The 72,089-nt window shown below is 28.2% G+C and overlaps 7 protein-coding genes across 12 annotated transcripts; 2 read left to right on the top strand and 5 right to left on the bottom strand.

Moving 5' to 3' along the window:
• Positions 1 to 14,383: 14,383 nt before the first annotated feature.
• On the bottom strand, positions 14,384 to 20,928 carry LOC132949246 (uncharacterized). 4 transcript variants are annotated; one of them, XM_061020029.1, is made up of 14 exons: positions 20,120 to 20,928; positions 19,919 to 20,031; positions 18,394 to 18,489; positions 18,164 to 18,313; positions 17,974 to 18,090; positions 17,712 to 17,828; positions 17,032 to 17,103; positions 16,781 to 16,855; positions 16,234 to 16,472; positions 16,000 to 16,162; positions 15,852 to 15,921; positions 14,684 to 14,857; positions 14,517 to 14,570; positions 14,384 to 14,431 (listed from the first exon to the last, which is right to left on the bottom strand). In XM_061020029.1, the coding sequence occupies exons 7-12, from the start codon at positions 17,087 to 17,089 to the stop codon at positions 14,791 to 14,793; spliced, it is 672 nt and encodes a 223-aa protein (XP_060876012.1). In that variant the 5' UTR covers positions 17,090 to 17,103; positions 17,712 to 17,828; positions 17,974 to 18,090; positions 18,164 to 18,313; positions 18,394 to 18,489; positions 19,919 to 20,031; positions 20,120 to 20,928; the 3' UTR covers positions 14,384 to 14,431; positions 14,517 to 14,570; positions 14,684 to 14,790. The 4 variants fall into 4 exon arrangements, with proteins under 4 accessions (XP_060876012.1, XP_060876011.1, XP_060876013.1 ...); XM_061020028.1 differs by having other exon boundaries at positions 17,739 to 17,828; positions 20,120 to 20,927; XM_061020030.1 differs by lacking the exons at positions 17,712 to 17,828; positions 17,974 to 18,090.
• Positions 20,929 to 22,234: 1,306 nt separating this feature from the next.
• On the bottom strand, positions 22,235 to 26,661 carry LOC132948846 (zinc finger MYM-type protein 1-like). The gene is made up of 5 exons (XM_061019506.1): positions 25,844 to 26,661; positions 25,546 to 25,650; positions 25,115 to 25,219; positions 24,985 to 25,059; positions 22,235 to 24,789 (listed from the first exon to the last, which is right to left on the bottom strand). The coding sequence occupies exons 1-5, from the start codon at positions 25,962 to 25,964 to the stop codon at positions 22,544 to 22,546; spliced, it is 2,652 nt and encodes an 883-aa protein (XP_060875489.1). The 5' UTR covers positions 25,965 to 26,661; the 3' UTR covers positions 22,235 to 22,543.
• A 1,044-nt stretch (positions 26,662 to 27,705) lies between these two features.
• Positions 27,706 to 32,971, top strand: LOC132948626 (SET and MYND domain-containing protein 4-like). Its single transcript, XM_061019175.1, has 5 exons — positions 27,706 to 28,469; positions 29,609 to 29,733; positions 30,069 to 30,707; positions 31,797 to 31,948; positions 32,026 to 32,971. The coding sequence occupies exons 1-5, from the start codon at positions 27,722 to 27,724 to the stop codon at positions 32,270 to 32,272; spliced, it is 1,911 nt and encodes a 636-aa protein (XP_060875158.1). The 5' UTR covers positions 27,706 to 27,721; the 3' UTR covers positions 32,273 to 32,971.
• A 5,106-nt stretch (positions 32,972 to 38,077) lies between these two features.
• LOC132948521 (NADP-dependent malic enzyme-like) lies at positions 38,078 to 54,902 on the bottom strand. Its single transcript, XM_061019026.1, has 9 exons — positions 54,552 to 54,902; positions 44,138 to 44,296; positions 43,883 to 44,064; positions 42,071 to 42,251; positions 41,867 to 41,995; positions 41,618 to 41,800; positions 39,057 to 39,425; positions 38,824 to 38,994; positions 38,078 to 38,737 (listed from the first exon to the last, which is right to left on the bottom strand). The coding sequence occupies exons 1-9, from the start codon at positions 54,657 to 54,659 to the stop codon at positions 38,498 to 38,500; spliced, it is 1,722 nt and encodes a 573-aa protein (XP_060875009.1). The 5' UTR covers positions 54,660 to 54,902; the 3' UTR covers positions 38,078 to 38,497.
• A 2,763-nt stretch (positions 54,903 to 57,665) lies between these two features.
• LOC132948974 (NADP-dependent malic enzyme) lies at positions 57,666 to 64,901 on the bottom strand. The gene is made up of 9 exons (XM_061019705.1): positions 64,670 to 64,901; positions 64,198 to 64,534; positions 63,955 to 64,136; positions 59,887 to 60,067; positions 59,500 to 59,811; positions 59,068 to 59,436; positions 58,839 to 59,009; positions 58,644 to 58,767; positions 57,666 to 58,587 (listed from the first exon to the last, which is right to left on the bottom strand). Exons 1-9 carry the CDS (start codon positions 64,693 to 64,695, stop codon positions 58,412 to 58,414), a joined length of 1,878 nt encoding a protein of 625 aa, XP_060875688.1. The 5' UTR covers positions 64,696 to 64,901; the 3' UTR covers positions 57,666 to 58,411.
• A 1,101-nt stretch (positions 64,902 to 66,002) lies between these two features.
• Positions 66,003 to 67,059, top strand: LOC132949310 (mitochondrial import inner membrane translocase subunit Tim29). The gene has a single exon (XM_061020131.1). It carries the CDS (start codon positions 66,349 to 66,351, stop codon positions 66,967 to 66,969), a length of 621 nt encoding a protein of 206 aa, XP_060876114.1. The 5' UTR covers positions 66,003 to 66,348; the 3' UTR covers positions 66,970 to 67,059.
• Positions 67,060 to 67,328: 269 nt separating this feature from the next.
• LOC132949311 (protein SLC31A2-like) lies at positions 67,329 to 69,463 on the bottom strand. Of its 3 annotated transcripts, none has more exons than XM_061020134.1 (4): positions 68,946 to 69,463; positions 68,732 to 68,876; positions 68,219 to 68,445; positions 67,329 to 68,132 (listed from the first exon to the last, which is right to left on the bottom strand). In XM_061020134.1, the coding sequence occupies exons 1-4, from the start codon at positions 69,001 to 69,003 to the stop codon at positions 68,038 to 68,040; spliced, it is 525 nt and encodes a 174-aa protein (XP_060876117.1). In that variant the 5' UTR covers positions 69,004 to 69,463; the 3' UTR covers positions 67,329 to 68,037. The 3 variants fall into 3 exon arrangements, with proteins under 3 accessions (XP_060876117.1, XP_060876116.1, XP_060876115.1); XM_061020133.1 differs by having other exon boundaries at positions 68,986 to 69,463; XM_061020132.1 differs by having other exon boundaries at positions 68,732 to 68,906; positions 68,986 to 69,457.
• Positions 69,464 to 72,089: the final 2,626 nt, after the last annotated feature.

Raw genomic sequence — 72,089 nt, 5'->3', positions numbered from 1 at the left:
ATTTGGAAAAAAATTTACAGTAGAAACACACATAACGAAGTTCAAACTAAAATGTCCCGAAACTTAAACAGAAAAAACTATTTGAAATATTAAGTTCATTTAAGAATGATTATTCATGGGGCACCAAGTTATCAATTTTCAAATCAATACAAAATATTCAACTAGAGTTACAATACTAAAAAAAAAAATTGAAGGGAGGTTTTGGCGCCCGCAGGCAAATCAATTTTAAAAAACAAAAAAAAAAATTTGGAAAAAAATTTAGAAAAAACTATTCAAAATATTTAGTTCATTAAAGAATGATTATTCATGGGACACCAAGTTATCAATTTTCAAGTCAATACAAAATATTCAACTAGAGTTACAGTACTAAAAAAAAAATTGAAAGGAGGTGTAGGCGCCCGCAGACAAATCGATTATAGAAAACAAAAAAAAAAATTTAGAATTAACTATTCAAAATATTAAGTTCATTAAAGTATGATTATTCATGGGGCACCAAGTTATCAATTTTCAAGTCAATACAAAATATTTACCTAGAGTTACAGTACTAAAAAAAAAATTGAAGGGAGGTGTTAGAGCCCGCAGGCAAATTGATTTTAGAAAACAAAAATGAAATTTGGTAAAAAATTTACAGTAGAAACACACATAACGAAGTTCAAACTAAAATGTCCCGAAACTTAAACAGAAAAAACTATTTAAAATATTTAGTTCATTAAAGAATGATTATTCATGGGGCACCAGATTTTCAATGTTTCAAAAATTTGGCTAGAGTTAAAAACATAAAAAAAAAAATTGAAGGGAAGTGTTGGCGCCCGCAAGCAAATAGATTTTGGAAAACAAAAAAAAAATTTGGAAAAAGTTTGACTGTAGGAACACGCTTTAGGAGTACACGGGTACTCAGCGTACTCCCAGGTATAGCCGGTTAATCTTGAAAAATATTTATACAAAAAAATCTACTAGAGTTCAATGAATTGAAAAAAAAAATTGTTTGAGAAATCTGTGTGAAATAACACTAAACAAAAGAATACACTTGAAGCTAAATACTGCAATACATATTAACTACAATCCAAAAACTAGGTATTGTTTACATTATAATAATACGAACAGTTATTATGATCAGAGGTGTATCACCGTAATATATGTATTAGAAAATGTATAAAAACGAATGTACTTTATTTATAAAGGATGCAAAAAAATTAAATCAGAAAAAGGTCCTGCACGGACTCTATTATGTGATTGTAATTTATGAAGGACATAAAATAATGTTTAATTTAAAATAATATTGTGTTTGGCTGGGTCTACAGTCAATATTAAATAACAAACTATAAAGTCTAAATGCAAATAAAAACATAGTCAGATATCTGTTTTAGTCTTTGTAAATATGTGCGGAAAAAAATTAGATTTAATACAATGTGGAAAGAAAACCCTGAGAATTCTTTGACAGTAGGATAATAAAACACAATACTATATATTAAATTAAAACTATTGATTTTATACATTTTCTATTTACAAAAGCTCATAAGTATTGAAAACCTTATAAAATCCTAAAAAAATTATATTTTGTTATATTTTAAAATACATTTTATAATTTGTTGTGTTAAAAAAATCATTATTTAATGTTGGCTGTATTTAAGTTTTTAATAACTATACTGGTACAACTCTAGCTGACAGTCTTTAAGACCGTGTTAAAAACTATAATAATTAGTTAACGTCTTATTTACTGTCCTATTCTAACCTAACCTAACATAACCAAATTAATAATATTTAAATATTTTCTTTCATTGTTATGTTTATAATATCGAATACCTTTATAGTTATAGTAGGAAAAGATCATCGCAAAGCTCACGACCAGTGATTGTAGTCGTCTATCATTACCATAGCTTCAACTAACCTTAGGTTTACAAAACTAGCCTTCTTATGACTAATTACATTAGGACACTTTGAATAAAAAGTTCCTGAGTTGCAGGTTGCCGAACTTATAAGTGATTGATTATAAAGTTGATCCTTCGATTGTTGACACCTTAGTTCCCCTCGAAGACCGCTGGTAAGACTATTACCATATACTATTATGTCCTATCCATTATGTTATATCTATATTATCTATGATGGAGCCATACCCAGCTCACTCGTGTAAACAATTTTAAGCACATAAAAGCGATTAACGAGTCTCTATTAATGATAATATGAAATCCCAGACCTGTCCCCCATACTCTGATATTAAGAGCCCAGCCCACCTTCATATTCTCTATGCAAAAAGTAAATTTAAGACAAATTTGTAAATCAATGCACAGTCTCTCTATTGTACTAATATTTGTGATTTCATTAATTTTCAGTATTTTGTATAATTAGTAATAATTAGTAAACCTAACCTACTGAGGCAACCTTGAGGCATTTCCTTTTAGGAAATTAATTAAATCCTCAAACATAACTCTTAATACAAGAGTTTGTAACTAATACAATCATAATATAATATGAGTATAGTACATTTCGTAATATTTTTTTATAATATTTACTGTTAGTGAAATATTAAGTTTGTATTTCTAATATAATATATGTTATGATATTTATGGACGACACTTGCACCATGGCCCCTCGATATAGTAATGTGGCGACCCGGCACATCTCTTTTATATAAATGATTAAATACTTAATCAAGTCTTCCAATTTACTAAACATTTATGTTTTCTAGATAATTTGAAGAAAAATTTAAAATTGAAGAGAGACTGTGTGAATTAACAAAATTTGTGGTATGAAAGGTTTATTTGAACACCTGTTATAAATTATAATGTATTATATTGAACTTAAGTTAATTTTTTATAATGTACTATAGTAAACATTTGAACGTTTATTACAATATACGTATATTATATAACTAGATTTCAAGTATGATTTTTTTTAGTTTTTTTTTTTGATAGTTACCTACCTACTACAAAACAAGACACTTTATTTTTATATTTTGAAGCAATATTATATGTTTTGGATTATTTAGATCTATGTAAACTAAATTTCAGACCCATAGTTTAGTATTTAAAGTTTGTATGATCAAAGTCGTGGAACCAAATTTTATCAGACTCTACTAGAATGTTGTAGTTAAATTAAACTATAATATAGTTATGTGGAATAACAGTACCTAACCCACCGTTACCAATATGCGTTTTTTTCTGGTTAGTTAATATAATTGCATGTTTTCATGATTTCTTTGTATTTATGCTTTTTTTCTTAAAATGTTTTTATATTTTCGGTTCATCCGTTACCTATCTACCAAGTGTGTAAATAAAGAATTTTTTTTGTAAACCAATTTGAATTATTATTTATTAATTTAAAAAAAATTTAATAAAAACGTTTTCATTAAGTATTTTTTTGAATATTTTATTATTTTTAATATTTTTGAATATTTCAGTGCATATATTTGCCTGTTTTTAGTGCATACATGCAGGCAAATATTTAACACTTAAGAGGATGTCAGATTTTTAGCGCACCATTTATTTCTCTCTCCGACCCACGCACAATCATTTTAGTGTTTTCTTAATCGTACATTTGGTATGCTACGCGTGGGTCAAAGATGGAAAACAAATAGTGCGCTGACATCCCCACCAGCAACACGAGTGAGCTGGGTATGGCTCCATCATAGATAATAGAGATATGGATAGGACATAATATCAGCGGTCTTCGTCCTTCGAGGGGAACAATTGAGGCCAAATAAAGTATACTCATATCGAGTATCGACTATCAATATAAAGGAGCCTCAATTGCCTTCCCCTCCGGGAACGCGGCCTCAAATGTATTTAACATAGGCGTGGACTATCCATGGTGTCAACAATTAGAGGATCAACTTGATAATCAAACACTTAAGTTCGGCAACCTGCAGCAACTCAGGATCTTTTTATTCTGAAAAGTGTCCTAATGAGTCATAAGAAGGTTAGTTAGGTAAACCTATGGTTAGTTGAAGCTAGTGGCCTTTGCAATTCAAGATCTTTTCCTACGTATTCGGCATTGTTAACATAACTATTCTACCTTTACACTTTTTCTTCCCCCGTCTCTCACAGCTATATACAGGTTCAGCCATTCTCATTCCACACCTCCATGATCGGTATTCTGTCCATCCGTCTCTTCTTCAGTCTTCTCGCCCCTCATTTCCCACCTAAATTAACTAACTTCTATAGCCACTCTCACTATCTCTTATCATAAAGTGACCGAACCACCTAAACCTATTCTCTCTTGTTTTCACTACAATATGTACACTAACCTACACTACCCTTAATTAATTAATTTCTTATTCTATCCTCTTTTGTACCTTAACACCTAACTTATTATTCTCATATCTGCTACCCTCACTCCACTTACCTACCCTAACCTTACATTTCTTTTTCATCTTTCCCTTTCATACACCAAACATTCTGAAATCCTGTTGACCCAATTCCTTATCTTCGTCATATTACACACTACCTAATTCCTATTCACCCAGTCTCTAGTTACCTACAAGTAATCGTACTTGATTATCGGTGAACATATTTAAATATCATTGAGCGAATTCCCTACTCGAAAGAATTACTTAAAAAAATATCATACCTCCCAATTTTCTAATTTTTAACACGACTTTATTGATAGCCGGAATAGTGTTATACCAGTATAATTACAATAGAAATATTGAAAAATTTCAGGCAATACATCCTTTGATCAATTAACAATAATAAAAAAAAACCTACTGAGAAATAAGAAAATACAAACCCCGTGACGGAATCAAAATCTGCTATAGATATTATATAAACCTACCAATAAATACCTAATATTAATTTTTATTACACAGAGTTTGTATTTTTAAATGTTGTATTCAAGGATTTATTAGTTTTATTTTTATACCTAACAAAAATTACAATTATTCACAAGTCAGTTATCAACTAGAACTCGACTAAGAGTAAGACAGCGTTTGGATTGTTCGGACTAGGTACTTATCCAATACTCGACTACTAGAATTTAAATTAACGAATGTGATATACCTAGGTAACTTATCGATCGATTCTAAAACAGAAACTTAACCTAGGTACAAATAATATCATAATATCAAATATAGTGAAATGTGAAAATTTGAAGAAAATTTCCTATAGGTATATCCCGTAAAACCCCCAAAATAAAACGTATTCGTTACAATTCGTTGATAATATATGAAACAAATTCTTTGCTTGGAAAGCAATGTCATAGAAAATTCAGAAAATGCAGTTTATATTTAAATCCGTGGCCGAATTATAAATAATAATTTCTGATGCATTGATGCTGAAGAGTGAGGGGGGTGGATAATCAGCCGTACCGAAATCTAACATCTTAAACACTTAATATAAACAATTTTTCACACACGCGTCATGGTATGAAAATAAAAAATATTTATAATTCATATTTATACCGATTTTTTACCGATTTATGCCGATCTTCTATATTAATAATAATTATAAATATATAGCAATAACAAATCATTTTTGAATAGCGGCCCACCGGGAAAGTTCCCAGTATCCCGCCGGCTCAGTCCGCCCCTGGTTCATATTGTAACCAAAAAATCTATTATAAACACAGTTACTTTTTACCGATATTATAAGTTAAAATTTGGACAAAATAACATATTAAAACCAAGAAGAACGATTATAGTTATTTTGTTGTAATTTAAAAATAGTAGGTATTCGCGGATTTATGAAACTTTTAGAGTATATTATTATAATTTATATACACGATGACACTTTCAAATGTAATTTTTTGGGCAAAAATGACTTTAACCTACTATATTGTAGGTACTAATGCCTAATAGTAAAAGAAATTACTTTAATCTCAATATAATTTATTAGTTAACGATGTCTTTGCTCAGAATCGTCTTTCGTTTGTTCGTTTTGTATTTTAATAATTTATCCATGGATATATTATTATAACTAATAATTATAGTAGGTGTGTTTGTTCTATTGCATTAATTTTTTTAATACTATACCAATAAATTATATATTAATTAATAATTTTTGAAACATTGTGTTCGAAAAAATTTAAATAAATGTTATTTTAATTAGAGTCTTGTAATGTAACCTACCTATATGTAAAAAATAAATAAATTTAATAATAACTGTTGAACTTTTAGGAACATAAAAGGTAACACATTCGTGTATGTAGTATTACACTATTTATAAATAGGTATATTTATATACCTATACGAGTATATGAGTAGATACATTATTCATAAGTGCGCACACGGCAGGATAGGCTGCAGTTGACCATTCCGTGAATATACTTTTATGTGTACATGGTTATACATCCCTAATCCCTATGATATAGAATATAGATATTAGGTGAACAATAGAAGTTAAGTATGTGACACTAAATTAATAGTTACCTATAACTTATAATTACGTTGTATTTGGAAAAAAAATTAACAGTTATTAATTAAAATTGTATCTTATGATTATTATCAGTTATAAGCTATAACATATATTTCTATAAATTAAACCAAAACATATATATATTAAGTACATTTTATAGGTAAGCTCCTATTAATTATAATTCTTCTACGAACAGGGACTGGAAAAACGACGACGTTTATACCTCGCGTATTTTATACATTTCTGGTTCGGAACTAAAATATGCGCATACAACACTTGGATAGCACATTTTTCGTGACATTAAATATTTATTTTAAGTCTTAAAAGTAAATTTAAGCCCCAAAAGAATATAAAAACAAACTTACTTTTATTATCGACTCTTTCGGCGGAATCCGTGACGTGTGTGAACTGCGACGCCCATGAAGAAACGCTCCAGAATACAGCCAGAACTTAGAATATTGTGATTTATGAAAAATAAAATTATACGAAACGCAGTAAGTTTTTTGCTCATATCTTCTTTGCTTATTGAAATTTTAGAATTTTTAATCGACTGTGTCTTCTGCAACGACTTTGAGATTTGCCATAGATTAAATAAATAAATGATAGATATTATACTAGGTACGTCAATATGATGAATCCACGGATATTATATAATGCGACTTTTTATATCAAAGAGTTCCATGTTAAGGAACAATTTGTTTATTGAAATTTGATATGACAATAAAACCAAAATAGTTTATAATTTTGAATTTGAATTATAATAATATGATATAGGTATTATTTAAATTATTATTTTAGATTATCAATTTAATTATTGATTAAGGTGGTTAATAGATATCAGAAGCACAAGAATTTTATTATAAGAGTATATTGTATTTTATGAATTATTAAATAAAAATGTGATGACTGGATTTTAGAGTTAACATAAAGCCATAAACGTATACAGTAAATTCATCAAATACCATAATACCAACTAGATTTCTAAAACTCTAAGTATATAATTGTAGATTCTGAGCGGATCGATGACTGTATTAATTTTATAATGATGTGTTCTTTATTTTTTTAATATTTTCAATTATTTTTTCTTGTGGTCTGTGTAAATATATTTTTGGTGTTTTAAGGCTGCTGTAAGATCAATTTATGAGAATCCTTGCCTTAAATTGTTAGGATTATTTGATATGAATAATTATTTTATAGAAGATACTTATTTATAGGTAAGTCGATCAGAAACTATATTTACAGTGAATATGTTAATAGTAAAAAGCTATTAAAATATCTATTATTTGTATTTATTTGTTAATAATAATTACAACTTAAATATTAGCAGTAATCTTGTTCCTTTCACAAAATGTTTTTTAATTATTTTTAATTTAATTTACATTTATATGTTTGGCATTTATCCCAAAGTGATCTCTGAATTCAATGATGAATTTAATAGTTACATTCTCGGTTACGTTAATTGGATTTTAAATTAGAATAAACTACAGTTTCCAGCTTCTACTACAACATTATTTTATATTTTATTTTATGTTTTTAATTTTTTAAATGCAATCTGCACCTTGTGTTGGTGATTTTACACGTAATATAAAAAAATGTATACTAGTGATGAGTAGGTTAGGTTACCTACCTGATTGTTTAATCAAATTATTTACACGATTTCAATAAAAAAATATCTATGAAGTAAAACATCCGTATTTCTATTAACTATAAATTCATAATTATTGTATGAGCTATACATGGTACATATATTTTTCGAAAAAATTATTTAAAAAAACAAGAATAATTCATATTTTATGTCATGCGGCCACACGGGTTAGGTTTTATACATTTTATACATTGCGCTTTTGGGATTAAACTTTTAAATGCTTCTACGTAACCCAGTTAACAGATTGTCCGTGGCAATAAATATTTAATTTAAGCCTAAAAAGTAAATGTAAAATAGTAATAATATGAAAACAAACTTACGCCTAAGCATTGACTCTTCCGGTGAAACCTAGTTAGAGTGTCGCCGTCGCCGAAGTAACTATCTTTATCCATCTTCACCTCGCTCTGAACTGAAACTTGAAAGTATCAAAATATATTATGAAAATAACCTGAATACCTGATCATAACGAAATGTGTGAGTTTGTGTTAAAACTTACATTATAATGTATACGGCTCATAATTGTCGGTCTATATCGATGGCTTATTACTTATTTGTTCACTGAAATTATTAAAATTGTTTATCGTCGCCGACGAATGTCGACAATTGATGATTGCCATAGATATTATAAAATATATTATTCCATAGAACTTTATATTATACTAAGTATCTATACAGTCTATTGATAAATATTAAATCGTATGTACTTTTACAGAAAGTACTTTGTGATCAGCAATGTACCTATTCTCTGGTTATCTATTTCAGTTATAGTTCGCATGCCAAATTTAACTGTGCGAAACTGGTCCGCAAGTTTATAGACATTTTATTATTCGAATGCATTATCCCACCAGTTCCTCTAGACACAGTGTTTGAGAAGTTATATTTTTTTGGTACTTAATTAAATTACAATATGAATTATTATAAGTTACCTATGTAGGTACTTGTCCAAAACTCGACTACCGGGATTTAAATAAAAAAAAGGTGGATAAGTGGATGTCGCTCTGCTGTACAGTAGGTTACAAGTGGGTCACTGTAATGGATGGTGTTAAATTTGAATTCAATGATATAATATCATTGTATAAGAAAAACGATTCTGAGCGAAAACGGTCAGTCAGCCTATGATATTACCAAGTATATTTGATGATATTATTGTGAATAAAGTAATTTATAAATAACCTATTTACGTGGAGCCTTGTTTTCAATTTTCAATCCTTAGCTATAAAAGTTGAACATTTTATAAATTTTTAACTACAAAATAATTATTAAATTATAAATTTGATAAATTCTGTCCAAATTTGATCTTTAAATGCTTATAAAAAAAAACTGTGCCTATGTATTTTCAATATTTTTCAACTGCTATTGTAAAAATATATCAGGAGTCTTGTATTAAATTTTTACACTTTTTGGCCCAACAGATAAAACTTTATTGATATTTATAGAAAAAAAAACTAAAAAAATTGAAAACTGAAAATGCCCGTAAACAGCTCAAAAAGTGTCAAAATATTTTCAAAATTGTATGGTGTATAGGAAATGCTAATATAAACATTCAGTGAAATTTTCATGTATCTACAGTTATTCGTTTTTGAATTACAAGAAAATAAGGAAATCGGTACATGAGAAATCGAGTGAATATCTAATGTTGTAAAAATATGAATTTAAAACGCTCATAAAAATTTAATTTGACTTTCTTGTAGACATTTTTTTTTTGATAAAGTTAGACAAACTTATGAGGAATCTTGTATTAGATTTTAAAATCTTAGATTTAAAAAGAAAATTTTTTATGAATTTCTAACTCAAAATAATTTGCAAATTTTCGTGATTTTTCCGTATTTTTTCAAGATTTGAACTTTAAACGTGTATAAAAAAAAACTGTGACTAAGGATTTTTAATTTTTTTCATCTGCCTTTGAAACAATAACCTAGGAGCCTTCTATTAAATTTTCAAGCTTTTTTACCCAACAAATAAAATTTTATTGATATTTATAGAAAAAAAATTTAAAAAAACTGAAAACTGACAATGTCCGTAAACAGTTCAAAAAAAGTCAAATTATTTTCAAAATTGTATTGTGTATAGAAAATGCAAATATAAACAACCAGTGAAAATTTCATGCATCTACGGTCATTTGTTTTAGAGTTACACTAATAACCAAAATCGATTTTGTTAAAAATCGATTTTGCGTAAAAATTCCCGTTTTTCCTTAATTTTTCTTTTGTTTTTCACATCGCTTTTGAAAACTACTGGGAAATTAAAATTTTGACCTCCCCAATGCACCAACGATATTCACTTTCCCATCGAACAAGATACTGAAGTCGAAAATCGAAGCATTATTTCGACTACTTATCGTGTACACAGACACAACAATAAAAAAATTAAAAAAAAAATAAAAAAAAAAATAAAAAAAAAAACACACATCATTGTAAAATCAATACATTCATCGTTTCACTCAGAATCTAAAATGTGATTTATAAGTAATCTATTGGCTATTCTATTGATCTATTATAAAATAGAAATTTAACCTACCAATAATATCACGTTTTATCAAAATCGATTTTAGTTTTTGGTGTAACTTTAAGTCAAATGATCGTAGATAGCTCCCACATAGCATGCAAATATTAAATAAACATAAAATCAAAGTAGGCAAGTCACTGTTTAACCCTGAATAAGTATTGCCAACCAATTGGATATCAACTAAATTAATGTTAATTTAACACACTATAAATATGAAATGACATGGAACTCAATATGAAATAAGTATATATACTTAAAGGTTTAAAAAACCTTTAATCGTCAAGGTTCGTTAAGTACTCTTTAAACATTCTTTAATATTGTTTAATATTGAATAGATATTCTTTTAACACCAATCAACCGTTCATATAACTTTTTTCACCTCCGATAAATGTTTGTCGAATATTGAGCAGATCGTCGGTTTTTAACTAAAATATTCTAAAAAATAATTATATGGGTATATTTACAACAATTTTTATACAATTAATTAATAGAATATTTAATAATTAAAATGTAAACTTAATAATTGCATAAAATTTATCTTTATTATTTCAAAAATATTCAAATTATCTAATGTATTACATAGGTATTCAACATATATTGTTAGGCCCTATAACAATATAATAATAGTAAAACATAATGTACCTATACATTTATTTAGAATATAATATAATAGTATATATAGTTGAAATATGATATAACTAAAAGGCAAACCTAGCCTAGCTATATTATATTGTACATAATAATTACAAAATTAAATGATATTCATATTCAATGAAACATTTCTTTTTTCTTTTTTATGTTGAATGGTGCTTGAATGAGATAATACTTAATGTATTTTTCAATTTCATCGGTCGATGATTCATTATTCAATCGTTTAATTGATTTAACAGCATCTGGACAATAAAACAAATAACAATAATAATTATAAAAACAAAAATAATAATTGCATTTTAATGGTAGAAGGCATATTATTATAATATATTAAACACATATTCATATTCCATCCATTAAACTCATATAGACCGGCATATATTACATTTATATGTATAATTATTATTTTAGATAATATAATATATCAAATATATAGGATTAAATTGCTTGAATCAAAGAAAAAGTATTAAATCATAATTATAGCATTATTAAAATAGTTGTTTTGGAATTAAACATTTTGTATGTGAATATTAGTAATTATTAACTTCCATAAATAACTTATTGACTAAAATATATAATGAAAGTTATTAGTTTAAAAAGGTAGCTGTTATATAAGACTTTAAGAGTATAACAAATTCCTAGTTATATTATATACTACCAGTTATTCATAATATTATAATATAATAGATAAAGAGAAGTAATAGAAGAATTTATGAGTGCATATTACGTAAAAATAAATAATATATTTACAAAATATATAACTTTTGAAATTGATAGATTTGCAAAACATTTTTTTTTATTTGCTCTGCCATTAAAAGAATATAAGGCTAAGATGTTGTCAGTGAACAAATATCCCATGATTCTTTTGACCATGACTTTGATACTTTTTCCGCCAAGTCCAGCTAACTGTTTAGTCTAAAATGTAATGAAAAAAAAAAAAAAATTTAATGTCATAAAATATTAAACCTTCCATATAGTACTATAAGTATGTATATTATTATAATACAGTAATTATATCTATAGTAAAAATATATTTACATGTTACCTAAGTTAAGGACCTACTAAAATAATGTAGAATAGGAATAATAAGATATTAATAACCATTTAATAATTTGAATTTGATAAAAAATATATAGATTTAATGTAATATGTATTTAATGTCACTAAGTCAAATCATTTTATTCTTTAGTAAAAACTTTTAATTTTAACCTTTAAAATCATTCAATAAATAAAAGCTATACATATTTCTGTAACACAGAAGTCAACTAACGCAAGTCCATTTTTTCAAATATTGAGTCAGTTCTATTGTTGGAATATTCTTTCTGTGATCTGTTTAATTGTATTTTAACGTAAGTCCAATTAACAATAAATTTATAGATAGTAAGAAGTATACTAACTTAAGTCCTAAACTATGATAGAAGTATAGAGACGTACGTCTAGAGTGATACATAAGAAAAGTAAAGCGAAATAATATTTTTGAAATATACAATTGTAAGTGCATTGCAATACAAACATTTTTGTATTGTCTCTCCAGTAAAAATGTCATTTTTGTGACTTGCGTTACATGACTTCTGTGGTACAGATTTATTTAACGAGTATTTAATTACATAAAAATGATTTATCATAATTAAAACTAGGCATGAATGCATAATGAAAATATGTTTCACAATAGGTATATAGTTGTTATACGTTTTGTAAACATTAAAATACATTTGTAATCGATTTAGTCTAAATAATTGAACTTGAAACATTGTTTCAAAAACCATTAATTTAAGAAAAAAATTGTCTATATTTTATGAAGTCTAATTATAAATGAAATTACTTACCAATGATGCATGGTATTTCTTATCTGTTCTTCTATATTGTCTAATGTATCTTCTTCATCAATTGGTAATAAGCAGTCCAAATTAGAATATTCTAATGTAAGATCATTAGATTCTTCAACATTATAATTGTGTGAAATCTGCCTTTCGACAACCAATGTCAATTTTTCATTGATGTTTCTAATGCTGTGTTTCAATACTAAAAGATTGTATAAAATGAGTTCCTTAAATTGATCTTCTGAAATTATATATTATACATCATAATTAAAACATTTAAAAATAAAACATTAGAAGGTTACTATTTTTACATACCTGAAGAATTTTTTAATTTATTTGGTTTTGGAGGCGTTTTTTTGTTTATTATCTAATACTGCAACATAATATAAGAAAATACAATAAGTAAGTAACATAATCCTAGTAAATTGTAATCATTGAACAGTTATAATTATATATTATAATTATATTATATTTTTAAACTAACAAGTAGTCAACAGTTGGCTTAAGTTATCTGGTCTAAATAATTGCTTGGATACCGCAGATCTCGCCGCAGATGCTTGTGCTCTATTAGAAATACAAATTAATATGTAATGCTTTTCTTGTTATATAGGTATAGTACAATTTTGAAAAACACTATTAATAATTTTACCATATGTTTGTAATGGTGAATACTTCTGAACAGTAGTAGGAGATATTTCTTGTGAAAGAGCTATAAAAACAAAAATTAGTGTAAAACGTTTGTAAGACTATATATCAGCGTATTATATACTAGCCTTAAAATCATATTATTTATATATACTAACAATGGTATTTAGTCATTTTCATAAGAGGTGCTGATTTAATTTTTTTCTCTGTGTTTTGAGTGTAATTTAAAATATTTTTAATTTTTTATATGATAGAAAAATTGCATTTTAATAGAACTAATTATTAGGTATACATACGTGATTGAAAAGTTTCAGGAGATGGATATACTTTTCTAGGAGATTCAGATATATTTCTCTTTTTGTTTTTTTCTGCTCTTGCCAAATTATTAGGAGAAAGTACAAAATGTTTATTTCTTCTATAAGGTGACACATTTTTCACCATGCAGAAATTATCATCAACTGTAAACGGAAATATAATTAAAATTTTTTTTTGTGAAACAGTTTGGACAACTATAATGAAATTATTCAAGTAACTAATATTCTACAAGTATATTACATAATTCCCCCAAAAACATGATTAGAATAAAATAGTATTATAATATATTTAATATATTATAGGTAGGTGCATACTAGATTCAAAAACTGGAGTTTTTGATGGTGATTTTACAAGCATATAATCAACACAAGCTGTAAAAAAATATGTTTCATTAGAAATGAATATAGAGAACATAAAATTAAATATACTATATTAATAAATCATTGAAAACTTACATTTCTTAGACAGACAATTAATGTTATTTGTACTGGAATTATTATCACCTACAAAAAAGATTTTTATCAATTTTGAAGTACAATAAATTTTAGGTAGGTATAGTTATTATAATTATATATATTATTTACTTACCAGAATCATAAGCTGGTAATTCATAATTATTGTCATCGCTATCAGTTTCAATGTCTACAAAAATAAAATAAAAATAATACACATTTTATAAACATAAGTTAATAATTGTATAAAGTACTATTAATAATACAATTTTTTTCCAATATTAATTAAATTCTTAATCTTACTGATTAAGTCAGCGCCATATCCCGTTTTTTTGTTATTACTGCAATTATTACCAGATTTTGATTTTTTTCCATTATTTGTATTTTTTATTTTAGAATAATTGTCATCTTCAGTAGATGATAAATCCGAAGTGATCAATTATTTTTTGCATTTCGTTCGAGCAACAAGAAACGATTCTAAAATGTATATCAAAATAATTATAGGTTATATTATTATACAATGTAGTTATTATTTTGTAAAAAAAATATAAGCTTACAAATATTTGTAGACAATGCCCTAGCTTTGAACCCTCTAGTATTTGGTATACATTGGTTTTAAATAAAACGTTTCACATGGGTCTTAGGCCAAGCACATGTATCATCTTTAAACCATATGCTAGGTACTACCTCTACTCCATTATCTTTAAATAAGTGAATAACCGACCACGTCATATTGAATATTGTAAACAAAAGTAAATGTCAATCAAACGATTATATTAAAATTAAATGCATTGAATTCCAAATTACCGACATCAGTACGCACTATTATAACAACTAACAATGTGAGTACACGAATAACAATTTATAGAGTAGGTACGTGATTCACTGGCGTCGATTATCGAAGCGAGTTAAGAAAACACGTTGAGCAATAAGCCGTAGAGGTTTAACAACAAAATGTTCTATGACGCCATGACACCCATGACAGAAAACTATTAAAGTAAACTAGCCGAGTAGCCGACCTCGCGTCCCGTACCACGCCTATATGGCAGTACCGTTTACGAATACGGGTAAACAAGGTTATAACATCAAGTCGGTTACTAGCTCGTTTCCTAGGTTTAGACTTCAGATCATAGGTAAACGTTAACACAATGTAAATAACTGGTTATGTAAATGATTTTATACTTAGCGTAGTTATTAATATAAAAAAGAATTTAACGTTTATGTTATACATTTGTTAAGTAATTAATCTTTCAAATAGGTATAGTGAATATTATGATTGTTATTTATAACGTTTACCTAATACCTATTGTTTTTAAAATTTCATTTAAAATTATAATATCAGTATTAATAAGTATACAGAAATTATTATATTAAGAAATTCTGTACACTATAATAATATATTTAGGATGATTATAAAAATTATTTTCCTGCCTTATCTTTAATTTTAAATGAAGTTTGAATAAGAACGTACTTAATAACCTGATCAATTTCATTAGCTGCGTTATCAGCATTGGCAAATTTTTTGATTGTAAGGACAGAATCTAAAAAATTAAAATTCTAAAAATTAATTAATTAATACAAAATCAAAATTACTATATTGTTATTTAAGTTTAACTTACCAAAAATAATTTTATTTAGAAGCAATTTCTCAAATGGTAGTTTTTTGTTACCACGACCACTATATGAAAATTCACATAATATTTCTAGTATAAATAATATAGCCATTATTCTTTTTGCCATAATTTTTATTGACTTTCCTCCCACAGATGATAAACGTTTAATCTATGACAATAAAAATATATAACTTATTTAATAACAGTTCATACACGTATGAAATTCTTAAAAATCTTTACCATCTGACACCGATAATGTTTATTTTTAGACAAATCATTTTCTATTTCTTCCAACTGTTCCTGAGTTTTGATTGGTAATTTATTATCTATATCACCAGTGTCATATATACTCAAATCCTTAGTTTTTGTCAAGTTGGTTTCCTCATCTCGCTGAATCATGATGTCCAATTTTTCCTGCATTGATCTTAATTTGTATTTTATTGTTACCATCAAATTTAACAATTTTGCATACTGATCATCTATTTATAAAACAAAAAAAATTAAATAAGATAATAATATATATTGGTTTGCGCCTAATTAGTAACTTTGCTAAAGCGGTATCCCTAGTATTTAATTTTTATGGTGGGTGGGTGAATTGAGAATGCTTAATAATATATATTATAATTAAATCAATCATGATATATAATATATTAACCAATATTTTTGAAGTATAATAATATGTAATATACAATACTAGTATGATTGGAATAATATAATTGAAGGTACCTATACATATAGGTATACATATAATATAGTGTCTATATTTATTATTAGTACTAATAATTACCTTTATGGAGACTTTTTTGTTGTTTTGAGTTTAATGATTTACTTTCAGTAGTTTTGATGATTACACAATTGTCAACTAAAAGCATATTCAAAATTACAAATTAATTTTAACAATCAGTAATAAAGATAGCATACATCCTAATGTATTAAACTTAATTTATTGAAGGCATTATAATTTTAAGTAAGTAGGTATCGTTAAACTACCCTTAAGTTATAATGTATTTTCTAATGATATGCATTCAGTTGTATTACCTTTTTGAACAGTTTGTTCATTAGATGTAGATGGGCTATTCATGATATTGTATACCATTGAACAATTGTTTTCTAAAAATTAAAATTAAAATTAAAAATAATTTATTGAATACAAAATGTAGTAATAATATGATATAAATGTATTAATTTAAACTATTTATACTTTTTAGATATTAAAAAGTTCTTTACTAGAACTCAGAAAATAGTATATTTTAAATATGCGGATAGGGGTAACGCGGGTATTATAAAATACAATTTTTTTTTCATGACGATCTTAAGTTTAAGTCGTTTAAGATTACTTGTATTAAAACAGTTTACAGTATGCACATTTCTCTATGAGTATAATATATGTGTTAATATTGTTAAGTAACTATACCCACCGCACGTTAAGTTCATGAACGGGCAGCGGACCGTTTTGTGTCCCTTACGCACGGCCGGTTTATGATTGGTTCCCCATAAAATAATTCTACAACTAACCAGCGTGGTGAAGGAGATCTATTGTTTTATAAACATGTGCACGACTCTGTTATCACGCGAGTGTTCCGTATATTATAAAAGTGGGAGTGGTTGCAACAACGAGCGGTACGGTGGACAAAGTTATTTTGAATGTGCGACTGGTCATGATCTTAACGTGCGGAGGGTTATAAAGTTAAAATATTGAACAAAATAAATATAACTACCAAATTATGTAATTAATCAAAACGCACCAGATAATGTTCTTTTAGAAATCTTTATTGGACTATCAATTATACCAGGGTTTTGAGATTTATCCAAGTCGGAAAATAAACTTCTTTTAGCTTCAAAAAAAAAATATATTTATATATTATATATATAAATAATAACACCTTAAGAAAATACTTGGAAAACAAAAAAGGTAAAGATATAGGTTTTAAAATTTTAAATAAAAAAAAATGTATAAGTAGTTAAATGTATATAGATTACCAAATGATAAATGTGGGCTATCTCCTTTAGCAATGATATTACTGTTTAAACAACTATTATAATTATCGACAGTATTTTGAGGAGATACAGTTGTTTTAGTAGTGAAAGGAGTATTGACTATTTAAAATAATTAATTAATGTTAATAATGTATGCAATAGAAATATATTGTATAGATATTTATATAATTACTAGAATGATTAGTCTGGACAATAACATCATCTTTCAAAGGAACACTATTACCATTATCATTATGGTAGTATTTAGATTTTGAATTCAAACTTTTAATATCTGAGATAAATTGGTTGGTTGTTTGATTAACTGGAGTTGATGTAATATGTGCTAAAAACATATAAATAAATAATAATGGATAGGTATAATAGGTATACTTACATTATTTTTAACGATGATGAAATATTTACCATATGAAGATTCAACAACGGAGCGTTTTAATGGAGACCATCCAAGATCTGTAGAAATTGTGAGTTTTTTCTCATTTGACTTTTTAACTTCATCATCTGAAATAAATCATATTGAATTATGTAATTTGCATTAACCATATTATGAAAAATAAATTAGTTTTCACTCTTCTGCAGTACCTCCTGAGTATGTTATAATTAACAGAATTATATTACAAAACTTGACTTAATAATAAATTATATAACTAATTTTCTCTAATTTGAAAAATAAAGTAGGTATACCTAAATATACATATTTCTATACATCAGTTAATATAGTCAATATTATTTATAAATTGAAACTATAGTATTTATAACTGTCTACTTAAGTTTTACTAATTTAATTTATTTATTTTTAATATTTACATTTCTTATACACGCATAACTCACTTAAAAACTAAATTATTGTAAAAAAACTTCCAACAAAACACAGATAATGTTCTTACCATCAAGTTTAATAATAGGTCGATTACTCTAATTGTTAAGCTAACAGCATAAAACGTGAACTGCTGAGCGTAAATTTGCTATGTTATCAGTGTGTAAGACAGAGACAACATATGCGGGTGTGGCGTCCTCTTAAGTGGAGCACCCATGCGTTTTTGTCTCAGTCTCACACACGTACGACTTGTCAATTTTTCTTTCAAAAGTTTCAATAGTGTGCTGTTAATTTTGATATTAGAGTTAATTGACCTATCATTATACTTTTAGGTAAGAATATTATCTGTGCTATAGAGTTGCTGATTTTTTTTATATTTTCATTTTCAAGAAATATAATTGGTATGTGAAGTATAAAATATTAAATAAAAGCCAATACTTAAGTACAGATGATGCTCTTACCTAAAAGTTTAATTATAGGCAAATTCACTCTGATATCAAAACTAACAGAACACTATTCAAACTAGTGAACAAAAATTTGCAATATCGTAGGTACATTGTATAAGCAGAGTCAATTTATGAATGCATAGTATCCTCTTGACAGGTATGTTATGGATAATAATTATTCAAACAAAATATTTTAAATAAATTGGATACATCATTGGATTACATGAAATAAAGAATTGGTCAAGAACAAGTAGGCTTATTGCTACACGACTATTTCTCAAATTTAACAACTAAAACTTTAATATTAAAACAGATATTATTACCAATTTAACAATAAATGACAATAAATTGAAATTATATAATCCCCCCTCCCCCCAATAAAAAAAATGTTATCCTATAGTTATACTTATGAGTTATGACTTTATAAGTGTAGATACAAGTAAAATTAAATACCTATAAGAGACTATAAGATACAAACATTATCTGTGTTCTAGTTTTTAGCCCTGGGACCACTAACCAGGTAATTTTTCCCACAATAAGGCAAAGGAAATGTCAGATCAGTTAAGTTCAAGCAAACAGCAATATTGTAAAATACTATACCTACATAATATATAGTAAATATATACATAGTAAATTATATTATACCTTCAGAATCAGAATATTATACCTTCATAACTTTTTGTTTTCGTTGTTTTCTGGTTTTTGCAGTCTCCTCAGACGAGGAAAGGTCTGATTTAGATTTTGCAACTATGCATTTTTTTTGGGCAACTTGAAAGTCATCTAGAATCACATTAAATTAAAATAAATTACATACCTAACATAATTTTATAATATAGTAGATAATTCAATATTAATATATTTAACTTACCAATATTATAAGCCAAAGTCTGTGCTTTATATAAATTGAATGTTTTTTTTTGGGCTTAATTCTATTAATTACAGCATTTTTTAGATCACTTTTTTTTATGTGTTCGGCCAGGCGCAATAGCCCTTTTTAACACACCAATGCTCCGGTACAACTTCGTCCAGCATAAAATGAACCACTGACCACGTCATGGTTTTTTTTTTTTATAGTAGTAAAAATAATATATAATATTATGATGTTGAATACTTGAATGATCTAACACGATACAAACACGAACAGTTTTCACCACCACAGCGAAATCACGGTTGAAATTTAAATATTGAATATACTAATAACTAATAAGTGTATTATGCATTTATGCACATGAAAAAAGATGCGACGGAAATAATTATTAGCAGTTAGTACGAATGTCGTAATCGACGGGCAACAGAGTAAACACTTAACGGCGAAACAACTTACTATAATAAGAAACTGCAATGAAGTAAACATAAATATCGTCGTCGCCACCGGCTGGCCTGGCCGCAGACTATCGATAAACGTATGGAATTCCAAATAATATTGTACTATCATGCACGTCGTCTTTACATTACCATTATGTTTTAGATTTAGAACTCTCCATTCGTCAGTTTGTCACGTTATAAAATACAGACTGAAATAAAAATAAGTGCTTCGTCGAAATAATAACTACCCGAAAATACGCCGGGTATACCAATTACCAATATAATTGTATAATATTATACATGTCAAGACTGTCGTCAACAGACAACAGTCAATTCTGCCTTTAAAAATAATTATTAGTATTATTAAATAATGTCATTATAAATATGTGTACAGCACAAAAGAATAAACGCATACTAATATATTAGGTGTATTAATAAACATTCATGCATATTATAGTTTAATATCTCGACGTACCTGCAGGTACCTAGCAATAAAATATAATATGTACTATTGTACGTCATTGATACTTACTCGTATAAAAATGCAAACCTTGGTAATTTTTTAGTAATATACGTACCTATATAAATATTATACAATATATAATAGCTGGGCATTTACTTTATGCTTAAAAGTGGTAAAGCTGTGAAAGGAATAATGCAGTGGTTTATTCATAGACTATAGATAGTTTATTCAAAGTATAGTCCAATAAAATATTCTACTGTTTAATTTTTTATTAACATAATTACATATTATTATGAAACGTTTGTACATTTTTAATCTCTATAACTTCATAATGTAGGTTGTATTAATTATTAGAATTTAACTTAACTTAATTAAGCAAAGTTTATAGTCTGTTTACATGTTGTCCATACGACATACATTCATAATTATCAGAGCCGATCTACGGTCATAATATGAGGGGGGGGGGGCATATTATATATTCTTGATGAGGCCATTTTATGCAAAACAATTTTTTTTAGTGAGAAGCTAATATAATAATCGTTCTACTGCGAACGTGAGTAATTATTAAACCGGGTGCATTGTTCATAAAACGGTCTCGTTCGCCAGGTCTTTCTCCAAAATCCAAAGAGCCAAAAATCTCTGAAACTAACACCTCCAAATTCTCCACGCCAAATCGCTATGAAGCACTCAGTGAAGTGGTTACCCCCGACCCCATGGATACGGCTGAACAAACAAATGAACTTTCTCCTACAACTCCGCCACCTATCTTCATCACTACACCAGTCGATTTTAACGATTTTTGCAAATCCTTACTATCGATCACCACGGGCGAAAACGGTTTCGAATGCAAATCGTCTACCAAACACCTAATAAACTCACTACGACCAAAATCGAATTTTATCGCCTTATTATACATCTGCTAAACGAAAACAAATTCGAGTATTTTACTTACCAAGTCAAAGCTGATAAGCCCTATCGGGTTGTAATAAGAAATCTTCACTCAACGACGGACACAAATTCCATTAAGGATGAACTAACTTCTAACCCAAATATCTTCAAACTTACCTCACTTTGCTACACCAAAATTAAAGTTGAAGAGCCTCACTCCCGGAAGGACCTTCCCCAGTTTAGATGCCAGGACTACGGCCACACCAAAACTTATTGCAATCGCGATCCTCGTTGTGTCCGCTGCGGCCAAAGTCACCCCTCTGAACTCTGTGAAAAATCAAAGGACACACCGGCATCCTGCACTCTCTGTGGGGAAGCACACCAGTGCCGCAACTTAGTAATTTAGGGCCCCAGGGCAAAATTAAATTTCGGGCCCTACAACTATAGAGGGTACATAATAATATAAAATGCTGCTAGAAATTTTTTTTTTTGATAAAATTAAAAGGTATGATAAATGATTATTATTTTGTAAAACTATTGTATTCTATGTTTCTGTGGAAATGATATCTGTATTTATATATTTTATGTTATATATTTAAATAATTTTAATAAACTTAACAATATATTAATTCATACTTAATCAAATTTCATTTTTCTTGCTTTCATATTTGAAAAATTTGTTAATATTTTGTCCATATCAATTTCTTTTGTACGACGCTGTTCGATATTTAAAACTGAAATATTGGACAGTCGTTCTTGTCCAGTTGAATTCCTTAAATAGCTTTTTATTATTTTAAGTTTTGAAAAAGACCTTTCTGCTGTTGCAACCGTTACTGGCAATGTCAAATAAATTATACATGCTCCTAATACATCAGAGTAACTTGTAGCAAAGTCGTTTTCGAGAATAAATGAGGCCAGTGCTTGGATACTATTCAAATTTTTATTTTTTATAATTTCTTTGATTGATAGCAGTTGACTTGTTAAATCAGAACTTATATCTGATTGATACATTTGAATAAAGTCATATGATCCTTTAATAGTAATTTCATCTGGTCCTAAAAGTGTTTGAGGTTTCAAAAAATTGAAAATACTACAAACGTTATGTAAACCTTTAAATCGATCTTTAAGTTGACATATTATTGTGTCAACAACTGGTAAAAATACTTTTATTTTAAAATTATCTTGTGTGATATTCATTCGTCTGTCACCATCTACTTCATCAAAAAACAACCTTGCTTTTTTTTGGCGAACCACTTTGTCATCAGTTGGAATACCCCATTTAATTGCCAGGTTGCTTGCATTTTCAACTACACTACAATAGTCATTCCTTAGTTGCTGCATACAAGTATAGGCATCAGTCAATCTATCTAATGCTTTCTGGAGGTCAATGTCTTGCTTCTGCAAAAGTTTAGAGATACCATGCAAAGGACGCAATACTCGTTCCCACAAACATAACATAAGTAAAAATTCAAAAGATTCTATTTTTTTTTTAATTGAAATTGCCATATGTTTTTCATCTACTTTACTACTTGATAAACTCATATATGTTAATGATTTTATAACTTCTATATACCTTTGTTTTAATGCTGATACTGATGAATGCCTAGCCTCCCAGCGAGTAGGACAAACTTTTTTTAATACTTTAAGTCTAATTGTTTTGGCAGTGTCATCACCAAATGCAAGTGATGCCCATCTAGGACAACTAGAACTAAAAAAATTGAATATAGTTTGTAATGTTGTAAAAAAGTTAGTTGCAACTTGCGTCGATTTGGCTGCATCACAAATCACCAAGTTAAGGTTATGTGCGCAGCAATGTACATAATGTGCATTCGACACGGTAGAAGATATTCTTTGTTGCACTCCTGAATAAGCTCCACTCATTACTGCTGCACCATCATAACCCTGGCCACGACAATTTTGGATGTCTAAATTGTACTTTTTCAACACATCATAAATAAGATTTTCATAATCCTTTGAGCCATGGTTCTCTAATTCAAAAAACCCAAAAAAAGATTCTTTTACTTCAAATGATTTTGTTTCATAGTTTAAAACAACATAACGCAGTATAACACTCAATTGATCAATTTTTGTTATATCTTGTGTCGAATCTACTATTATTGAATAATATTTAGATCTTTTTACTTCGTTTGCTAATATATTTAATACTTCTGAGGATAATAAATGAATTAATTCATTTTGAATTTTCCAACTCAGGTATTTTATTTTATTATTTTCATTATTCAATAGATTATTTAAAACAGGATCAAAATCTGCCATTAGCCTTACAGTCCTGATAAAGTTTCCTTCTGTATTATTTATTTTAGTTTTACTGTTTTCGTTTCCTCGGAGAGCAGTATTCCCCGCAGTTAAAAATAAAATAATTTTGACTAATCTAATTAAAACATTTCTCCAAAAACTAGCTTCTTTAATAATTTTATCTTCCATATGTTTGTCTATAGTTTCGTTTTTTAACCAGCGTACTCGGACTTCAGTGGCTTGAATATGTTGTTGAGAAATTTCATGTGCTCCAATTTTTTCTCCAATATGGTGCCAATCATTAATTCCTAATATCCAATTTATTTTAAAATTTCTATTTTGCCTATCAGCGAAAAGCCAACATACTTCACAGTATGCACAATCTAAAATGACTGAATAGCATAACCATATTCTGGGTATACATAGTCCTGTATTTGTAGTTTTGTGATAAAACTGTGCTGAAAAACGTCTAAGGATGCCTTTTCCATCAGGGCTATAGGGAAATTCTATGTTGGTTGGTTTACATGGTCCATGCAATAAAATACTTCTCTTCAAATCAGATTTTACAGTATCAAACTCTTTAAAATGTCCACGGTCAGTTGGATAATCATTTGTTAAATCTAAACCTATAAATAAAACAAAATTTACTATACATATTATAAGATAGGTAATGAATATCAAAACTGTTTAACAGCTATATGAATATCTTTTTACATTTAATATCAATTGAAATAGATGTAATTATTATGATTATTAATTTATTCAGTTTAGTTTAAGTTTTAAGAAAACTATAGGTATTTTGAGAAATATATTTTACCTACCTGGTTTATCAAATATGCCTGACTCAGTAACATCACAAGTGTCAGACGATTCTACTTCATTATTTTCATTTTCACCTAGTTTACATTTTTACATTTTAATAATTTTGAAAAGTTTAATTTAGGTTCCTACCTGGTTTATCAAATATGTCTGGCTCAGTATCATCACAAGTCACAGACGATTCCAAATCAGTATTTTCATTTATTTTACTAATTAAGTTGGTGGAAAAGTTATCGACTAAAAGCAAAAAAATCACTTTATAAAATACAATAAACTAAAATGTTCATAACAATTTATAATGATAATATTATGAAGAAGTGAACAACTATAGTTTAGGCACCTACATAGGTATATCAATATAATAAATTAAACAACAAATGGAAATTGCAAATTATAAACAAAAAAAGTATGCTAAAACTATACTTAAATCACTAAGTAATAAATATCAACATAATTATAAATTATTCTACCTATTGAATATGATGTGTTTATCCTCATAGTTTTTTGTATAGTTTACATTTTTAAATTTTAATAATTTTGAAAAGTTTAATTTAGGTTCCTACCTTGATTATCAAATATGTCTGGCTCAGTATCATCACAAGTCCCAGACGATTCCACATCAGTATTTTTATTTGTTTTAATAATTACATTTTTGGCACACTTGTCAACTAAAATATTTAAAAAAATATCACATATTCACATCATATTATTTACAGTTGTATGCAGAATGTAATGTTATTACTAGGTAAATGTGTAAATAGTAAACTAAGTTTTTAGTAAACGACCTTCGTCTTAAGAAAATCTTAACTTCAGGAATTTTAACAACCACCCAGTATTTAATAATATATATTTACCACTTACCAGCATTATCCAAATTGTTTTTTACTACAAACATATTTAATGAACCTCTCAACTTCTTTATTTCTTCATCTTTTTTTATTCTCATTTTCCTTTTTGCTGAACCACTGAGATATTTTGACATTGTAAATATGATTAAAATAACTTATAAGTCAAGTATTAAAGTATTAACAGCAATGATTAATAAAAGTATTTTTTTATTAGCAATGCAAACTATTCAATGAAAAGTGAAAATTAAAAGTACCTAGTAGTAACTTGGTGATTATAAATTTGAAATAATTTAAAACACATAGAGGCATAAGCCATAAAGGTTAGTTCGGAAGATAATTGGTGAATTATTATTTTGTATGTAGGTACCTAAATGTAAACAAAAGAGATATTTTTATTCTATTTTTATTTTGCACTTTAGTGGTGCTTACTTTGGTCACAGAATAATGCTTTGGTTTATAAGACAAACTGAGTATTCAGTGTAGCCAACGCCAAGATGATCGGTGATTTTTTCATCATTAATCTTTTATCACAGAATAAATCTGTGAAATTGATTTGCCGCCAAAGACCTTATACTTATACCACAGACTTTTCATAGTTTGTGCCTAAAATCTAAATTATTATTTAAGCATAAGGTCTATGTTTACCGCATTATTACTTATCGATTATGAACTCCTTAATATTTAATATTTAAAATATTTCAATTCAAAATACATTTTTACAAAATCAAAAACCCGGAAAAATAATAATAGGATCCACCCATTATGGGCCCCCTTTGAAAAATTAATTTGGGCCCTCTGGCAGGGCTTTGCCCTGCTTGCCCTGGTGGTAGTTGCGGCACTGAAGCACACCCTGCAAACTATAAGGGATGCATCAAACACAAAACTCTGTTGCGATCAAGAAACTCCAAACTCAAGAACCTCACCCAAACCAACTACTATCAACACTCAAGCAACCCATCTACCACCAGCCATGTAAACCTCACCAGTTCGGACATCTCTCGGCAGACCAACCCTAACCTTGTACAAACCAGTTCGGCCACATAATTCGTTGTAACTTGTAATTTATATACCTATTTTAAAAATATTATTCGTGGGTAATTGAAACGTCTAAAATGTATTATTATATACAAATATGATAATAAACAAATAATAATAACTCAACTTAACCGGCTACGGTATTAATAATATTTAATAATATATATATGTAAGCTTTGAAAATGTAATTTAAGACAAATAAATAATGTATAATATTTAAATATAAAGTATATTATACCATTGTCGGATTGCCAATTGATTATAAATATTCATACCTTATAATATTATATTTTAGTAAATTAAATGAAAATGTCTGACGGAAAAACCGCTAACTATCTATTTATAGTTTATACTGTAGAGATGGGCAAAATATTTTGAATATCGATGTTCGATATTTAAGAGATCGATTGTTAAAATGTATCGGATTCTTGGAAAAAACCTCCATGTTTTTCGATGTTTATTAAAAAAATGTTTTAAATGTTTTAATTATTTCAAAGCGTTAAATTTAAGCGTTCAATCATGAGTAAAACAATTTTTTGCGATACACGGAAAATTAAAAATCGATATATCGAACAAAAACTTCGATGTTTTTTGCCCAGATATCTTTAATTGTACTTTAATAGTAAAAAAAAATACAATTCTACGCGCGCGATTTACGTTGGCAATTCCGGAATTCATATTGTCCGTTAATCCGTAATCGACATATATCAACAATTTATATTGTGTTTTGTAATTTGTAAATTGTATTCCAGTTTGACGGTGTGTCATCTCGCGGTGAGTGGTAACGCGATTTTGTGCGCACGACTCAAATCGAAATCTATATAGATAGAACGAATAACAAATTAACGTATCCGACATGGAGTATGACAACTTTTTGCACTACTCCAATCGGCTGCTGATGGCTAACGTGCTAGGCGACGTTTACGTGGACTTATCCAAGCTGAAATCGCCCAACAGCCGTTTCGTGTTCACGCGTGACCTGCTTCTCAAACACAAAATGCTAGACCAGACGTTGGACATCGGCATGGAGTATGATCTTCCCAACGTGTCGACGAACCTCCGTCAACAAGGCAACGAGTTATTTAAGGCCAAGCAGTACGAAAAGGCCGCCCACACGTACACCAAATGTTTGATGGGCACCGATCCGAACACCGAGTGCTACGCGCTCGCGCTGGCCAACCGGTCGGCCGCGTACTTCCACTTGGGCCTGTACAAGCTTAGCCTAAAAGACGCGCGCTGGGCCATGGAATTCAATTATCCGTCCAGGCTCGCGTACAAGCTGTACGAGCGGGCTGGGAACGCTGAACGCATGTTGGGCTTGGTCGAACGGGCGATGCAGAGCTACGCCGTGTGCCTGACGCGACTGGATGAGGTGGACATGTCTGAGGAGAAGAAAAGCAAGTTCCGGGAGGCGATCGAAAAGGCCGCGACCGAATGCAAGGAAGTGTTTACTGAGCATAAAAAGACGATGAAAGTACCTCGCGCCGATGAGCAGCTGGTTGGCGGAAGAAACGAAAATATTCCAGCACTATCGGCCTTTGTAGAACTGAGAATGTCCAAGAATATGGGACGAGGTGTTTATGCCACCCGCGACATTAACCCCGGTAAGTGACAATTATAGCTATTATTGACAGAAAATTGTAAAAAAGTTTTAGAAATAAAATATTTCATTATAAATTACATAGGTACCTGCTGCCTACCTAATATTATAATATAGGTACATTACCTAGGTCAATGCCGGATTGTTATGTATCAGCCCATCTAGATTTTCTCTTCTAAGCAGCCCATTAACATATTATCTGGCCCAAAATTACGTTTAAAATTGTTACGAGCTTATAGGCGGCTAATTATATTTTAATCATGATTCTATTTTCACTCACACGACTGGCCCAAACTTAAGCGGCCTGCGGAGATTTTCTCGGTAGTTTGCCAAACGAATCTGGCCCTGTATTAGGTATATTATAAATTACCCACACAACACAGTAAACTTGTTATGTCAAAACTCAAGGGACACAGAAAAACGTTTGAGATATCGAGTTTTATAAGTATTTTATTGTAATGTTTATTATTTCAAGGGGATTTCAATTGAATTTGACATTAAACAATTTTGAGATATTGACTGACGTTTTACATACCTAATAAGAATATACCGTATTACATATTATATATTATAAAATAATTTGTTTTTTAGTTGTTATTGTGATAAATTAACAATAACCAATGCTAAAAATAATTACTTCATTTTTTATTACTCTTATAAGTAACATATAGGTACCTAAGTAGTTGTAAAAAATGTTTAGAACATAAAAAAATAAATTATCACAAAACCAATAGGTAATTTCAAATTTGCTTCAGTGATAAGTAAGTGATAGAAATAATGCAAAGAATTTGTTCATCAGAACCAGGTGGCTCTCATACTAAACAAACTGTTATTTTTATGTAAAGCCCTGTTGACTGTCACCATTAATACTTAGCTCAAATAAACAATTTTCGGATATTTTAGATTTTTTTATAATTAAGCAATGTTCTTTTTTCCCTTCAGACTTTTTTACTAATATTTTGGAACTTGACAAATGTTACAATAAAAATATATAAAAATGAGTATTCCTGAGTAAGTCTAGGAGAATAATTTTATTTATTAGGTAAATAAAAAAAAATACCGTTTTAATGAACAATAGTTATGTGCGATGACATTATGTTATCCATACCTATCTTTATGTTAACTTTGCTTTTTCATTTTTAGGTGATGTTGTGGCCATAGACGAACCTTACATTTGTGGGCCTATTTCAGATCATACAGATGTTTGTTATTATAGTGGTTGCCTGAAGTTAGACTTTGCTCTTATTCCCTGTCCAAAATGTTTATTGGTATGTTTTTTTTTTATCATCATAAGAAGTTATAATATGAGGTATGCATTATATAAAGTCAATATAGGTACCTACATAGGTATTATTTCTATTTGGTAATTTATTAATTTTTAAAACAAAATTACTAATTAGTCTAAACCTGAAACAATTTTAACAATTCTGATTTCTGACTACCTACATAATTTTACAAACAACCTGATGATTTTTATTGATTTATCAGCCAATACGTCTTAAATGAAAAACTACATTTCTACTATGCATACCTATTATTATGTTCTTAAAATGTAATATTATGGGATAGAAAATGTGTTAATATGTTTGTATACTTTGATCAGGTTTATTACTGCAATAAAGACTGTATGAATAAAGCTAACATAGATGGACACTATTTGGAATGTCCAATTATGAATTTCATCAAATCAACACCAGGAATAACAAGAATGAATGAACTTGCTATGAAGTGGTTTTTAAAAGACTATTTGAAAATGGGTTTAAAAAAATATTGTTTGATAGTTGATAACTTTTCCAAATCTAAAATTGATCCTCAAACAAGGGGTTTTGATGAGACTGGTCAATATAAGTCTGATAATTTTTTAACGGCTTATTCTTTAGATAGTAGTGAAAACAAAATTTCAATAGATGTCTTGTTTTTTTTTAATTGTATTGCTGTTGATATGTTGCATTGTTTGATTTTAAGTGGCTTCAAAATTCCAGAATGTTATATAGGTTCTGTGGGGGCTTCCTTGGTGCGTATTCTCATTATTTTAGATTTAAATTGTAGAAAGTTAAACATCAATGCCCCTACTATATCTTTTCAAGGAAAACACCAACTTACTCTTACAATAGCATTAACTTTGTATCCAACTATTTCCTTGTTCAACCATTCTTGTGATCCAAATATAAAACGAAGTGGAGAATTATCTGATAGAATAAGAGTTATGAAAGCAATTCAACCAATTCCCAAAGGATCTCAGGTAATTATATAGATATTTTTATTATTATTATTTTATGTTTCTCTGTCAAATTATGATACTTTAAGGTGTACGTGTATTACAATAATAACAATGGACAAATTTTAGATTCAAAGGAATTGGTATATTTTTATATTTTTCTGTGACACTGGGTTAAAGGACTATTCTAAAAGTGATAAATACCATTGTTTATCAAATGAGAATTGAGAGACATTATAACGTTGATATGTAGTATTCCGTGCTAATTACATATTCAGCATAACATATAAACATTATAAAATTACAGTTATCAGCATATTTATAGTCTAATGATATTATAATCTATTTCTTTTCTATATATATAATAGGTACAATAAAAATATAATACAATTTAAAATTAAATTTTTTTAGTTGATGGCTTTTTAAGAACACTTGAGACGATTTCACTAGGATCATGGTGGTCACATGCCACTGTTCGTGAATCGTGGCTGCACTATAATAGATATTTATAACATAACAGAAAATATAATTCATAACCTAAAAATGCCATAAAACTGTCATGTAATAATAATGTACAAGAGAGCAGTGTATTTGTCCTCTATAAAGGTGCATAATGAATTCTTACACCAAAACATACAATTTGTAAATTAGTTTTACGTATTAGCGAGGATAAACTATTTAAATGTATACGCTTAATGGTTCAAATTTTATATTTTCCCTATTCCACATTTGGTAGTAGTGGTATCATGGTATCAGTGTTTATTAGTTTGATGATGATTGAAGCAATGAATTGCGGTATCTCGTCATTTTCTTTATTTTTGTGCGTCATAAAACGCTTGCTTGTAAAATATTATATAGATTATAGAAACAATATGATAGTACAAATTTGCCATTATATAGTACTATTTTTGTATAGGCTTCTGGTAGTGCACATATCTGTAAACACATGTTACCTGATATGTTTTAAATAAAACAGAAATATGTTAGGTGCCTATGTCAAAACATTCTCTTTTGTGACTATATCAACATTTTTGTTAAAATATCTATTACATTTATATTTATTTAGTTAGTTGTTAAATTAATACTTTATGTATTTGTTGTATTTGTAACTAGTTGTGCGGTACTTATGGAATAATCTTTCGAGGACACACCAAAGAATTAAGGCAAGATATTTGCAACAAACTGTTTTACTTTAAATGCCATTGCCAGCCTTGCATAAAGAATTGGCCAATATGTCATTATATACCTAATCGTCTTTCTACACTGTATGTTATGTACTTAAATTTTATAGTTTTGTTTTGTGTATAAATATTATGATTGTTTGATTATTATATGTTTTTAGAAATATTCTGAACTCTAATATGGCAGATATTGTATCATCGGAGTGTGAAAAGTTTGTGGAATTTATAAAGTCAGGAAAATCAGAAGATGATTATGAGAATTTAAATTATTTATATTCATTTATTAAGCTATTGTTTACTAATGTGAAACGACCATTTCAATTATACGAGGATTGCCTTGAAATTATAAGTACTATTCATACCATAAGTTCCATTGAAATATACATTAGTGAAATAAATATTAATTGATATCTCATTTTTATAATAGGTTTATTAATAGCTAAATAATTTTTAGTTATATAATAATAGAAGTTTGTGTTTAACTATTCATATAAGTGATTTTTTTATGATTTAAACAAGTTGGTATTAGTTTTTTTTCTTTAAATCAGATACATTAACTCTATTACATTATATTAAGAAGATAATTTTTATTTTATTGTCTAGATTATTAACATATTATTATACTTTGACTTTATTATAATGTATGCCTAAATTTCTTACAAGTACCATAGCAAATTTGGGTTTTACCTACATACCCGTGTTTGATGTATGTTATTAATGCCAGGATTAGAATATTTAGTCGTCGTTAAAAAATACTAATTTTAGATTTTCATTACCTTTTTAACATATCGGTTTTTATTAAATTTAAAATATCTCATTCCAATAAAAATATGAATGTACAATAAAATCCTCTACCTACTATGAGTATGAGTATCCATAAAGTGATTGTTGCTCTCACCTAATAGTAGAAACTTCTTGAGTTTAAATGAATTATATTATATCCTTTAATTCATATATTTGTAAAACAATATTATGTATATAAAAAAACCAAATTTCAAATAATATTTGAACCATATTTTATGAAAAAAAATGCTTATTATGTAGTTTTTAAATTGTACTGTTATTATAAATATTTATCATTAAAAAAAGGCGGGTAAGTGGATAGTGCTCTGCTGTACAGTAGGTTTGTGTGGGTCACTGTAATGGATGGTGTTAAATTTGAATTCAATGATATAATATCATTGTATAAGAAAAACGATTCGGATTTCTGAGCGAAAAAGGTCAGTCAGCCTATGATATTACCAAGTATATTTGATATTATTGTGAATAAAGTAATTTATATAATGTAACCTGTTTACGTGGAACCTTGTTTTAAATTTTCAATCCTTAGCTATAAAAGTTGAACATTTTATAAATTTTTAACTACAAAATTGAAAATAGTTATTAAATTTTAAATTTGATAAATTTTATTAAAATTCGAACTTTAAATGCTTATAAAAAAAAATTGTGCCTATGTATCTTTAATATTTTTCAACTGCTATTAGAATGATATATCAGGAGCCTATATTATTTTCACGCTTTTTTACTAAACAAATAAAATTTAATTGATATATATATATAGAAAAAAAAAATGTCCGCAAACAGCTCAAAATAAGTCGGAATATTTGGAAAATGTTGGAAACAGTTTGCGTCAAAATTTCCGTTTTTCCTTAAATTTTTTTTGGTTTATCGCTTTTGAAAACTACTGAGAATTTTTTACTTTTAACCCTTTCAAAGTACCAACTAGATTCACTTTCATATCAGAAAAGTTACTGTTGAAGAAAATCCAAGCATTTTTACTGACCTAAAAGGTGATGATTGATGACACACATAAAAATAAAAAGGTGGGTAAGTGGATGTAGCTCCGCTGTACAGTAGGTTACAAGTGGGTCACTGTAATGGATGGTGTTAAATTTGAATTCAATGATATAATATCATTGTATAAGAAAAACGATTCTGAGCGAAACGGTCTGTCAGCTTATGATATTACTAAGTATATTAATTGATGATATTATTGTGAATAAAGTAATTTATATATTTACTTACTTACGTGGAACCTTATTTTAAATTGACAATCCTTATCTACAAAAGTTGAACATTTTATAAATTTTTAACTACAAAATAAATTATTAAATTATAAATTTGATAAATGTTGTCAACATTTTAACTTTAAATGCTTATAAAAAAAAAAATCAAGCGTATGTATTTTTAATATTTTTCAACTGCTATTAGAATGATATATCAGGAATCTTATATTATTTTCACGCTCTTTTACCCAACAAATAAAATTAATTTGATATTTATAGAAAAAAAATTGAAAGCTGACTATGTCCGTAAACAGCTCAAAAAGAGTCAAATTATTTTCAAAATTTTATCGTGTCTAGAAAATGCTAATACAAACATTCAGTGAAATTTTCAAGTATCTACAGTCATTCGTTTTTTAATTACAACAAAACGAGTGAATATCAAATGTTGTGAAAATATGAATTTCAAACGCTCATAAAAATTTAATTTGACTTTCTTGTAGACATTTTTTTTTTGATAAAGGTAGACTAACTTATGGATAATCTTGTTTATATTTTCAAATCTTAGATTTAAAAAGAAAAATTTTAATGAATTCTCAACTCTAAATAATTTGCTAATTTTCGTGATTTTTCCGTATTTTGTCAAAATTTGAACTTTAAATGCTCATAAATAAAAACTGACTAAGGATTTTTAATTTTTTTCATCTGCCTTTGAAACAATAACCTAGGAACCTTCTATTAAATTTTCAAGCTTTTTTACTCAACAGATAAAATTTTATTGATATTAATAGAAAAAAAATGGAAATTGACAATGTCCGTAAACAGCTCAAAATAAGTCAAGATATTTGGAAAATGTTATGGTGTAAAGAAATTCAATTATAAACATTCAGTCAAAATTTCATGTCCCTACGGTAATTTGTTTTAGAGTTACACCAAAATTCCCGTTTTTCCTTAATTTTTCTTTTGACCCCCCACAAAGTACCAACTAGATTCACTTTCCTATCAAAAAAGTTACTGTTGAAGAAAATACAATCACTTTTACTGTCCTAAAAGGTGATGACGGACACAAAAATAAAAAAAAGGTAGATAAGTGGATGTCGCTCTGCTGTACAGTAGGTTACAAGTGGGTCACTGTAATGGATGGTGTTAAATTTGAATTCAATGATATAATATCATTGTATAAGAAAAACGATTCTGAGCGAAAATGGTCAGTCAGCCTATGATATAACCAAGTATATTTGATGATATTATTGTGAATAAAGTAATTTATATATAACCTATTTACGTGGAACCTTGTTTTAAATTTTCAATCCTTAGCCATAACTCATAAGCCCATAAAAGTTAAACATTTTTAACTACAAAATAATTAATAAATTATAAATTTGATAAATGTTGTCAAAATTTGAATTTTAATTGCCTATAAAAAAAAATTGTGCCTATGTATTTTTAATATTTTTCAACTGCTATTAGAACGATATATCAGGAGCCTTATATTCAATTTTCACTCTTTTTTTATCCAACAAAAAAATTTTTATAGAAAAAAAAACTAAAAAAATTGAAAACTGACAATGTCCGTAAACAGCTCAAAAAAAATCAAAATATTTTCAAAATTTTATGGTGTATAGAAAATGCTAATATAAACATTCAGTCAAAATTTCATGTCCCTACGGTCATTTGTTTAGAGTTGCACCAAAAACCAAAATCGATTTTCTCGAAAACAGATTTTGTGTAAAAATTCCCGTTTTTCATTAATTTTTCTTTTGTTTTTCACGTCGTTACTGGGAAATTTTTACTTTTGACCCCCCCAAAGTACCAACTAGATTCACTTTCCTATCAGAACAGTTACTGTTGAAGAAAATCCAAGCACTTTTACTGTCCTAAAAGATGATGACAGAACAAAAAAAAATCACTTACATTGTAAAATCAATACATTCATCGCTTCGCTCAGAATCTAATAATGGTAAAAAATTCTGCAAAACAATGTAGTCTTATTGAAAAAAAAGACAGATTGGGTTACTACTTACTAACTTACTAATGCAAAAATCTACAGCAAACTGACCAGTGATCAGTAATGGACAGTGGTAGTGAGGTATAGGGCTCAGAAATTATTGCATTTGAAAGGACAAAATATGCATGCACTTATTATGTGCCTATAATGGTACTTAAATATGCACTTATTATATTTTTTTTACTCACAATTATCATAAATACAAATAATTTTATATTTTATAATTTTTATTAAATATCTATATATATAAAACTGAAATCAAGCAAAATAGGAAATCTTTGTTACGGTTTGGCTTCGAAACTTCTTATCCAATTGCCATGCGTTTTTTTTTAAATGAAAGAGGATATCACGGAGCAGGTTTTAGGCATAAATAAAGTCCGATAATAATAGTCAATAATTAGTTATCTATACATATAAAATCCAAATACCACTGACTCACTGATCGCTGTATCTCAAAAACTACTCAACGTACGGACTTGAAATTTGGAATAGAAGTTCTTCTCATATTTTCACCGTGCAATATGAAATTTGGATTTGAGATTTTCAAAAATATTGCGTTTTAGTGGAGTAATTAACGATTATAATTATTCACTGCCAATACGTGATCAAATTTCTATCGTAAATCTCAAAATTCCTGTTTGAGCACCTACCGGGGTGATCACTTCCCTTTTTAAATTAGCCAATGACACTCACAAAGAATGTGGCTTTGTATTGGTGAAAGAATTTTCGAAATTGGTTCAGTAGTTCCGGAGTTTATCCCGAACATACAAACAAACGCTATCATTTTATAGTATAGATAAAAATGAATATTTGTGTGTAGATTAGACCTCTGGGAAGAAGATAGGCTAATTTAAAAGGTGTTAAATTTGTTTTTTTTTTATTCATCGGATTTTAGTACGGTTGCGTGAGGCTTTTGTATTAATTGATCATATTAATCATCCGAAGGTGGAATTAAGTAAAAATGACAAACTTTGTACAATTTTTATACTTTAGAGTTAAATCATACACTTACGTACAAACAGCACGGGGTCCGCGATCTACCGCAGGTAGATTGCATAGTAAAATTGAAAAATATGCTAAAAAAAACAAAATCACTACTTATATATGCAAAAATATGTACTATAAACTTTTAATACTTTTTTTTGTAGTGTCGTGAAATTAATTTGAAGCTTACTTAGCAATCAATCTTATAGCCCAATATAAACATGCAAACGCAACAACTTCCAAGCCCTAATGGAAACGCTTAACATTTTCATAGTCCAATGTTTCTGCTTGAAGATTCATTTTTTTAGTATCAATGTATATATTATAATTACATATTCTGACACTGAATACTAAATCTTATATGTCGTTTAGCTACGTATAATACGTGCAGCTTATAGCAAGAATTTATTTTGTATCTAAGTAGCCTATATTTGTTTCTATTACATATACACGGCAATAGACCTCCTTGTTTCCATAATTAATTATGTTAGTAAGAATATAATTAATTATTATTGATCACTCAAATAACATTATATACATAATAGTATATTGCCATATTGAAGATTCTGTCTAGTGTTTCAATGATTTTATTGAGACAAAAATTAAGCCTGAATAATACATAATAATGCACTATGTATTAACAGAGCTAAATAGAAGATCATCATTAATGTTCCATTGCTCCCGTTTACCGTTAAAAGCATTTGATAACTTCCCTGGCCACCATAAAAGTATAAAAGGTGAACACTTATTTTCCCAAATGGTATGATTATATAAACATTTTTAAAATCCATTACAAAACAAACATTTTGAAGGACCTATTTTATATTGATAATTGTTATTGCTATATGAAAACTATTGGACATTTTTTTCTTTTGACACCTTCAAAGTACCAACTAGATTCCTTTTCCTACCAGAAACAATGTCGTTGAAGAATATTGAAGCATTTTTACTGTTCCCAAAGTTAATGACTCACATCATTGTAAAATCAATATATATTCATTGCTCCACTTAGAACCTAAAATATTTAATAGTAAAAATTTGTTTTTTCAAAAATGTTAAATTAAAGTAACTAAATTATATAAAAAAAATATTGTGTTAAGTGCTGACTGTCAATTTGGTCATGTGAATATTACATTGTGTTACCAACTTTTATTTTGTATAACAGCCAAAAAAAAAAAAATATTTTATTGGAAAAATCTTGTAATATATAAACACAGGTTTTCTTTTCATTATATAATGGTTTATTTTATTTTGAGGATTGCTGTATTATTAATTACAACAATATTAGGTTCTTGAGTGTGAATAATTTAATTAACAAATAAAAAGTATACAATTAAAAACAAACATAATTCTACTACTGTCGACAAACTCAAACACGCAACGAAATGAAATCACAACTTATTATAAAATGAGATAAGGTAACCAAGAAAATATAAAAACTATTCACCTACCCCCATAAAAAAATGTCAACAAAAATTAACAACATAGTTGTTGATATTAATAGAATTACTAACTTCGTATATTGAGTGTAAATATGTTATATGATAACCTATGATAACCTTGTCTGGGTATAACAAGGGGCTGTAGCCATTATTGTTATAGTTATTGGCTTTCAAAAAGAAAAATCCAGTTACAAAATTATTGTTTTGGCCAAGCATACAATGGTGGCAACGCTGAGGAATAACTGTAATCGTATAGCTGAGCTTTGATGAATTCGATTTTGTCTTCTGGTTCAGGGAATGTACTGGCCACACCAGTTTTATATGCGTAATCAATTACTTTGTCGGCGATTTTCAAAGAGCACTCTTGTATGGACTGTAATGGTGGGTATAGACTGCCGTTTTCTAAATCTTCTTCAGTCACAAGTGCTGCTAATGTCTAGATAAGTTAAAAAAAAAAAAAATCATTAAGATCACATTCAAATAATATATTTTTAATGTCATGAATGAGTGAATGACCCATACTTGAGCAGCAATGATGAAAACTTCTTCGGATATTGTCTTGATTCCAGCACAAATAACTCCAAGTGCTACTCCAGGGAAAATATATGAATTGTTTCCTTGGCCTGGGTAGTAAGTTTTCGACTTGTAAGTGACCGGGTTGAACGGCGAACCACTGGCAAATATGGCTTTGCCCTAGTATATTAATTGTACCATTAATACGATTTTAATGAGAATTATCTGTGGCTAAAACTTACACCTGAATGAGTGTACGCTTGTTCTGCAGTACATTCAGCTTTGCTGGTCGGGTTGCTCAAGGCAAAGATGACTGGATGATCATTGTATGACGATATTTCCTGTATAATTTCTTTTGTAAATACTCCACCAATAGCAGCAGCACCAATAAGTACTGTAGGTTTAACTTTTCTGATGGCTTCAGCAAGTACTTTGACAGGAGCTACAGTTTTGACGTACTCCACTTTATGTCCAGTTATTCCACCCTCAGGACGATCTTTCACTACAAGACCTTTGGAATCAAATAGCCAAATTTTTGATCTTGCTTCTTCCAAAGATGTACCTTCCTTAAGCATGGCCATCACACATAGTTCAGCAATTCCTAAGGCTGCCTGTAAAATGTTTTGCATTAATATTTAATATTAAATATTTTAAATACAGTGGGTTACGCTTAATGTGATCACTGGTTTATAGAATCAATCGTTTATTAGAATCAAAAATGAAAATCCCAAACCAAATTGTATGTTACAAATGTTAAATTGACCTTTTATTAGAATCACTAGGTACCGGATAATTGAATCACTTTTATGAACAATCTTATCGTTTTTATGGTATTTCAAACTGATTAATTTATAAAACCCATTTTATTTTTGAACTTATCCGTACGGCAGTATATCGTTGTACGTTGAATTATGTCATTCAATTTGTGCGTCGTGTACTTGTGTCATTTAGTTTATTCAGTTCATGATCAGACGTGTTTTTTGAAATGACATGTCGACCAAACGAAAAGATTTGACAATAAAAGAAAAAAAAGATTTACTCATTTGTTATGATAAGTTGGATAAATATTCTCAAAATGGAGTCGCATTAGCTCTAAAAATTCCCAAACCAACAAAAATTTTAGTCCAACGATCAGGCGGCTGACTCGTTGGAAAAACAAAAACAATATTGTTTTCAAAAAAACATGTGGAGAAAAAAAATATACAGATTTTCAAGCTGCAGAAGATAACTTAAAGAATTTTATTGCATCGTCTAATTATGCACCTGATGACGTATATAATGTAGACGAAACTGGTCTGTATTATCGAGCTCTACCAGATTATACTTTTGATTTTAAAGGAAATACGAACAATGGATGTAAAAACAAATGCAGACTTACAATTATGCTGGCGTGCAACATGACAGGTACGGATAAACGACGTCTTTTAATTATTGGTAAAAGAAAAAACCCACGCTGTTTTCGGAGTGTTAAGACATTGCCCGTCGATTATTACGCTAATTCAAATGCTTGGATGACAAGTCTAATTTTTACGAAAATGGGATAGAGAAATAAATAAACCAAGACGTATTTTACTACTTCTTGATAACTGTACGGCTCATCCGAATTTACAAAATTTATAAAACATTGATTTGAAATTTTTACTACCAAACACTACGTCACTCATTCAGCCTCTTGACCAGGGAATTATAAAAACAATGAAAACTTACTATCGAAAAGCAATGCGGAATTTTATTGTTGAAACTATAGATGTATGTGAAATTCCTGCGTCACAAATAGCTCGTAAAATAACTGTGCTAAAAGCTATACATATGGTGGTTAATGCTTGGGATAAGGTGACTTCCAAATGCATTTTAAATTGATTTCGAAAAGCTGGGTTTTCACAAATTGAATCAGACGAAGAAGAATTACAGGAGGTTGAATTCATAGATACAAACTTTGAAAATTGGATTTTAATTGATCGAGATTTACCTACTCTTGGAGCATTATCTGATAAAGAATTAACTAATTTGCAAAAAAAAAAAATCAAGAAAAATTAATATTGATGATGTAGATGATGAGACCAATGTGAGGAAATCACTCAAAAAGATACGAGAATTAATTTGAGAAAGTTAAAAGGAGCTGTTCAAAAATACAGCGATAACAATACTTTTCAGTTGTTTTAAAAGTTACAGGTATGTATAATGTATATATTGTGAACAAATAAACAAAAAAACATGAATATTAATTTTAATTTGATTTTATTTAATTTCAGGCTAATATGGAAATGAAATTGGTAGACTGTCAAGTACAATCAAAAATAGATAGCTTCTTTAATTTGTTTTAAACGTATTTATGTAATTTTAATTTTAATTTAAGCATAAATGTATAACTAAATATAGAACCATTAAATAAAAAAAAATGTAAAAATAAATAATTTTATGTGTTATAAATTATTAAATATGTATGTAAATTTAAATAAAAATGTAATTGTATTAAAAGATTGAATTATGAAAAAAATGTTGTAAATGTTTTATAGAATCAACCGGTTAATAGAATCAAAATTACCTGCACCAAAGTGATCACATTAAGCGGAACCCACTGTAATTCCATGTTGAAAATTAATAAAGGGTTAGGTAGGTAGGGCTACTAGTATAAAATAAGAATATATTTATAAGATTTTTGTTAATTTTAAATACTAAGTATAATATTATATATTATACAATGTTGGAATTTTATCAATTGTTTCTGTCTATAATACATTTAAGGATGACAAAAAAATGAAAAAATCTTTTATATTATGAATAATAAATATTAATTAGGTACCTCTCCAGCGCCTTGGAATAAAATCACATTGTCTGATAATCTAGTTTTGGTGATCCGGAGAGAAGCAAAAAGACCAGCTAATGCTACAGAAGCAGTTCCTTGAATGTCGTCGTTAAATGTGCAATATTTGTTACGGTATTTATCCAAAAATCGGAAAGCATTAGAATTTCCAAAGTCTTCAAACTAAAATACATATTTTGTTAAAATCTAAGAAAACATCTTAGAAAATAAATATAAAACAAGCATTACTTGAATTAGACAATTTTGTCCATAACGTCTCACAGCAGCTTGCATAAATTCATCAATGAAATCATCATACTGCTGACCAGTGACACGTTTTTGCCTAGAACCAACATAATCAGGATCGTCCAACAGGAGCTGTTGAAAAGTATTAATTAAAAGTCAAAATATAATAAACGTCAACATTTAGAGATTTTCAAACGAAAAACTCACTTGAGTATTTGTTCCACAATCGAGTGTAACTGGAAGGCATTGGTGTGGTTTGATGCCAGCTAAAGCAGTGTATAAAGCTAATTTTCCAACAGGAATACCCATTCCGTAAACACCAAGATCACCAAGCCCTAAGATTCTCTCACCATCAGTGACAACAATAGCTCTAACATCTTGTTCAGGCCTATATATTACAAATATCGCTATTATTATATAGTCTTCTTGTAAGAATATAAATATAAAATTATTCATATTCTGGGTGAATTTTTTAACAGTAAAAACTATTATCCCAAAAACTACTAACATTTTTGGAAAATAATTTTTTAGACAGTGGAACCGATTACTATTTTTTATCATTTTGAAGTTTTTGAATTTTTTCTCGAATAACAATGCATTTTTAATTTTATATTCTGAAGTAAAATATTTTTTTGATAGTAATTTTGATATACAAACTGAAATTTGTCATTTTGACGTTATTTTTTTGATAAAACTTATGAGGGATTTTGTATTAAATGTTAAAATCTTAGATATAAAAAGAAAAGTTTTTATGAATTTCTAACTCAAATTATTTGCAAATATTCATGTTTTTTACGAATTTTGACACAATTTAAACTTCAGGCGCTCATAAAGTATTATTGTGGATTTACGCTCAACTTTTGTTTTAATATCCACTAACGACATCTTACGAGGAACTTGTATTACACTATTCATTTTTTGTTAATATTTTGTTAAGTTACACCAAAAACCAAATTTAGTGTAAAAATTACTGTATTTCCTTAATTTTTTTTTTTGTTTTACCGACCCTTTCGGTAGCTACTGGGAATTTTACTGCCGAATGTATCAACTAGATTCACTTTCCCACCTGAAAAGATACTGAAGTTGAAAATCGAATCATTATTTTGACTAGTTAGATGAATATTGTAAAGTTGCAGTGCACACACAAAAAAAAATACACATCATTGTAAAATCAATATATTCATTGCTCCGCTCAGAATCTAAAACCTACCCCGAGATATACTTTGTAATTTAGGCTGTCAGATTGTCTACGCACAGAATCTACTTTTGTTATCAACGGTTTATCATTTAATTCAAATTTAATACATAATATATTACAGTGACTTACAAGTTATTCAATGACGATGTACGCTCGATACCTACTGTATAGCAGAGGGGTTACTTGCTTTCCCCCTTTTTACACATTAATATATTCTGCTCAGTAATATGAAATTAAAAAAGTTTTCAAAAAATTAACCGCACTGCTGTACAGTTGTAGGTTTCGAGTGTACTTCGTCATTGAGGTAACTGTAAAGAATGTGTAAAATTTAAATTCAACGATAAATCATTGTGGCAAAAATTATAGGATGAAAAACAATTTTGAGCAAACATTCAGGGGCGGACTAAGAATAAAAATTAGCCCCGGGAAAACAGAAAATTTGACCCAATTTTGGGCTAATAATAAAATATTTATAAGTTATAGGCTCACATTTATTCAATTATCCCGATTTTTCGCCAAGCCTGTCAGTAATCGCTCACCCGCTAACCTAGCCAGTCCACCCCTGCGAACATTGTCAAACTGTTGGTAACCAAGGTTATACCAAACTATTGTAATACATTTACAAAAATAAACAAATAAACAGGTATTACAGGACTTTGGTTCATAATAGACAATAATAGACACAATTACCGTCCCTCCCCCAGTGAGTCTATTTTTTTTTTTTCGTAATAATAAGATTACCGAATTGTAATCCCCAAAAGTTAAAAATACCAATTTATCGTGGCACTCTCAGCCTAAAATAGATTGATGAATTTATTTACCAGTTCTTCAGTATATCATAAACATGACCGGCGTCATGGATGGATATGAATAGTCCTCTGGGTTTTTGGAAAATAAGGCCATACTTTTGACACGCCAATCCAACGGTTGGGGTGTAAACGAGCGGCATGAATGCTTCTACGTTCTCAGCCATTACCCTGTAGAAAAGTTTTTCGTTTCTCTCCTGCAAAAACCATACATTCAATCGTGTTAGTCGATAAGAACACAAGGTTTAGATCATTGTCATACATCCTTACTTGTAAACCCATTAGGTAAATATATTTATTCAGGTCGTCACTAAAACGTTCGATGTTGGCCAAGGCATGTTTAACTTGCTCGTCTTGTGTCTTAACACGTGGTGGCAGCAACCCATGAATGCCCAGGGCTTGTCTTTCTTCGATAGAGAAAGCCATTTCCTAAATGATATATTTTCAATTAGCATAGGTAGTAAAATGGTATATTTGTACATAGCATTTTAAATAAGTAAGTACAATCTTTTTTGTAAATAAATATCAATACTCGTATTTTAGTGTTTGACAAAGAGGACAAATAACAACAAAAAGATCATATATATATAGATAATAAGTGTAAGTATTGAATTATACCGCATTTATCTTCAAAAGAAAACCTTGTATTGAAAATACATTTTTCTGTCCTGTATTATAAATGATAAATTACCAAAAGATCTTCTAATCATTAATCTTTGGTGACGCCTCGCACGGGGTAATCTATTTATCTACCCCATTCTACTTTTAATATGCTGTTAAGTGTAAATTATTTTTATGAATTTTCCATACTCCATTGAGTTATGCTATATTTTAGTAATTATCGTATAACCACAATAAATGTCAAAATTTTTTTTTATAATTTTACATACAAATTCGAAATTAATTAGTTCGTATCTACGTAACAATTATTATACCTACTTCAATATAGAGTAAAAAAAATATATTAAATATAATAATATAATAATAAACACTTGGTAATCAATAAAACTATTAAAAATATTATTATTCGAAAGGAAAAAAATTACCCGCGCAAGCAACTATGTAGTCTGATACCGGTTGTGTCACTAAAGGTTAATGATAATATCGATGATATTATATAAACCAAAGTTAAATTCCACTAAGGAACCCAGACCAATGTGCGACTCATGCAACATGCCCCTATCAATTGAACACATAATCATCAACTGCCCCAAATTTGCATCTTCACGTCATCGTCATCTCAAAAATCCTACATCACTCGAAGAAGCCCTCAACCAAAACAACATCGCCAATATTTTAATTTTTTTAAAGTAATTGGTTTAGACGATTAACTTTAAATTTCCTGTATACATCATATGTTTCTTTTCTCTTTTTAATATTGTATAAAACTTTTAGTTTGTAAATTTCACTAGGCTAATAATCTTTGTAATTGAAGCCTTAAAAAAAAAAAAAAGTTAAATTCAAAACAATATTTTAATTATTCAATTATAAAAGCGACATTTTAGTTTAATGTTATGTTCAGTAAAAAATTCGTCAACAACAGAATTACGATAATACCTTACAATAATTTATTAATAGATTATGATATCTTTTAGTCTTAAAAATATTTAAAATCTCGAACAAACAATCGTTAAAATAAGTTGTAGGGTTGTACCCACCACATTGCATCAGTCGAAGATATATCTAATACCTACTCAATATTTTTGATACCTACGAAATTGAATTTGTTAGCAAATTAAAATTAATAATAATCAAATATGCATATTATAATATAGTCTATACATCAATATCTGATCGCAAATAAATTAAATTTCTAGACGACTAAGTTGGAAAACAACGAAGTTGATTTTCTGATATTGATATTTGATCTTACTGCAAGTAGGTAATTATAAGTGGGTTGAACGGTGATTAGATTGTTCTCCGACTCACCGTTATGGTGAAACTTCCTAATTCTGCTAGTTAACGTAAAGATACAATCATGGGTTACTACACAATTTACAGCAAGCTTAGGTACAGCAACTTACATAACAAACACATACCTAATATAATTGCAAAACCTTTGATTTCTAAAACTGTAATTTAAGATAAATGTCAGCCTAAGAATTTGTAATACTTTATAATGACGTATTATGTAATAATAATATAATAAATAATAATAATACATTTTACTTGTTCGCATATTTTGTTAAAAAAGAAAAAAATGAAAAACATTAAATTAATAAGTCTACATATGTATACATTTATTTATTATATTATTTTCTCCTTAAAATTCAATATATGGTTTTACAATTTCGTTTACCTATACCGGCTATACCAAATTCATAATTGACATTGACTAGTTAATAATAATATTATACATATTATTATCAATAGGTATATTGTATGTATTCGATAATCCCTATCACTCCTTGTGTTCTATACGCATATTATTAATAGACTGCCGAACATCAATTTACATTAAATCGTATTTAATTAATAATAAAAGTTTAAATAATTAATATATTTTTAAAGTATACCCGCGGTACATTTTAACATTAATTAATGAAGTAAAAGGTTAACATTCAAGTTCAAACCAACAGTCAATGATAGACATAATTGCATAAATAAAATAAATGAAAAATATTTAAGTTATAACTTTTTATTTTTTGCTATCTTTATTAATTATATCATATATTTTTATGTTGCTATCAATCTTATGTGCATCGTATATATATTTATTTAATATAACATTATAACATTATGTTTTTTATATAAACATACAATATTACAATGTATTTATATTGTATAATAATTTAATGTCAAATTAAAAATCAATATTGTATGAAATACTGTTAAGACACAAAATCTTTTTTTTTTTTTTTAGTTAATTCATAAATTTAATTCAGGAATGTTAAAAAGAAATTACTAGACAGAAAATGCAATGTGTGAATAAGGCAACATTATAATATGTTATTTTTTTTAAACAATAATCGATTTTCTTCATGTATAGATTGTAGACATTAGCTCTCTTTTTATTACACCATAGTACCATAAATACACAATAACAACAGGTAGGTTATTATAATGGGTTAAAAATGAAATGCATAAAAGTGAATGTATGGATATTATTAGGTACCAAGTAGGTACGCGATTAAGATAAAAAAAACGGTAACTACCTACACCTTTTTAAATATGCAACATGTAACAACAACAATACAATATAACATGTACGCTGCTGACCAACTTACTGCCCTGGGGATTAAAAACATCGACTTTATGTACCTACCTACCTATACCTATTATACATTTGCACTATATTATATTATAAAATCATAATTTATGTAGCCATAGGAAAGTCCACCTTAAACATACAAATATATAATAAGGTGGCAGCGTTGTGTATAAAATAATATTACAAAAAATAAATAAGCTAACGTGTTATAACTTATTATAGTTATTAATAATTAATGAAGAACATAATATTATAACCGTTCGATAGTTAGGTATCCGAAATGTATAAATATATAGAGGCTATGACTCTAATATTTATGTTCAACGTGTTGATATTATGTCATTCATGGTAGTAATTGGTAAAATATTGACTCCGTGACAGTGCAATGCTCACAAAATTTAAATATGTGTTTTTAGCGTAAGGTATGATATGAACGACATTGCGTTTAATATATTTACGGGTTAAAGAAGAACATTTTTAATAAATCAGCTAACGAGAGGTGTATCATATTTGCCTTTGTAATGCCCTTGTGGCAATGACACTGACCTCTGAACTACATACGTCCGTCAAAATATTATCCCATGCCACCTGAAGTCTGAGCTCAGAGTAGTACATTAATAATGATACACATCTATAATGTTATATTATTATACGTTTTAAGTTTTCGAAATTACATTCTAATCGATTTAGTACTTTCGTAGTGTAACCGATAACATTTCGCACTCGTAGGGCATATAGTATATTAGGCATGTACATATTTAGGTATAAAAGAGTCAAAATAATACATAATATATTTAACCAAGACGCAGTGTATTATATAATTTATAACTGCGTGTTTGATGGTTATTCGAAAGTTTGAAAGCTTTAACCATATCAAACAAGTAAATTTCGTCAAAATTTATGAGGATAGCTTTAATAATAATATGATATGCTACCTATAAGCAATAAGCATTTATGTTAACAAAATCGGCCAATTCAATTCACATTTTGATTATATAAATGTAATACTTTTTATATAATACTTGATTGGTGGTTAACTTAATGTAAGTCCATATTTTATTAATATGTGTAATCCTGGAATTGAAAACGATTTTATGATTTATTTAATATTTAAATGTTTTGAATTTTACAAAGGATTATATGCCTCGATATATTAAGTCACGTAATAGGTCACGGGGAGGTTAATTAATTATTGAGTTTAATTTTAATGAATAGCATATTAAATTCCTTATCCCTAAACGACTTAAACACAACAATGGTTATAAATAATTGTTTTTTTTATAGATATCTGTAAAATAATAACAATAACAATGATAAAGTCATAAAGATAAAATAATAATAATACACAATTTTCAAAAATTGAAGTAAATGCACTTGCACTTACGTCATTTACTCATATCGAATATTAATTATTAAGAGGTAGTGCATTTTTGCATAAAATTAGTTAAAATCGATGTTTTAAAATTGTAGTCTGACGCGATCAACAAAAGTAAAAATAATTTTTTTCCATCATGAACCATAATATACCGGCTATAATACATAATATAACAAAATAAACCATGAGACAGTATACAGTTGGTACATAAAGTACCAAACCACATTAATCAATGATAGGTCTGCTACCGCTAAATAATACCACTGTAAAATAATATAATATCCAAATAACATATCTAAATTTAAAAAAAAACTTTAAAGTAACTAGAAAATAAATCTTTGATACAAACATACGCATACCTATTATGTATATTATACGACACGCACATAATAGACAACGCTATATACTTTTAAAAACCTGCAAGGTCGTCGTTATAAACATTACCTATATATAGGCTATATATAATCTAATATATTGACTACAGTAGTTGCGTACAGGTTTTTATTATAATATGTATTTTCATGACTAATGCCCCAAAGAGAGGGTATTTATTAGTAGGTATTTATATTCGATGGAATTATTAATTCATTGCCTGTTGGTATAAATAGCATTAAATAATGAATTATATTTAAAAACGCGGAGAAAATCGGTTAGTGTAAGAAGAAAACCGTCAATATAGGACATACTTTATTTAGATTTTTACGAGTAAAATCGTATCATTATAGAATTAGGTTTGAGCACAATATAAATCACATCATTACGAGTTTTAACTACATGTCTAAATCCATAAAATGAAATGAAAATCAGTACATAGGAAGGTTAACAGTCATTGTACATTTCCTTTTCGTTCCTTTGTGTTCATTTATACGTTCACATAGACATATGGATCACATAATAATATATTATTATATGATCAATGATCATTCTTGAACTTGCTCTCCTTTTTTATTATATGTATTATGCTGCAACATTAGCAACAACGTTATAAAAAGTCATAACTCATATCTCATAAGTCCATTATGTTGTGTTAAAGTGTTAGGTATAGAAAATTAAATAATATAAATGTCAAGAAGAGAGTGGCACATTCATTTTTTTTATAAATGAATTCGGATTTTTTTGTTATTAGCACAAGCCACTAGTCACTAGTTTATGAATTCATAACTTATGATATCTTAAAATGTTTATTATTTAACTAATAACATTATAACAAGTAAGTAGTAACAACATTCACAAGATCCACTAAAATTTATGGAACAAGTAATAATCAATTATTTTTTCATACTATTTCTAAATTGTATTAAAGCGTGTACATAAATTGCATTCGAAAAAAATCAAAAATTATTTTGTTTATATATCTTTAAACATACCAACCCTGGTACAGTCTGATAGTCAATAATGCATATATGTTGTAAATAGTAATAGATTATGGACTAAATGCAGGGGCGGACTGGGCCACTGTGCTACAATGCAATTGCACAGTGGGCTGGTGTCATATTATGTACAAAATTATCTACCTGGTATAATATTTTTATTTTTGACAATTTTTTTAGGCCCTTTTCTATTTAGAACACCTTGGTAGTAGACCAACATGATCCACTCCACTCAAATAAACTTTAAATACCTACTTATACCTAAGGGCCCACATTTTAATGCAAAATGCATTATTTTTTCTCCAGCAATGATTTTCAAGAACAAAATCCGTTTCATACATCAAAGAATTGAAAACTTAACTTTTATTTTGCATTTTTTATCAGTTTTAGCGTTTTTTGAGCAATAATTAATGTAATTTCTTTAATTTTTAGTGCATTAATTTATACATGATATAGGTACATTTTTAGATTGAACTTTATTGGTACCTAGTTTAAAACATTTTGTTCCAACCATTCATAATTTGTTGATCATACTTTTTATGATTTTGACACGTCGATAACGACTTTATCTATCTACTATCTACAGTTTAACGACTGTTATAACTTGACCAATGTCAGTGTTACACAATAATCGCGTTTATTTCGTTAAGTTTGTATTTATGTTTGATCAAGAATTGTAAAAAACAATTTTTTGGTACATTTTTGCTATTTTCAGAGCAGTTTTGGAAAGTTTTAAGGGCATTTAATTCCGGGCCCGTGATTATAAACCCATAAACAATTCAACTACTCATCCAAAATTTTATTTTAATATATCAGTTATATAATTATAGCTACTTCAAAAAATATATTGCTTTAGAATACGAAAAATTAAAAATTTGTTTCAACTAGAAAACATGTAAAAAAAAAATATGGCTGTAGCCAAAAATTCACCAAGTTCGGTCGATGTAAGTACAAATAAATAAATTGTTGTAAATAAGTTTACTATGAGTTACCTACTGAAACGATTAATTACTTCTTAAATTATTGTATATCAAACTAAAAATGATCCATCTATCTATCAAATTTATTCTCTACATTTTATCTATGATTTATGATTTAAACTACAATAAAAATAACTAACAAATTAATATTATCTCTAATAAATTGTAATTTTAAAAACATTTATCACTTGTTGATTATAGTGATTGGTGAGTAACCAAAAGTCAAAAATTAAGTTCTAAAAGTTTAGGTTGTAATAGTATAGGGCCAATTTTTTTTTCATTAATAGTGGGTCCCAGTCCGTCCTTGACTAAAGGCCTTTGAAGGTATTTTAAACCTTAAAATTGGCTATTAATATAGAATAAATTATATTATACTCTCATTCAGGTTAACACCACTTTATGCGCACCAACAATTTTTATTATAAAAAATCGTTAACCTTATAAAAAATGCTCATTCGGTAATGTCTTTTTTTATCACTTTCACCAGGAAATTGCATTATCATGACTTATACAATTTCTATAATTTCAATCAACAATACATTAGGCACATATATTTTTACTTGTTTCTAATATTTAATCAAAAGAACAACACAAATTAAGAAATTATCTATAGAATTATCCATATAATTTGATTCTTACACATTCCATTACTAAACAAAGTTATTGAAAGCTGAAAACAATAATTGTAAAATATACCTAATATGTTTACTAACTAGTTATTCTTTGTGCTTGTATCAAAACTAAGTTAACTTTTCATATGTATAATATAAGTAAAATTTAAGTTCATAAAGTCATAACTCATAAGGCATAATGTACACATTAAATATGTGAATGTTGAATAGGCTTGAAAGACAAGTTTAACGTGAAAATTACAAATTAATTTTATTTAATATTTTGGTATTTTTTACATTTTTAATAAACATACTATGAACATGCCATTATAAATTAAGTATCTCTAAGTAGTCATAAATTGGATACGTTAGAAAATCAATTCAACACGGAACGCATTGTATTTTGTTGTATACACATGAAACAAGAATGACTTGCAATTAACAAATTACGCTTCATTACAAATTCTAAAATATTTATATAAATATACAATGTCAATGCCACAATTGTACCATAATTATATGATGGTCATTAAATATTGATATTAATTATAAAAATATAACGATACTTTAATTAGTAAATAGGTATATATAATAAATATACATAGATGTAAATTGAACAAATTAAGATAACAAAATCACAGTTTATTAGAAAGTTAGAATCCTAATTTACTTGACTATAATATAAATTATAACAATGTTGGTTAGACTACATCTATATGAATTATTACATTTGTATTATGTATTTATTATACTGAGTTAAGAAGTTAAAAGTTGTGATAAATTAATTTCTTGAATGAATTCCCCTAAAACGAGCAATAAAAAATTCTAAAAAAAATTAAAATAAGGTAAGACCTATTTTTTAAACTAGTTTATAAACTCAATCTACCAAAATACGAATATCAAGTTCTGTGGTTTTTCTTAAGCCACAATAATTGTATATTCTGACCAGAGTACAAACATAATAAGTCACATTCTTGCGGTTACAATAATATAAAATAAAACAAGCATATTATGCAATTATTTTATCCTTAAAAAATGTATAATAATTGCTATAAGACCTTCAAGATAACAGGTTGTCCAAGTTATTTCAAAGTAGGATTCATGATAATCAAGTACATAAAATATTTATTATAGTTGTCATTATTATGTATTTACAGACCTTTAAAGTATTCAAATAAAATTATTTAAACATATTTTTTTTATATTGTTATTCTATTCTATATAAATTTTTTTCTTTAAATATATATTATATTATATTCAATTATGTAACTCTAAATAATTGTTTTTTGTATTTTTTTTCTTAATGCAGAATACTTCTGTAAAATATAAAAATAAAAAACAAAAATTCCTATTTGATCAATTATAATTTATATAAACTACCATAGATTCAAGCATAGATTACTTATATTTTAAATTGTTTTTTATTTATATTAGGAATAACTGAATAAGCTTCGGTCAAGCCAATGGCATATGCTAAAAAATATTTATTTATATACATATAAAAATATCTAGGTATAATACATGGAATTTATACTAAGTTGTATAAGTAGGCAGAATATATTAATTAATTTTATAAAGTTAATAGTTTGAATGATCCTATTTTCTTCCTAGGATCCAATCAAATGTGCCATTATAAAAAAATATACAAATAAATTTTACATTATTTAAATAAATATTGAGTAGGTATTCAAATATGAATTCTAATTTTTTTCTATTAATTCAAACACATATTTACTGTTATACAGAGTATTTAAGAAATAATATAATGATTATTTATAATTTTAAGCAATGATAATCAATTATAATGGATATAATAGCCAATAAGTAGATTTCAAAAAAACAAAATATTTGAAATAAATATTTGTAATTTAACATTTTTACTATATTTCAATTATGTCAATTATATTTGAAATAATAAAATAATTCAATAACAAATGCACATAACATTGAATTTGTTATCAAGAGTTGTTATACATAATCATTAAGTACCTACTTGATATTTTATTATAATTTATAACTAATAAAGTATATGCCACTATCTAATCCTAAAAATAATTAAAATCATTTAATAATAGTTATTATTCTGGTTATTATAATACCATAATAAATATAAATAAAAATAACATTTTTAAAGAATATATTTTGTTGATGGAAAATGTATTACTTAGGTATATAGTTAACTACATGTTATTCTTAGTTAAACAAAATTTAATATTTTACCTAAATATATTAAGGCGTTTATTAAAAATTCTAAATTTATTCTATGTAGGTAGTCAATATATAGGTACCTACCTAATAATATTGTGAATTTACAATCATAATTTTTAATAAATAATTACCTATATAATAATAATATATATTTATATATTTAAAATTTAATCGTTACCTACTTGTAATATTTTTTTTTACCAAATAACTCCTAAGATAGATATAAAAAATTAAAATTTTTTTTTAAATGTAGGTAAATCACAAGTACTTAATACAATTAGTTTTTAAAATTTTTAGTTATCTACCTACCTTATTAAAATAAAATTTTATTTGGTATCTAAAAGACAAATATTACTTAAATATGATCAATTAAAAAAAATAATTGATAATTTACAAGTAAGTAGGCTATAAATAATTTGAAAATCAAATTGATATCATTAGAAAATTACGTCACTAGGACGTACTAAAATAATACATATTATTTATTACTCATAATATAAGTTATATTCAACTTGGAAAAAAATTCATAATATTACGAAATAAAAAGGTAAACAAATTAATATTTAATTGAATAAACACTTCAAAACGTTCAATGAAAATAAAATACAAAAGTGTGATAATTCCACATAACATGTAACAGCACAATGTGTATCTATATGATCATTTTCAGTCTTTGGGCGCAGGTAAGTAGTGACTATAACTATATCACTAGTGAGCGAGTTAAATTTTTGAATTTCCCGCGGCTAAAAAACGCGCAACTCACACAAACCCCGCGCGTACCGATGCGACCTCCTTTTCGCGAGACGTAACGTGACGAATCATCGTTTTTCTGATGGTTGCGAAAAAAAAACGTCGACTCAAAAGTCTCAAAACCGAAGAAAAGAGTAGAAATAAAATAAAAAATATTTAAATATCGTTGCGTTTCATACCTTGTTCAGCCGTCCATCCCTCAGCTGATCGAGTCCACTGATGGTGGCCGGCGATATGGACACGGCGGAACCCTGAGGGTACTGTCCCAAACGGTCGGACGATGACATTTCACGGGTGGTGGTGCAAGACTGTGGAGCCGGACACTTGGATACGGAAAAACCCAGAGTTGTGGAGTGACTACAGCGGCGGTGGTGAACGTGCTGGCACGGACGTCGGCAGTCGATTGAACGAGATCGCTAGAAATGCTTGCGGACTGTGGTGATTGGTGAGTGGTGCACGGGACACGCCGGATTAGCTCCCGGTGTTGTCGGTATATCAGCGGTTGCGGACGTCGGTGAAAGGAAATCGCACCTATAGTCAGTCGGTAGCCGGCGTTATCCCCACCGACGGTGTCTCTCACTCACACCTCTCTCAACGTCGTTCGCGGGCTGCACTGTCGTGCGAGCGTGCATGCGCGCGCTGGCCGCCCCCACCCTTACAGAAGCGGGAGGGCCCTAGAGACGGGCAAAAAATCGTTACGCCAACGTCACGACACTTTGAAATCCGTGTTTGCCGTATCTTTATCCTATGGTTGCCGTAGGCTACTGGCGAAGAAGAGACGATATATGGGATTTATCATTTATCGGTCAAAAATTGTGCTATTAGTATCGAAATATTTCAAATTCTCGATAGATCGCATAGAAGACGAGCTAGAATAAAACTCCTATTTTCTTCAACGAATTCAATTAAATATTTATCGTCTCCGAACCGGGAACAGACCTATGTGCAGCATGTAAAACAAATGAAATCAACCGATTATCACCAACAAATTTCTCATAAAAAAATTATGCTTAAAAACTATTTTCAAAAGCACATAATAAAATGCTCAGAATTGGGGTCTTTTAATAATTATGATAGTGTCAAATTTATTAAATTTTTATAATGTAATGATTCACGTGGTTTTTTTCTTTGAAATTAACTGTTTAAGTAACAACTAACAAGCAGTTATTTTTAAATAGGGAACATGCAAACATCGATAAGGTCACCAAAATAGCTGGCACCAGGGGCGTATACAAGGGGGGGGGATGTGGGGGTCAGATCCCCCCCCAATAGGCCTTTTTTAAAATTTTATAAAATAGTGTTCTTAATGACTTAATGTAAGGAAATTACAAGGAAAAAAAAATGGCAAGGATTTTTTGTAAATTTTTATTTTAACACATTCAACAATTAATTAAAAATAATTTACTTAATATTAATCAGTAATCATATATTGATTTCATATTCATATAATCGTATTATGTGATATTTGATAATATGTAATATGTATATTATATATACAAGTATAATAAATTATTATAAGATAATAATATGTGGCAGACCAGCCACGGGCCGTCGCCAGTCGCCACCGTCACCGATATCAACGCGGCGGAGACGACGCCCGCATGTCCGTGCGTATAATAATAGGTACATTTTCCTATACATTAGAAAAAGAAATATAAAAATAGCTAAAAATAGCTTAAATAATAAATATTATTATCTAAAAACAAAAAACAACCACAAATATTATGTCAGTTGTACGAACAAGTCATAACTACATATAACTACTTGTAGAATTTAAAATAAAATGTATTGAATATATATGTTTTATCATTTATTAGGTATTTAAATGTGCACATACCTAGGTTTAGGTATTTTTGTTCCATAATAATTTGTTTGCAACTGATCCCCCCCCATACAAAAGTTATGTATACGCCACTGGCTGGCACGGCAGGGCTAATAAAATCTCAAACATTTTTATCTAACACGCAAGTAGGCAATGAAAGGTTCGCCAAACGCCCATCCCTAAGCTATACAGACGGTCCACCGACGCATCATCCATCCATCAAAATATTAAAATCTGTGCGGTAATGATAACTGATAAGTAACGACTCTGAACTCGCGGCACCGCTGTCAATGTAGCTCACTCTCTCGCCTTAATGAGTATAAGATGGAACAATTAAATAGTCAATTCAATCATAATAAATGTACGGCAAATGGACAATTTCCAAAAGACATTTTTCGGTGGAATAGGATATTTCCCCCCTCCCATATATTTTTAAAATGTATTTGAATTTAAAATTATAATTTTTTTTTGTCTAATATCTAACGGAATAAATTTCCAAATATTTCCATATAATTATATAATATGTATATTTTAATGTCAATTGATCATTGAAAATACGTCTCTTTGATAGAATAACAATAATTATTAATTAAAATTAATTGTGAGAAATTGTCCTACATTCTATACCTTATAAATTACCAATTATATTAACCATTATATATTTTTTTTATCAAAAGAGAAATCACTGATTACATTACTTATATGTTATATGTCACTTTGTTGAGTAACCCATCATTAAACTAAATTTGTTTTTCAATAATTCCTTATAGTGGATTTTTTTATTTCTATTTAAGTTAACTATTATACACTATACTATAGGTATTATGTTACTACTTACTACTGCTCAGTTTCAACTTGCAATATAAACTGCTTGAGCAATTAGGGAATGTACTCTAAAATATTATATGATGGGTTCATAATATTAATTAGTGGTTTTTACTTTCAAAATTACTGTTATTGGAAAACCAAATCTGGTACTACCACAGTACCACAAGGTCAGCAACGGAAATTAATGAAATATTTGATTACCAATCAGATGACAAGTATTATAATTTCTTAAAAAATAATGTATAAGATTATAAATGAGTATTTTCCTAAATTAATCATAGTTTGTCTCAACTAATTTACAATTATAACTTGGAAGTACTATATATTAAATATATATTTTTTGAAATTGTAGCATTAGTGTATAAATATTTACTAATGACTGTAAACACTAAACAGTGTCAATCTAAGACCTGGGTGTCTGGTCCACCCAAAAATAGCCTCTCAGTTGTTTTTATTTGTATTGGAGCCAAAATTAATAGATCTATCCCTTTATAAGGGTTCATTTACAATTATTGTGTTGGCAGTACGACTGACTGAACTGAGCTAAAGACACTGTATCTAAATATCATTACAATATTAAAAAGTAAAATCTTAAAATAACAAATATATTATCTATAAATATTGAAATAAAAAAAGTCAAGTGTTTTTAAATTAGTTAAGTATAATTTTTAATTTTATAGATGTGCCAATTCAAGAAGAAACAAAGTTAACTAATATAATAGTTAGATGTCTTAATAGTTAAGATGACTATACATAAGATATAGTAAGGAAAAAATTTTACAGCTATACAATTTTATTGCAAATACATCTAATGGTTATTTAAAAATAAGTTACATAACAATGAATATAAAAACATAAAACTGTTTACTTGCTAATAACAGATTTATTTTATACACAACAAATTAATACCAAATGATTTTATTTATTGCACTTAAATAATATTAGGTATACAAAAGTAGTAATTTGTTGTAAATACTTTTTGTATCACCATAATGCACTGTATTATTTAAGTTGTATACATTAATCTTTGACAAATTAGAGCTAATGGTTAAGTCATGATATACCACTATAAATAAATATCTTATAATATCACTATAACCAACTTACAATAGGTATTGTTTTACAACACTTATTTAATATTATCTAAATAATAAAAATTTAGTAGCCTACATATTATATTTGAATATATGTATAATAAAAGTTAACATTTAATTAACATATCTAAATTTTAAATTTTCAAGATAAAAGCTTTAAGGTTAGTAGTTAACATAATAATGTTGACTAGATGTAATGAATACTGTTAAAATGATTAAATAGAAATACTGAATTATAATTATTTGAAATTGATAAAAGGTTTACAACTATTTTTGAATATGTGATTAATAAACCTTAGTGTTTTTTAAGGTGATCTCCTGTAAGATCATGAATAGATTTGGATTTTATAGGTTCAGTTTCTTCTGGCCAGCTGTATTTTGGTGGAAGTGGGTTGTCGTAGTTAAAATCATACATCTGTGATTCAATAAACTTCTTTTTATCCTTTGGCTCTGGATAATGGGACGCGATTCCTAAATAATAATAATTTATTTATTATAATGGTCCAAATTAAAATAACTTTTGTTACCTTTTTCATAAGCATATTCTGCTATTTTGATTGCAATTTGTAAAGAACAATCTTTAATCAAATTTAGTGGAGGATAAATGCTGCCCCTTTCCAAATCTTCTTCAGTAACAAAATTAGCCAATTCCTAAATTTGATTGAAAATTAATGATATATTTTTCCATATTAAATTCAAAATGTAGATGGTAATTTAAATACTTGTGAAGCTATTAAAAATAGATCTTCAGTAATATGATGTATTCCAGTACTGATAACACCAAGAGCTACTCCAGGGAATATATAAGCATTGTTTCCTTGTCCAGGTGTAATTGTACGTCCATTTATAGTAACAGGTGGGAACGGCGAACCACTCGCAAAAATACAACGGCCCTAAAATGTTAAGATTTGTATATAACTAGCATACATTATTTTATTTCCTGTATATTACTTGAGTGTGGGTGTACGCTTGCTCAGCAGTACACTCAGCTTTTGCCGTTGGATTACTAAGAGCAAAAATAATGGGTTTTTCACAATAAGAAGCAACATGCTCCAGCACATCTTTATTGAAAGCTCCTGCTGCCGCGGCAGCACCAATCAACACAGTTGGTTTTATTTCCTTGGCAACCTCAAGGAGACTTTTCATAACTTTGTGATCTTTAGCATAAAATGCTTTATCACCTTGTAAATTTCCTTCAGGTCGATCTTTTACCAAAAGACCATCAATATCCATCATCCATATTTTACTACGTGCTTCTTCTAATGAACATCCCTCAGTTAACATAGCTCGTACAGTTAAATTTGCAATACCAATAGCTGCCTAAATATTATAAAGAAAAAATTTATATTAAAGAATATTAATCAATAAACAAATTATATTTACTTCTCCTGCTCCCAAAAATAAAAATGTTGATTCTGAAATACGTCTTTTAGTCAAACGACGTGAAGTTAGAAGACCACCAACTGCTACAGATGCAGTACCTTGAATATCATCATTGAATGTGCAATATTTATTACGAAACATATCAAGGAATCTAAAAGCATTATGGTTTCCAAAATCTTCAAACTGTATCAACACATTTTGTCCATATCGTCTAACTAAAGCTTCCATGAATTCATTAATAAATTCATCGTACAAAGGTCCCAAAATACGCTTTTGTCTAAGGCCAATATACAAAGGATCTTCTAAAAGTTGCTGAAAAAATGTAATCAAACACGAACATAAAAATTATTAAATTAGGGAAATATACAATATTAATGTAATGCTAACTTCATTATTGGTTCCCACGTCCAGTGTTATTGGTAAACATTGATGAGGTTTGATTCCTGCTAAAGCAGTATATAATGATAGTTTACCAACTGGTATACCCATACCACATGCTCCAAGATCCCCTAGGCCAAGGATACGTTCCCCATCAGTTACTACTATTGCACGAACATTTGGTTCTGGCCTGTACCCCAACAAAAAATGTTCATGCAAGTGTTAATTTATAATATAATATTATAAATAATTAAATAAAACTAGTATTAATATAAAATACAAATAAAAAAAAAGTTGGGCAAGTGAGTGTTGCTTTGCTGTACAGTAGATTAAAGTGGGCCTCTGTAATAGATGGTGGTAAATTTTAATTGAATGATATAATACCATTGTATACGAAAAACAATTCTGAGGGAAGACAGTCAGTCATCCTATAATATATTGCTAAGTATATATGATGATATTATTGTGAATAAAGTTATGTATTAACCTATTAACGTGGAACCTTGTTTTAATTTGAAATCCTTAGCTATAAAAGTTGAACATTTTATAAATTTTTTGCAACAAAATAGTTTTTAAATTAAAATTTTATAAATGTTGTCAAAATAATAATAAGTAATATTTTCAAATGTTATTGTAACAATATATTAGAAGCCTTGTATTAAATTTCCAGCTTTTTGACCAAACGAATAAAATTTTATTGACATTTATAGAAAAAAAAAAAAATTAAAAATATTCAAAAACAGCTCGAAAACAGTCAAAATATTTTGAAAATTTCATCAAGTATAGGAATTGATAAAATAAACATTCAGTGAAAATTGCATGTACCTACGGTTATTTGTTTTAGAGTTACACCAAAAAACAAAACCAATTTTGCGTAAAAATTATCGTTTTTCCTTGATTTTTGTTTTGTTTTTCCCTACACCTTTGAAAACTATTGAGAATTTCAAATTAAGAAATCCCGAATACACCAACTAGATTCACTTTACCATCTAACAAGATACTGTTGAAGAAAATCGAAGCAGTGTTACTACCCAAAACATTGATGACAGACACAAAAATAACAAAAAAAACTCATCATTGTAAAATCAATACATTCATAGGTTCGTTCAGAATCCAAAATGTAATAATTGTAGAAATAAATGCTATTTGAATATTATGATTCTTTATAAACTTCAATTGGGTAATATAAAAATTTTAAATAATAATAATTCTGATTAATAAGCCCCAATTTTTTATAGGCTGTTACAAATTTATATTCTTACTAATTTTTTTGTTGTAATTGTTGAATTTTATTTTTAAATCATTCTTAAATGGCTAAATAAATTTGATAATAAAAACTTAAAATATATAATATGTCTCAAATAAGAGTAACTTCAGGTGGCTGTGTACATAGGGGGCAATAGGTTAACACGTGCCAAATACAATGCTTTTCGGAAATATAACTTTATTAATGAAACAACTACATAGTTTACATTTTGCTAAGATTAACACAGTAAAGTATTTTTTTACCATGTCCAGTCGTCGGAAACAAAAGCTGTCAATGAAAACTGATTTAACTGATGGGTGTGGTCTACTGGTCTGACTAAACTGCACAGAATTCAGTTGTCACCTGAGGTAACTCTCATTTGAAATAGAGTATAGAAATGTTAAATGTAGAAAGATACAATATTTAAGTATAATTTTTATTTGTACTTAAACAATTTTTTCACAATTAATAGTCTCAACATGAATAGGTTGAGGATTTTAAAATCTGTTTCTTGAGCTCTTTTCATGTTATTTTATATATTTTTAAAAATCACAAAATGTATTGTATGATTATTATTAAACTCTGAATTATTGTCTCAGAGTCGAGACAAAGGAAAATGTATCCCAGTCAAACATAATATGAACCTAAAATTGTTATTGGATTTCTAATGCATATATATCACTTAGTACCTTCCAATAACATAACTAACATAACTTATTAAATCAAAAATTGCGAAGTAAATTTTTACATCAAACTAGTAAAAATTCTATCGGAAACCATGAGTGGTCACGGGTTAATTATCATTATGTATTTCATATTAAATTGCTAAGTTTGATCAGTTATACTTTTTTTTAAGATATAATATTAAGATCAATTACACAAAAATGTGGACAAGTGGGTACCGCTCTGCTATACAGTAGTTGTAATTAGTATTGTTAATTAGTATTAAATGTGTTATATTTGAATACAATGATAAACCGTTGTATACGAAAAACGATTCTGTACAGTTAGCGTAGTCCTCATAATATTATTTTTTATTCATTGCTATAGTGATAAACAAAGCGTTAGAAATTAAAATCTCATTTTTAGCGGTTATTCGTAATTTGTTGGTAGTTTTTCTTGACGCTTTTTAAAACTACTTGGAATTTTCAATTGAACCTCCCAAAAGTACCAACTAGGTTCACTTTTCTATCAGAAAAGACGCTGGTCTCAAAAATCTAAGCATGCTTTCTATCCAAAATGTTGCTGACAGAAAAAAAAACACATCATTGTAAAACAAATACATTCTGAAACTACATTTTGAAATTCAGAAAATAACTATTAAAGGAGACCAGAACACAATTTTTTTTTTTTGTTATTTAAGTTTAAAGATTTGTAGTCAAAATAATAAAAAAAATATTCAAGTCCGGCTAGATAATGAGAGTAAATAAATAGTCATGTACTCATGTGACTTCATATAGCCAATGAATGCACAGCCGCCTATTTATATTATTGATAAATAATTAATATTTTATGTCATATTTCGCATTCTAAGGTGCTTGATTTACACAATGATTCTAATAACTTACGATAGTATTTTAGATTTAATACAATATAGTCTTGTTATAATATGTTATTTTTATAATATACATTGTGTAATATAGAGTAGGCGTTATATCACTGGCACTAACCAAATTGTATTCTTATAGTTTTAATACTAAGAAAAAACTAAAAAGTATATCTAAATCATAATCATACCAACGCCTTAAGCACATAAATGTCATAAATACACTTCAGATTCCGTAAAAAAAAATAAAAAAAATAATGGTTAATATTATCTTTAGCAATTAAAAATGTTGTATTAATCCAGATAAATATACATGTAAGACATGAAATAATTGTGTAATACAATTATACTGTTTAAACTCAAATATTATATTATATATTATAATATTATATGTGTAATTATTATGACATATAGTGAGTATATTAAAATATGATATAAAAATTATAAAATGAGATCTAATACTATTATAATACTATTACAATGTCATAAAATCATTATTGGATCAATAATCATGACCAAACTCAGTTTAGTAGAATAATGGACCTTCGACAGAGCACTTTAAGAAATAATTTAAAAAAAAAACGTAACAAAGTTTAAAATGTTGATTGAATTAAATATTTAAATAATATTAAACAAAAACATATTTGATAATAATTTTATAAAAAAAATTAAAAACACCTAACTTTAAAAAAATTGTATTTGAACATATTTTTTTAATTAGATATTATTTTACTTTTAAATAATTAACACTTTTTTTTAAATCCATAAATATCTACTTAGATAATTGTTATATTAATAAACAATTTATTATAATTTTTATAAAATTGTGCAAATTCTGATCAAATATTAATACAATTTTAAAGTAGGTACACCTATTATCATTTTTACTAAAAATTATTATTTTAAATTAATTCTATTAGCCATATAATGTTAGAAAAACTTGGTCAACAGCCAATAAATGTACCACAATAGCTTAAGACATTAAATAGCTTTTTTCCACTGACCTAATTCATCAATAACATTTTAAGCAAAATTAATAAAGCAAGTGATGATGGTATTGTTAATATGTTAACTATATAGAAACATAAATTGTGGTGGTTAAGATAATAGATAATTCATGAAATTTAAGATAATTTTTTTTATGTAAAATAAATGGCTAAGCCCATTAGTAGCATTTTAAGAGTTATTAATTTAAAGTTGTAACAGTTTATTATAAAAATTATTAATTTATGATTAATAAAACAATTTATTTGTACTAGTAAAATTAATAACTGTAAGTAATTACCAATTTTTTAGCAAGTCATAAATATGTCCTTTGTCATTAATGGTAATAAATAATCCTCTAGGACGGCGGAATATCAAACCAAACTTTTGGCATGCTAACCCAACAGTTGGAGTATAAACAATTGGCAGTAACATATGAATGTTTTCAGATAAAAGCCTAAAATAAAGCCTTTCATTTCGATCCTGCAAATCAAATTTATATTAATATAAGTAGGTATAAGGATGAATAAAACAAATTGATTACTTGTAATTCGGCCAAGTATAAGAACTTATTCAAATCTTCATGATACTTCATAACACTGAATCGACAAACTTCGAGTTGTTCTTCTTGTGTTTTAAACTTGGGTGGCATCAAACCATGTATACCAAGTGCTTGTCGTTCTTCTAGAGTGAAAGCAAGGCCTTTGTTCAATCGAGGGTCTCGAATATAATCAATTCCTTGAACCAAAGAGGGACATATAATATCTCCAGGAGTGCGTGAGGGTGATGAAAAATGAAATTTGCGGCATTTTGATCGATCAATACACGAAGAGCTAGCGCAGTACAAAGCCAAGTTTCTTGAAGCCAACGATGTACTAGAGCTAAAAAATAAAGGCATAAGTTAACATAAATATAAAAAATTGCATAAGAAAAAGAAAAAAATTTTCCTGTTATTAAAATGGTTATATATTGGGGAATGTATAATAATTATTTTACTGGATTTTAAGATATCTTACCATATAGTTTTTGGTAAATAGTTCATTTTGATTTATTAGCAGGATTTTAGATCGTTTGCATTAGAAGGTATACAAAATAGTATAGACGAAAGTAATGTAAAGAAAACAATAACCAAAACGAATAGCAGATAAAATAATACTAAAGGATTTAACTATTTATCATATTGTTAGAACAACATGTATATAGGTTCTAAGTTCCTAGTTATAGTAAAAGTGAGAAAAAAAAATTAAAATAAAAATCAATTTGTTATCATTATTATATCATATTCAACCTGCTAGATACCTTAGCTAAAAAAACAGGCTTGCCACCATGATAAGAATATTACGACCACGGGCTATATCTAAGTCCGTGATTACGACAAAATGTACGATCGATTTCCAACCACATTCAACACCATTAAAAGTTGCTTAAATAGTATTTCCAACCCTTAGAGGAAAACTACAACTTTACTGTCTACTAGTTCTCCCGGAAACCCTCATTATTGTGGGAGGGTAACCATGGTTGAAGGTTGAAGCATAGAACATTATATAATGTTATATGTAATGTTCAAGGTGTATTTATAAATACACCTTGGTAATGTTAAAATTATATCATATTTGTTACATAGTGTTCTATCTTCTATACGTCTATGGTACGACCGCAGACACTGTGTGTTATGGCCAAATCGGGTGACTGTGGCCTTGAATATGGTCTCCGGGGGGCGCGGTATATGGTATTAATTAAATATTTCATATCAATATCAAAAATTATTTGAAAATTGTCAAATAACAATATTATAATATTTAATTCAAATTTCAAAGCAAAATGTATAGCATTATACTGAAACTGACAATACCATGCTTAAAAAACTTTGAATAAATTCGTCCGTGATCAATGGATTGTTTCCGTTTTTATAATATCGTAACAAATAGGGATACACGTTACCAACATCTTATCAGATTACGGATACAGTATAATTTTTTGAATCCAATACTTCATACCACGGACTCACGGACCAAGATATTTTAGTCTGTGCTTCATACCCATAGACATATAAACAAATATTAATATATCTATGTTCAAACCATAGGGATACACAAGCCCGACCAGCTGTTCGAGTGTCGCTTCAATATTGTTCTATGGTACAACAAACTAACAACTATCTACTATCTTAAATCGTGCAAGAAAGTAAGAAAAAAAACAAACTCTAACATCAGAATGATCAGATTACTAGGCGTGCTAGTAGTAAATCGAAACAGCTGATTTCTGGATTAAATTCTGTTGCCACAATATAAACTATAAGGGCCAGTTGTACCATCTAATTGGTCAAATTTGCCCGGTTAAATATCTGTTATCAGCTGATTAAGCGTTTTCGAAGTTTAATCGTAGACATGGTATGCAATAAATAATATTATGTATTTTCAATTGAGTTTCATCTTTGGCGGGTGATGGGCGGATGGGCCTGCCTTTTACTTTGCATTATCTTAGGACTTAGTTCATCGTGGGACGTGCATGCCTCATTGGTAGGCAGTTGTGGCCAATAGTTGCTGTTTAGTGTGTTTACTGTCGTTTGTCGAGTGTCAGCAAAGTTTCTACTAAGTTTAAGACCGAAATCTTCGATTGAGATAATATACGGTGATGATGTCCTGAATTCAAGTGAATTCTAGAGCGTTCGCAGTTCACTCAATAATCCGCAGTCATGATCTGCCTACGCCAATTAAATAAGTTATACAGTACGGTAGTGGGTAGCAACAGCCTAAAGCAAACGCCTAGCCGATTTTCGTTCCCGGAGCGTTTCCGTGGAACGATTGTCGAACGTTGGAAACAGTACTGGGAGAGCGTGGCGAAAGATTATTACGAGTCGACAGTGGGCATTGGAACGTATGCGAGGGCGAATCCGATAAAAAGCTCGTTAGCGGTGGTAACTGCTAGTTGTGCGTATTACTGTGCATCGACCAACCCAGACGAACACAGTTACAGATCTGAAATCCTCGATTGTGCCAACACCATGCTGTACATTTCACCAGCTGTGCGGAACCCATCTACAGTCAAACATTTAGAATATATAGAAAAATGCTATAATGTGGGCGTCGTAAAAAGACTGAATCTGCTTTTGTTTTCAGTCATCTGGATTGATGAGTTTAATAACGACATACAAGCGTACAAAGCAAACTGTAAATATTTAAAGCCTTCAGTATTATCAGTACATCAGCGTGCTGTAGATATAGGCTTTTTAAATGTTTGGTGGAGCCTTAAAAAAATAATGGTCGATTATGATGTGAACCCCGAAGAATGGAAAGATTACAAAGAACCAGAGTAATCTTACCAATTATACTTGTTATACAAATTGTTTGTTTAGTTGCTTTGTTGGTGATACAATAAATTAATCCTTATTAAGATTCATATAAAATGTATTAATTTATTATTCCCTTTCTATTTTATAAGCTGCATAGTATATTATTATTTTGTTAATGCTCAAATGAAAAGTACACAAAGTACATCATTTTAAAATCAAGGCATTAAAAAAAATCCTTACTTCAAAGCAGCTTTTTCCAAACTGTGGTCCGTCAATAATAATTATTTATCTGCAATAATTTTTACTATACTCTCAAGGGGTCAGGTAGAGGAAAAGTTGCTTTAAAGGATAGACAATTTAAAGGTCATTAATTATCAGACATATTTACAATTTATAATAAAAAATATATTGTTGAAAAAATCTTCAGTAATTGAGTAAAAAATTAAGAACCTTACACTTAGTTAACAACTATATATAAAATCAAAATGTCAATAACAATACATAAAATAAAAATTTATCATAATATACCTAATTACTTAACAATAAATTATTAAAACTAACAAACATGTTTTTTTGTTTAAGATATTATTACAAGATTATGTTGTTACTCCGAAACACGGGCTAAGATATACTAAGGTATATCTCAGTCCGTGTTCCAAAATATATATTACATAATTATAAATGTAATGATTGTAGATTATAATTAAAGTCAACTACCAAAGTATAACTGGATTAAATTTGTTGTCAGTATTTCAATTTATATCAACAAATATGTTATTTTTGCATTAAAATTAAAAACAATCCATTGTTTTTAAAACTGTCAGTTGAACTTAAATGTACAGTTTATTCAATACAATAGAAATAATGATATAATGGTATCAACAGTAGTTTAAAACAAATTTTAATTAATAAATACATAATATCTTTGGTTTAGCAATAAATGAATAAACATTATGTGGTTCAAATGGTTCAATGGTAACAACAAACATATTTTAAATATCTTAAATATAAAATAAAAGTTTATACAAGTATCTTAACATTTTAGAAAATAATATTTCCATAAAGTATAATATTTTATAATATTATAATATATTAGGTATGTATTTCCACTTCAACTACAGCACTTGTGCTTGGTACTATATCGTCACTTATATCAGTACTAATACTATCCTCCGTAGTATCTTTTTCTATAAGAATGAAACAAAATAATGTATCAATGTAGTATGTACTTACTAAATTATTATTGATGAATGATGATATTTAAATCACTTACTGTTAATGTTGATTCTAGTACAGTTTTTACATCTGATTGGAACATCTTGGGATTTGAGTAAATTCCTTGCTGACAAATGCATCATTGTTAAGCCAAACAACCAGTATCCCAAACCATATCCTCCAACAGTGGCAAAAAAAATGTACCCATTGAATGTCATTATTGCACACATTAAAATATATCCGACCAACATTTGAAACATGTAAACTCCCAATGTTCTAATGCAACTAGATAAGAAATCATAGGCATAATTTATTTTGAAGTCTTTTACTGCATAATTCTCAAGCAAAAAATTATTGACAATGGTTCTGAGAATTGACAGGAATGTGATATGTTTAATATTAAATTAATATTGTTCACAAATTCTACTTGTGTATAGACTATAGAAATATAAAATAAAACACATAAATATTTACCGTGTACAATAATAGCGTTAAAATTTTCATAAAAATAGTCAATAAGTATAACATTTAAAATATAATTTCAATATTATTACTTATTTTTAGAACTTACTCAAAAATTTTCATTCTAAATGTAATCATGAACGCGTCTTTATTAATATATTCCTTGCAATCTCGCTGACTACAACATAATAACCGTCGGTGAACCCTCGTCATGAAATGCACAGTTTTCAGTGACTCGAAGACCACCGCCAATGCTATCAAACCAACGCATAACGTTACTAACCCTAGCGGAAAGAAAAACATACAATATTACACAAACTTACATGCGAAGACCTGAAAACTGACGGACTGTGATATACTCACCGATGGTGGATTGCACATTGAAGTTTTTCACTAGGAAAGGATCGATGTCCGTCCCGAATGTAAAGTACATGATCGTGGTTGAGACGTTAATCCTTCTGAGGAGCAGACGAGGTACACATCGCCGTCGCGGCGTACAGCGTACTGCCTACTTATCAATCGGCGGCGGTCATCGTAACAGTGTAACACTAGCACACTACCTGCTGGCGATCCACGCACGAAATACTATCGGCGTAGCACGATTAACATACAATTGCACAATAATACTAAATATAATATAATATATTGCTAAACCTCTCGAAGTACCGAATTGTAAAGTAAAATTATAATATTATATTATACCACTAACTATCTTCAAAAGTGTATTATACATACAACAAAACAGAAAATGGCGCATTACAACACGTTTTGTACTTTTAACGTTTGCCTTTGCCTTTCACAGTTAGTAGACTTTTTGTTATTACTTAATTCATAATTCGGTTATCAATTAATGATAATAATAATTCTGTGATCGTTGATAACTGATTAACTGATAACTAATAACTGGGCCAACTGGGGGGGTTGTTCTGAAAAAGTAAAATCGATGAAAATGCATATTATTTTGATGATTTTGAATATGAATGATGTGAGATGAACTAGATGAATTTCGTGAGAAATCTAGATGTTCTAGAAAACTGAGATGAATGTGTTGAATGAAATATCTAAAATTCGCTATAAAAGGTAAGCCGATGTGAACATAATGCAATGGCTAGCCCAGAAATTTTCTAGGCTAAACCGGTGTGAAATATAACGCACATAGGTAGAGATTTGATTGAAATTTAGGGGGGACTTTCGTCTTTCTTTACAAAATAAGAATTGGCGTTTTTTTGTGATTCAATGGGACCTAACACCTAACGATTTTTTAGTGGGTGCTAAGGTCCCAAAGCACCCCCCCCCCCAACCCTATAGTTGCGCCAATGGTCAGAAGTCTATACTAGTTCTCAGCAGTTAAAAGATCCCTACTTATGAATTTAAGGGGACCTTAACTTAAATTATCTATAAAAGTTCAGATTTTTTTTTCGATATTTCGTTTTTTATATTAAATTTATATAGTAAGATTATAAATTAATTATATCTATCTTAATTCATAAGTCTATAAGTAATTTTATTATATAATGTTGAATGATATAAATAAAATAAATTGTATATGATAGTATTACTGTAATAATCAGGGCCCGGGACTGTATCCCCCCCCCCCCTAAGTAGATTTCTGCTCCTTAGTCTTAGAGGCGTAGTCCCCATGTCTCATCCCCATGATAAATAAACGTAAAAGTTGTACACGAATTAAGATATATCTTACTACTATACCATGGAGTTATAGGTATTACATTATAATTTATAAAAAATAAAATCAACATCGTGACGTTTTGTTTTCAAAGTCTAAAACATTAAACGCATTAGGCTGTAACGCCTGTAACCATAGGAAATAGCTTGGACTTTGTTTATATGTTATATTTCATATTTCCATGCACTATATACAGAGTGTTCCACCGAGGTTGTTCCCTCATCCAACGATATTTATATAGTATTACCACAGAATAGATTAAATCTATTCTGTGGTATTACACTATAACCATTGTTCTATGGTATTGCAGCTTTGTTATACACGTACCTATACATATTACATTTATACATTATACGTAAATTGTAAATATATTTTGTTAGGTATTTGTAACACAAATTTGAAATATTATTTTTTGTCTGTTTTTAATAGTAAATACTATATATCGATCACAAAAAAAAAGGTTGTCAAAATTAAATTATGTAGCCCAATACGGCCATACTACATTCATAATATTAATGTATAGTGATTAGTGGCGAGTGGGCATTGGACTTTCTGAGTGTAAATCGTAGGTAATTAATACCTTCTGTACGATGTTATGATTTATAAAAAAAAATATTTCAAAATATTCCAGTTTGAAAAGAGATATTAATATATAACGGCCAGCGACAGGCGACAGCCCTATTTATTACGTGAACTGCGAAGGGACGGCTCCAGAGACATGGTTACGGGGAGGGGGCAAGTCATAATTTTCAGAAAATTTCCATGATTTGTTTTGCTATTTGATTTAATAGTATAAAATCATTTGGAAATACATCTGGGGGGGGGGGGTTATTATGTTATAAGGTAGGTACCTATTTATAGGCGTATAGCTCATTAGTACATATTTAGTTATATAATAAAATATATTTTATTTTTCAACATAACAATTAATAATATAATATTATGATTTATAATTAATAGATAATAGATATCTACTGTATTAACAAGTGACAACCGACTACTTTAATAATTAATAGTACCTGGTACAGAATTATTATTCTGTGTTAATGGTAAATTAGTAAAATTATAATACAATAATGAAGTGATAAAAAATAAAATATAAATAAATAAGTAATAACACGCATTGGAATTACGTATTTAGTATTAATTATAAAGTAGGTAGGTATTTGAGTATTTCGAAAGGTTTGTGACCTATCGTTATCAAAAACGTTCCGCCGACCTTAAAACTATTTAGAGCCTACTGCCAACCTACACTAATATCTAATAACTATTACCATTACTTTAGGAATTATTATTTTATAGTATTATATATAATATAGTATTAATGTATTATATTATAGGTAAGGACGTAAGGTACTACTATTTAACTATTATAATACTGTTATACTGTGACTTTCTTTTAGTCTTGTCAACAGTGTGTTAATTGGAGGACACTATGATCGTTGACGCGTAAGTTGAGGTTGACTATAGTACTATAGTACTATACTGAATAACCAAACAATGTACAAATATAATATATTATACAGAGTGATTATTTCGACGCGTTGGACTATACACCCTAAAACAGATAAATGTTCAATTTTGTCATCATCAACAATTCAACTGTCAAACTGTCAATTAAACGTCCGTGATGGTTCTTGAAAATAAAAATTGAATTATTAATATAATAAACTACATAATATTAACATATCATATAATCTTACATAACAATCAAATTTGTTAAAATTATATTTTCGATTTCTTACATTTTTAAATACAATCAATGTTTTCTATTTCACAATGT

Source organism: Metopolophium dirhodum, chromosome 7 (assembly GCF_019925205.1).
Source record: "Metopolophium dirhodum isolate CAU chromosome 7, ASM1992520v1, whole genome shotgun sequence".
Lineage (NCBI taxonomy): Eukaryota > Metazoa > Arthropoda > Insecta > Hemiptera > Aphididae > Metopolophium > Metopolophium dirhodum.
This window is presented reverse-complemented; position numbering and strand designations above follow the sequence as displayed.

What these genes read in the sequence shown, in the direction of transcription:
- LOC132949246 (XM_061020027.1), bottom strand. An exon ending in TGAACAAACTGTTCAAAAAG is followed by an intron (nt 16,856 to 17,031) that starts GTAATACAACTG and finishes ATATGCTTTTAG; the next exon opens with TTGACAATTGTGTAATCATC. An exon ending in AACATTATCGGTGTCAGATG is followed by an intron (nt 16,163 to 16,233) that starts GTAAAGATTTTT and finishes TTATTGTCATAG; the next exon opens with ATTAAACGTTTATCATCTGT.
- LOC132948846 (XM_061019506.1), bottom strand. Translation starts at nt 25,964, where the DNA reads ATGTCAAAATATCTCAGTGGTTCAGCAAAAAGGAAAATGAGAATAAAA. An exon ending in AAACAATTTGGATAATGCTG is followed by an intron (nt 25,651 to 25,843) that starts GTAAGTGGTAAA and finishes TAAATATTTTAG; the next exon opens with TTGACAAGTGTGCCAAAAAT. An exon ending in AGGCATATTTGATAAACCAG is followed by an intron (nt 24,790 to 24,984) that starts GTAGGTAAAATA and finishes TTTTATTTATAG; the next exon opens with GTTTAGATTTAACAAATGAT.
- LOC132948626 (XM_061019175.1), top strand. Translation starts at nt 27,722, where the DNA reads ATGGAGTATGACAACTTTTTGCACTACTCCAATCGGCTGCTGATGGCT. An exon ending in CACCCGCGACATTAACCCCG is followed by an intron (nt 28,470 to 29,608) that starts GTAAGTGACAAT and finishes TTTCATTTTTAG; the next exon opens with GTGATGTTGTGGCCATAGAC. An exon ending in CCTAATCGTCTTTCTACACT is followed by an intron (nt 31,949 to 32,025) that starts GTATGTTATGTA and finishes ATATGTTTTTAG; the next exon opens with AAATATTCTGAACTCTAATA.
- LOC132948521 (XM_061019026.1), bottom strand. Translation starts at nt 54,659, where the DNA reads ATGTCATCGTCCGACCGTTTGGGACAGTACCCTCAGGGTTCCGCCGTG. An exon ending in TTTACCTAATGGGTTTACAA is followed by an intron (nt 44,065 to 44,137) that starts GTAAGGATGTAT and finishes TGGTTTTTGCAG; the next exon opens with GAGAGAAACGAAAAACTTTT. An exon ending in ATTGTGGAACAAATACTCAA is followed by an intron (nt 41,996 to 42,070) that starts GTGAGTTTTTCG and finishes ACTTTTCAACAG; the next exon opens with CTCCTGTTGGACGATCCTGA.
- LOC132948974 (XM_061019705.1), bottom strand. Translation starts at nt 64,695, where the DNA reads ATGAACTATTTACCAAAAACTATATG. An exon ending in TATTTACCAAAAACTATATG is followed by an intron (nt 64,535 to 64,669) that starts GTAAGATATCTT and finishes TTTATTTTTTAG; the next exon opens with CTCTAGTACATCGTTGGCTT. An exon ending in AGAATATGCTTATGAAAAAG is followed by an intron (nt 58,588 to 58,643) that starts GTAACAAAAGTT and finishes ATTATTATTTAG; the next exon opens with GAATCGCGTCCCATTATCCA.
- LOC132949310 (XM_061020131.1), top strand. Translation starts at nt 66,349, where the DNA reads ATGATCTGCCTACGCCAATTAAATAAGTTATACAGTACGGTAGTGGGT.
- LOC132949311 (XM_061020132.1), bottom strand. Translation starts at nt 69,055, where the DNA reads ATGTACTTTACATTCGGGACGGACATCGATCCTTTCCTAGTGAAAAAC. An exon ending in CAATGTGCAATCCACCATCG is followed by an intron (nt 68,907 to 68,985) that starts GTGAGTATATCA and finishes TCTTTCCGCTAG; the next exon opens with GGTTAGTAACGTTATGCGTT. An exon ending in TACTAGAATCAACATTAACA is followed by an intron (nt 68,133 to 68,218) that starts GTAAGTGATTTA and finishes TCATTCTTATAG; the next exon opens with AAAAAGATACTACGGAGGAT.